Source organism: Arvicanthis niloticus, chromosome 1 (assembly GCF_011762505.2).
Source record: "Arvicanthis niloticus isolate mArvNil1 chromosome 1, mArvNil1.pat.X, whole genome shotgun sequence".
Classification (NCBI taxonomy): Eukaryota; Metazoa; Chordata; class Mammalia; order Rodentia; family Muridae; genus Arvicanthis; species Arvicanthis niloticus.
This window is the reverse complement of record NC_047658.1, coordinates 16,166,690-16,238,778: the sequence shown is the minus strand read 5'-3', so window position 1 is coordinate 16,238,778 and position 72,089 is coordinate 16,166,690. Positions and strand designations below refer to the sequence as shown.

The window sequence follows — 72,089 nt, the reverse complement described above, 5'->3', positions numbered from 1 at the left end:
ACCCTACCTGCTCTTGGGGATTGGGGAGAAGTTGTCACAGAATCAACAACACAGGCTTCAGGAGAAGATGAGAAATGCAGCAGTAAGCTCATCTAGCACTGCTGCAAACTCCTTTAATACCCTCCACCAGTGTCCCCATTGGCCCCAAGAAAGAATCTATTCTAAACAGCACTTACTGATTGGCTGGAATTATTTGCACCAGCAATCCTTGCTCTCTCTGGCAGTCCTCAATTAGGTTCTTATGCAGGAGATGCTTTTGCAGCTGATGGCCCCCAGCATTTATACAGAGGCAGTCCTGCCATTTCGGCTATATATCCACCCTTTTGGTTTTAGATTGTGACAGCCTAGTGGAAGCAAGGGTGCCTTTGCCTTGAAATTGTTGATCCTACCTTACAGGATTCCCAGTATACTGGACTGTGTCTGTCTTAGGTTGTCCTGTCTTTCAGGATCTTTTCTATCATTGATTACCAGCCCAAAGGAGCTATAAGTCTGGAGGCATATCACACAAGGGGGAGATGAGGAACAGCCTACATGATAGTCTCACAGATCTCTGCCACTAATCCTTTGATCACTTCCTTATGGAGGTTGCAATAAGGATTTTCAAGAGCCCTCAGCACCAGGAGGGTTGCCTTATTTATGGAATGCTGCCTGGAGATAAGCTATGTGAGACACTTAAACAAAATAATTATTAGTATGACCATTCCTCTCATCATAGCATAAGCTATCCACAAGGTGGTCAAACAGCCTCTTAATATTGTCCCACATTTTTCCCAAGAATTCAGCATCTAGGGAAAGCACAGATATTCTGGTTGACTGAGGTAGGCTATGTTCTTTTTTAACAGTACATAATAGTTAAGGAATTTGTTTGACCAGGTACCTATAAGATATTGAGCCAATGGTTTTAAGGCTTCAGTGGTATTATATACCTGGTAAGGAGTTAGGCAGATTGTATAAAACCTGCTAATGCATTCCAATAAATTCATGCCCCTAACAAGGGCCAACTCTTCTTCCAGTAAGTCAATCTGTTGTTGTAAAATGAGGATGGCTTGATGAAGATGTTGATTTAGTACCTCCTGTGCCTGCAGCAGCTCAGCTGCCTTAGAGACTACAGCATTGACAGTCTCTGCCATAGAGGCTGTCTGGGTCAAAGCAACAGCAGCTGTGTTGCCCCAGCAATGCCTGCAATGATGGCTTCAATGATGGCAGCTATAATACCAAAATCCCTCTTTTCCTGGTGTAGGGATTGTAAGTCTGGGCCATCAGAGTAACAGCATGAAAGTGGGTACTATTTACCACAGGAATCAAAATGGGGGTTGGTTCCCTCATCAGGATAACTGTTGTTGAATACTCCATCCAGCAGGCATTCAGGAGATATATTTCATTAAAGCATTCAAGACTGTCTCTGACAATGGAGGTATTAGTGACTAGAATGAAAAATGGGGTCAGATACAACCTGGTTGCCAATGGTAACATTCACTGGGGTTACCCAAGTTCACATTTTTACCACAGTTTATGTGGAAATATTTCCCATTAAAGAGACAGCCATCTTACTCAGGAGAGTAAGGGTAATAAATCAAGACAATGAGGGGGGCTAGATAAATCCCAATTGCTCATCATGCAGTCACATTGGAATCTAATGGGATCCCTGTTAATATATGGAGTAATATTGGAAGCACCATGTGAGATAAACCTCCATATACCAAGTGTGAGGTTAGATGACAATATCATGAATTTTACACTTAGTGAAGGCTGGCAGTGCTTCCAAGGGGTAGGAAGTCCCACGAAAGTGGGTATTTGAGGGACCCATGGACAGAGAGGCAGGGTTGGATGTGATATGCTTGGGTGATCTTTGGGGATTTGTAACCAGTAAGGAGAACATGAAGTTCCATGCCTAACATGGTGCCATAAATTAGATTATCATGAAAGTACCCCTAAATCACACCAGGGGAAAGCTGTGGGTATCTCTGATGGGGCCAGAGCAGAAGACCTAGTGAGTGAAGAACTGTTGACAGCAGCACTAGAAGGCTTAGAGCCTGACAGCTGGAAGGCTAGAGCAGAGGCACCCTCATCGCTAAATTCAACCTTTTACCCAGAGAAGATGGGAAGAGGTCAATAATGAAAAGATGAATATTAGCCTAATCCTGGCAGTGTTTGTGATGGGGAGCCAGCACTTCCTCTGGGAATAATTCTTAAGGCTGGAGATAACTGTAAGGAGGCTGGGGAGAAAAAAACAAGGGAGGGATAATCCCAGACTGTACCTCACACTTGTGGGCAAAGAAGAGAACAGGCATCCAGAGATCAGGGTTCTCCATGTTCTCAAGGGATATCCAGGGGGCCATTGTAGCAGCCTCCTCCCAAAATTGGTCTAGGTCATGAGTCTTAACCTTGAGATGACAAGTAACCAGAAGAGTTTTCAGAGCCCTAATCTGGGGTTCCTGGATGGTAGAGGGGAGAGAACCCATGATGACAGCAAGCACAAAGGAAACAAATGTGTCTTGCATCTTACACTTCAGATCTCATCATCTAGAGAAGCCTAGGCAGAAGACCAAGGCAGGATAATGAGGAAAGACTGAAGCAGAGACCACAGAGGAATATTGTTTACTGGTATGCTTTTCTTGTTAGTCAAGTAGCATTCTTATGTAGTCCAAGTCCACCATCCTAAGTAGAGTATTTCATATTGTTGACTGAGTCCTTCTCTCTCAGTTATTAATAAAGATCATGTCTCATACAGAGTGGCATTGTCTAACTTCAAGTACCCAACTAGTGTATTGAGGTTCCCTCTTTCTTAACAAGTCTACTTTGGGTCATGTTGAAAAAAAAGTTAAGTACACAGTGTGCATCAGTTTTTCTCCTGCAGTAGTCAGTATTGTCCCTTTGTTGTAACTTAGCAATGTTTATTATTTTTAAAGATATTCATATGATCATATTAATTGGCTTAAAGAATATGCATATATTAAAATGATATTCAAAATACATTATGGTAAATTTATTTATAGTATTAGGCAACATAATTTTGATATCAACATATGTATGACATTAATCATGAAGTACTAAGAGTTTTGAAATTCTTAAGGTAGTTGTTTCTATGCCCACCATAGTTCTGAATTGTGCTCTTGTTTGGAATCAGTATATATTTCTCGTTTCTTTGGATGCTCAAGTTTTTCATGTGATGATTTTCTGGATGCTGTCTTATGGGAGAATGTTTTGCTGAGGCAGACATTTGAGAGTATGTGTGATGCTTGGAAAGAGTATAAGTATAACCCAACAGACATATTTCATTGATCTGCCTTGCATTGCTTTGCTAGTCTTTACTGATCTTCATTTGTTGTGACTTCATAGAGTGAAAATCACCAAAGAACTTATTGTGGTATTCTGGCTGCTTCTTACCACTTCTGTGAACTCATGACAGTTTCAGCAGGACCTCAAAATTTTTATTCTGGATCAAGGCACTGATACTAATTCATGTTTGGTGTTTGCCAATTGGACTGGACTGCCACACTGATTCATGTTTGGAATAGCCCCAAGGAAGTACTTCTAAACAGGTTTATATCTGCCTTATATATTAAACTTTCCTCTCCCCTAGTTTTGTTTCATAGGCAAGAAGGGATGTTGAAGAGTTTAAAAACCCTTATTAAAGTAGATTTTTAAAAAATCTTAGTCCACCAACATATGACATTTTTAATTTATGTATCTATTAATTTTACATTCCAACATCAGCTTCCCTCTCCTCTTAGACCCCTCTGCACACAGTTTCTGACTCCATTCCCATTCTCTGAGAAGAAAAATCCTTCATAGCCTGTGTAACTCCTAGGAACACTCCCTGGCACTATTAGTGTCATCCTCTCCCACTGTGGAAAGTCTAGGTGACCCAGTTAAGGGAATGGAATCAATAGGCAGACAATAGATTCAGTGAGAATCCTTGCTTCAGTTGTTGGGGCACCTTCATCAAGACCAAGCTGCATATCTGCTACATTTATCCTATGCTAACTGGTTCTGTTTATGAGAGCCTCCAAGGGTCCATGTAGTATACACTGTTGGTCTTTCTGTGAAGTTCCTATCATCTACAAGTCCCTCAGTTTCTCACAGAACTCTTCCACAAGACTCCTGAGCCACTTTTCATGTGTGGCTGCAGGTCTCCACCTCACTTTCTATCGAATACTATGTGGTGCCATTTAGAGAAAGTTATGCTAGGCTCCTGTCTGCAAGCATAACAGAGTATCACTGATAGTTTCAAAGATTGGTTCTTGCTCATGTGATGAGTCTCAATTTGGTCCAGTCACTGCATGGCCATTTCCTCCTGCTGTGCTCCATCATTAGGTCACATTTTGGGCTGAGGGTTTTGTGAGTGGTTTGCTGCCCTTACTCCCCATTGTAAGTCTAATCTGGTTACAAGAAGTGTGTACTTTAGACTCCCCAGCTCCCACAGCTAGGAGTTTTGTTTATAGACACCCCTATGGACATTCTTAGAACTTCTCTCATCCCAGGTCACTGGCAAATTCTACAGATGCTCCTCCTCCACTACAGCTGATTTCTGTTCTCTAGCCCCTGCTTTCCCTACAGCTGATCTCCCAATCCCATTTCCCTCTCATTGTCTCTCACCATGATTTCCTTCTCTCCATTCACCTCTAGTATCTATTTTATTTTTGCTTCTGAGAAAGATTCAAGCGTCCTCAGTTGGGCTCTACTTGTTGATGTCTTTGGCTCTGAAGATTACAGTATGTTTATCCTATATTGTATGTCTAATATACAACAATAATTGAGTACATACTATATATGTTCTGTTGGGTCTGGATTACATTACTCAGGATGATATCTTGTAGTTCCATCCATTTGCCTGCAAAAATCAGATGTCCTGATTTTAATAGCCTAGTAGTATTCCATTGTGCAAATGATCCACCTTTTTTTCAAATCTATTCTTCACTTTAGGGACATCTGTGTTGATTCCAGTTTGTAGTCATTACAAAGAAAGCTGCTATGAACATAGTTGAACATGTGTCCTTGTAGGATGATGGAACATCTTTTGGGTATAGGTCAAGGAGAGACATAGGGGGGTCTTGAGGCAGAACTACTCCAAAATTTCTGAGAAATCACCAAATTGATTTCTAGAGTGGTTGTACAAGTTTGCATTATGAGCAGAAATGGAGGTGTGTTACCCATGCTCAACAACCTTGTCAGCAGATACTCTCCTTTGAGTTTTTTTTTTTAATCTTAGTCATTATGACTCAGGAAATGTGGAATCTCATAATCATTTGTATTTGCATTTCCCTGATGATTGAGCATGTTGTACATTTCTTTAAACATTTCTCAGGCATTCAAGAATCCTCTGTTAAGAGTTCTTTGTTTAGCTCTCTACCTCATTTCAAAATTGGGTTATTTGCATTGTTGCTGTCTAACTACTTGAGTACTTTATATAATTTGGATATTAGCCCCCTGTTTCATGTATGGCTGTTGAAGAAGTTTTCCTAATCTGTAGGATGTTATTTTTGTCTCATTGGTAATGTCATTTTCATTACAGAAACTTTTCAGTTTCATGAAGGTTCATATATTAATTATTGATCTTAGTGCCTGACTTCTGGGTGTTCTGTTCAGGAAATTGTCTCCTATACCAATGAGTTCAAGGGCATTGCCAATTTTTTGTTTTATTTGTTATAGAAATGTTCTTTTAAATCTATAAAATTTGTGTTGGTATTTGGATGAGAGTTACTTAAATCAGTAGCTTGCTTTATGTAATATTGTTATTTTCACTATGTTAATCCTATTGACCCATGACTATAAGAGATATTGCCATCTCCTAATATCATCTTCAATATCTTACTTTGGAGCCTTGACATTCTTGTTATACAGGTTGTTAACATGCTAGGTTAGAGTTACATCAAGATATTTTATCTTATTTGTGGCTATTGTTAAGGATATTGTCTCCCCACCTTCTTTCTTGGCCAGTAAGGAATACATAGCTGAACTTATCTTAACAGAAACAATCATTAGCAAAAAATAAAATAAAATCTCTGTTTCCAATGCTTCTCTGAATACATGTTAGACCAAGTAAACAAACAAATATACTTACCATCTTTATATGCAGAATCTATTTCTTTAATTAAACTGCAGATTGAATCTGGACTTTCTTTAGAAAACAGCCACAGATGGGTAACATCAAAGTTGAAAATCTTTCTGCAACATTACACAAGCAGTAGCTACAGAACACTCATTACTTGCCAAGCAGTTGATTTAAAATAACACATACATACACTCATACATATGTGTGTATACATTCATATATGTATATCAATCTTTCTAAGATATTTTAAACAATAGTTATTCCTAGTTATGCACATAATAAATTTGTAGCTGAGACATGCTAAGAAACTTCTTCTCTAATAAAAGGGCATGGCAGGGGTGTGAATCACCAGATCAGAGGCTTAATCTTTCCCATGTCCCCTCTCTCCTCTGATACTGCTCCAGTGCTTGATTGCCCTTCCAGGCACAGGGCTTTTCTTCTCAAACACCATGGTTTAGGTTTGTGATACTTCACCTCAGAAGCTTCTTACATGGGGTGAAGGTGAAAAGCCAGGTAGTAGAGGGGAGCAGGCCTTTGACAGACGTTATATGGGAAGGTAGTGGCTAGGTTCAGTCAAGGACTTGGACCCATCTCTTTTACTTCCCCTGATAGGCCCCTGAGAAGAACACACACACACTCGATCCTGTCATCTATTTCTAGCTAAGAGACTGATTCAGCCGATTCAGACTCTGTGCCTCAATTTCTTTTATGTACTGAGTCAATTCCCTAAAAGTTGTCTTTGGACTCTGTTTAGACAGGTAATTTCACAAACCAACTTTCAATTCCGGTGCCTCTCTCATCCCAGTTAACTTTTATTGTCAGCCAGCTTCCGGAGCACTCTGAAGATGTCTCCTCCAGGCCTCACTCATTTCTTCCTTTTAGTCTTGTTTGGCAGCTTTTACCAACAAGAACTTTTTCTTCTTTAAATTTTCACTGGAAAAAAATCCCTTATGCCCAAGAAACAGCATATACACAATATATAGATTTGCTCTAGCTGGCCTCAATGAACAGCAACTAGATTTCGCATATCCAGTGTTGCTATCCTGAAACCATAGATGTGTGTCTGTCTCCGGCAGCACATGCACGTTAGGCAGAGCTGAAAGAGAGACAAACTATGAAGACCCACACTCTGTCTGTTGAGTGGTGACTATTTTCTGTGGCCTCTTCACTTTGCAGGTCAGGATTAATGGGGTGTAGGGAGGAGGCAAGCTGTCATAGGAAGGACTAGAGGGAGACTGGGGACTAGGGAGCCACAAGTGGGCCTGGGATATTGGCAGTGATGACTGTAGAATTCCTTTTGCCTTCTGGGTTTGTTTATTTTTGTTTGTTTTAGTTTTTGAGTAAGGGCTCACTGTGTGGCCCTGGATTGCCTAGAATTCATTCCCGAGATTATTAGTCACATTCTTTATGATGGTCAATGATTTACTTCTGTTTCTGCTACTAAGTACTTTTATGACTTAATTTAAGGCTCCCTTTCTTATGAGCCTTATAAAAAATATGTATGTTTAGCTGGTATTGGAGCAAGAAGGTAGATATGGGTAATTAGTAATTTTTAAAAGTCTTATTATAATGAAGGTCATTCCACAAGGTTCCTATCCTAAATTCCTAACTGCAGCCCTAATCCTGCTTCCCAAAGGATACTAAGCCATGTGATTTATTTTAGCTGAAGGTCAAGTCCAGGCTCTAATTGAAGTTTTTAATGGTTGGAATCTTGGGGAAGACACTCCAGATGCAGGACAGATCAAGGTGGGATCTTTCCAGATTTGCAGAGCAAAGCACATTTTGGTCTCTACTTATACACTGTCCAGTAGGCCTCTTGGAATTCTATGACTGTGTCTGGAATCTTGAGTGATGTTTTTAGGTTCTGGTTATCAAGTCTAATCTTGAGTGTTGTGGGCTTTCTTGACTAAGCTGTTTTACATGTTTTTACATAGTTCAACTATGTTCATTACAGCTGACTTGTTTGAGCTTCTGGAGCATTAGAATTCCTAGTCCCTTTTTAAATTCAACCCAAAAAGCATTCTAGACACTTGGAATATTAGATTCTATCAGTATGATAAAAGACAAAAGGTGATTCTTGTGGCTAAAGATCTAGGACACAAAAGTCCAGACCAGCCTTTTTCTGGTCCAGTTATTGAGAATCTCAGAATGGACTCTTTTCAAATATCAAGCATGGCCTTGGGTATCAGTTTTTCCTGTGATTTTCAGATTACAGTAGGGTGGTGGGTTTCTCAGAGCAACAGTGAAACCACAGTTGCCAGATTACTGAAATTTTGCTTTTTATGCAAGATGCAGACTAACTTTGTCAGCTTCAGAAAACTGTATGAAAAGTGATACCTATTAGAATTATTGTGATTCTTATTTATGATATCAATGTACTGGGAACAATATTTAACACTGAACTTAGCAAAAGAAGTTTGTGCTGATGTAGTTGCTAAATTAAATTTATCACACGGGCAATAGAATGCATATCTATTACCTCAGCACTCAGGAGGATAGAAAGTTTGAGGCCCTCTTAGCATATGCACGGAGACCCTATCTTAAAATCAGACAAATAAAACATTTCAAAAATTTTGATTCCTAGCATCTTTTAGAAGAGTTATCTAGGGGAAGTTTCCCCAGAATTTATATATTTTTATTCATTTTTATGTTCATTGTCGTTCTGGTTTCATGTATGATATGTGTGTGAGATGTGAGAACCCTAGACCTGAAGCTACAGATAGTTGTTAGTTGTCATGTGGGTGCTGGGGAATGAACCTTGGTTCTCTGAAAGAGGAGTCAAGTTCTTTAACCACTGAGCCTCATCTGTAGCTCCAAGAATATACATGTTTTTTAAAAAGATTTTAAATGGATAAGTAAGTGTGTGTGTGTGTGTGTGTGTGTGTGTGTGTGTGTGTGTGTGTAAGAATCCATAGAGGTCAGAAGAGAACTCCATTGGATCTGAAATTACAGGTTTGGAATCACCCACTGTGGGAGCTGGAACCTCTGGAAAAGCAACCCATGTTCTTCATCCCTGAACCATCTCCTTAAACCCCAGAATCAGTACTTTTAAAGATATTCTCACGTGAGGTGTTCTTATATAAAAGGTATGGTGGAGTCCACTTACAGGTGACACAGTCATAGTTTTTAGGATGTTTTAGAAATATTAGTAAATAAAATCAAATGTATACAGAAGACATGCAAATATATTAAAGGTTTTTACAAATGGATGGGGAAACAATTTGTTTTTTGCTTATTTTAAAGAATTTATTTGATGAAAATGACACCTCCATTTTTTCTTCTTTATAGCAATCAATGGTAAACGTCACATCATGGAAATGGATGTATTTTTTTTCATGAGTGAATCTGTGAAAGTTCTGAGAGAATTTAAGGTTCAGTGACATAGAGGTTACTCCACCTCCCTTCAGCAACTTGTTTGGAAAACTTAAAGTAGGATTGGTGAGATGGCTCAACAAGTGAAGCTGTTTGCCACCAGAATCTGATCTCCTTAATTCCATCACCAAATTCCACTGTGACACAGGAGGACTGACTTCAGAGAGTTGACCCCTGAACTTCCTGCTCATGACATGGCTTTTTGTTCCAACACTCACACACATACCTGCCTATTCCAGCCAATACCAGTATGCTTTTAGAGCTAACATCTTGCTGTATTTGTGAAGGTTTCTTTTGCTTGCTGCCTTCAAGTCTTCAAGCTTTCTTATGGAAAACTGAAGAACATTTTCATATAGAAATTCAAGAATAAGCTTCAGTTATTAAACACATGACCATCTGAAAATCAGGAGATGATTTGAGGTTGCTTTCTCTTACCTCTTTTACAGTTATGTAGGTTTGTTGGCCTGTGCCACAGCCACTGTCATCAGACTGGCAGCAAGCACATTCACCAACTATTTTACTTAGGGTTTCTATGCCACTAATTTAACACCGTGACCAAAAGCAACTTAGGAAGAAAAGGGTTTATTTTTATTTTTAAATGTCCTGAGTCACATTCCATTGAGGGAAACTGAGGCAAGCACTCAAACTGGGAAGCATGGTGTCTGGATACAGAGGCCATGGATGAGTCATGCACACTGCTTCCTCAGCTAATTTTGTTTAAAAATGTATGCATGTATTTTACATATTTGAATGCTCTCTTTTAATACACAACAGAAAATGAAATCAGATCCCATTACAGATGTTTGTGAGCTATCATGTGGTTTTTGGGAATTGAATTCAGGACCTTTGGAAGAATGGCCAGTGCTCTTAACCAATGAGCCATCTCTCCAGCTATACACAACCAATTTTCTCAGAGACCCCTGGGTCCACCAGCCCAGGAGTGGCACCACCTAAATTGAAATGGGTCCTTTCATCTCAATGACTTATTAAGAAAATGACCTGCAGTTTTGCTTTCAGCCTGATTTTCTGGAAGCATTTTACTCAATTGAGACTCCCTGTGCCCAGATGACTTTAGCTTGTTTCAAGCTAAAGTTGACATAAAACTAGACACCATACACTGAACAGTCTCTATAGCCTTTTAGTTTCTTTCTTGCTACTGTGACACAATACCTTGCAGAAAGAAGGAGGGGAGGTTTGTTTTGGCTCATGTTGAGAGATCTGTAGCATATCACAGCAGGGCAGGCACAGTGAAATGGCACTGTTAATAGCAGTATGGTGTATGGCAGTGGCTTCTCATATCATGGCTGACCAGGAAAGAGAGAGGCCAGAACCATGTCTAGACTATAACCTTAAAGGTCATTATTAATTATTCACTTCTGCTAGGAAGGCTGTGCTTCCTGAAGGTTGTTTAGCTTTCCCAAGTACTACCGCCAGCTAGAGAACAAGTGCTCAATGGTACTAATTGATTCAAGAAATGACAAATACTGTTGAGATTGCAGAAAAATCTTCTGTATCACTGGTAAGGATATAAGCTTTTACATCATGTATAGGAGTTGTAACAGGCCCCAGATGTTAGCATAACTGATGCCATGCTGGAAACACCATGCTGACCTTCGAATCCATCATATAGATCCCTACACCTGCCAAAAATGGCAACAAAGGCTTAACCATTGAACACCTAGGTCATAGGTCCTGGCTCCAGAAAAAGCCCCTAAGTGTACTAGCCTTGCCTTTTGGCTTCTATTGTTCTGCCTCTTGATAATTGTTACTGATAACTGAAGTGTGTCAACTCAAGATATAATTTTTGTGCTTAAAACTCCAAAGTCAGGCTAGAGAGATTGCTTAATGGCTAAGAGCAGTGGATGATCTTCTAGAGATCCTGAGCTCAATTCCCAGCAACATCATGGTGGCTCACAACCATCTGATGCCTTCCTCTGGCATGCAGGTATACATGCAGAAAGCATACTAATACAAATGAAATAAATCAATCTTTAATAGTTGTCAAAGGCAGTGAGACTCAGAGCTGCATGGTTTCCACAAGTTCCTGATGCAGCTGCTGACCAGCAGTACAGACTGCCTGTTGACCTTCAAAAGTGTCCATGTGTGTTCTTGACTAGAATTACCACACAGTAGAATCACAATGTAGTCTCCTCCAAATATTACAAATGAATCTTATATATGACCCAGGTAATACGACTCCTGGGTATTTACAAAAAGGATTTCAACTCACTATATTAGAGATATACTTGCCTGTCAATGTTGACTGTAGCAAACTTGTACTTGGCTCTCAAATTGCATAGTCACAATATCTAGTTAGGCTTCCCTAGAGAACTGATACAATGCATATATATGGTGAGAAAAAATATGAATGGCTTGCAGGCTATGGTCATGCTAGTACAATAATGGCTGTCTGGCACCAGTCCTGTATTTGTTCAATTCATAAGATTGTCTCAGCTGGTTTTCAGTATACATTGTGGAATCCTGAAGAAGTAGGTTGTAATACCAGTAAAGACATGAACTGGATAGCAAGACAAAGAGCTTCTATCTTCACCATTTTTATTTAGGCTGACACAAGGCAGTTTGTTCCAAATTAAAGGTAGATCTTCCCAACTAAGAAGATCCAGATTAATGTTGAGTATTTCTACTTCAAATGATTTAATAATTTTTAATTAAGAAAATCCCTGAAAGTGTACCCAATAAATTGAGTTTTAATTAAATCCATATGTAGTCAGGTTCATACCAAAAATAGCCATTGCATCAGCTCACAGCAGCTACATTAGGGAAATAGCTTGAGTGTCAACAACAGAGATGGGGATAAAGAACATGTGATGTGTGAACACAATGGGAAATTCATCATAAAAACGAAATGATGTTGTCCACAGATAGTCAAGACTATCATGAATTAACCAGGCTCACTTAATTCTATTTGGTTTCATATATGTGTCCTAGATCATACCTCTATAAGTGAAATCCTGCATATGTATGCTTCACATAATTGGAAGAAAAGCCCCATGTACCATGAAAATGAATAAGAGCTGTGTTGAGAGGTGAGCAATGTGCAGATCTAAGGAAATGTAAGGAGAATGTGCTCAATGTGCAGTATGTACTTCAAGATATACCAAGTCCAGACAACTAAAAACTCCAGAATAATTTTAGCACAACTGTAGCATTTTTCAATTGATTTAGTATTAAATAAATATTTTCTAAGTTTAATTTCATATAGAATATAATAAAAACTAAATCATCACTTTTAAGAGAAATATCAGAATAAAATAACCAACCTAATGTTCTATAGGCAATTTTACCAACTATTCAAATACATGTGGGTATGGTTTTTTTCTATCAATTTATGTCTACTTAGTCTTCTATAGTCCTACACATATACCTATGTATATACATATTCACATATGTATTTCTGTCCTTTTACACTTCTGTATCAATGACTATCTCTTCAATCGTTGTCTAAAAGCACTTAGTTACAGTGATCTGGCCAGCTCTTACATGGCATAGCCATTATATTGAAAAATTTTCATATCCAACTCCCTCTGAAGGAAAACGTGCAATTTCTTAGATGAGATGTTCTTAACAGCACTATCTTGCTACTGTTGAGCCCATCTCTTCATGTCGTCCCTCACTGGCTTCTGTTCTTTTGTGATGAGCTGTGAGACAACTGGTACCAGAATTTTGACTTTCCTCTATTGAATTGGTTGGCAGCTGAAGTTTTGCAGTAAATATGGAGTTTGAGGTTTGGGAGATAATGGCACCTTGTTCCTGGCAGCAGAAACACACTCTCTATGGAATGAAGTGTGAGATGATGCTCTGTAGGGTGCAGTCCTCTAGGGGGACAACTGGGGCACAGGACTAGACTGGATGGTGTTGGCTACATTAGATTGTGTGGGTCTGGAGGAAACTGAATGAGCTTGCTTGGTAGAGGCCATCAAAGATGGGGTGACAGGAGCTGGTGTGGTTGGCCTGAGTGAGGTAGGTTGAGCTGATTGGAAGTGAGGCTGCACTGGATAAGATGCAGTGAGCCTTCATAATATCAGGGATAGACAGTTTTTGGACATTGAACTGGCTTGAGGCTTGTCCAGGGTTGGAAAAGGCAGAGGTAACTAACCTGACCATCCCAACTGGGGGCAGCTTATACTAGAATGGAGATAAGACAATCCTTGTTGGCACTGCTCTCTACTCTCTGAATATCTTCTAGGCTTTTGGGAGGACCCTGGCCCTCACATGGCATGTTTATCACTGCTCTAGGACCTGAGCCTGGGCCTCGATCTTGGTTGCTGGTGAAGGTCTGCAGACCCCCAAAAAAGGAAATGCCAGTTTCTTCTCATTCTTCTTTCCCAGTGGGGGAAAAACCTGCACAGAGTCCAGCATGTTCATGCTAAGGTTGGTTCAAGGCTTCTTGAAGCTTTTTTGACTGAGTTCAAGTGGATTCCTCTTCCTCTTAGTCTTGAGGATGGTGGGGTTCTCTTCTTATTTGACTCTGTTCTTAGACTGCTTAAGGTCCTCTGATTTCTTAGAGTTGTTCTCTTTCCACTTGGTCTTTCCTGACCCTGTTTTCTAACTTTTCTGTTCTTGCTGGGGGCCACTTTGGGAGCTTTGCCCTTCTGGTTCTTTGCTATGTTTTTAAGAGCCCTGCCACTGGCTAACTGATTTAATAAATTCATATAGAATATAATTAAAACTAAATCATCACATTTAAGAGAAATATCAGAATAAAATAACCAACTTAACATTCTATAGCCAATTTTACTAACTATTTAAATCCATGTGGGTATGCTTTTTCTATCCACCTATATCTATATTGCTTCTATATTCCTCCATAGGTTTCTATGTCTATACATAAGTATATATGTACTTCTGTCCATTTATACATCTGTATCAATGAATATATCTCTTCAATCAATGTTGAAAAGCACTTAAAGTTACCTTGCCAGCTCTTGCATTGCATAGCCATAATATTAAGCAATTTCCATATTTTTCCCTCTGAAGGAAAAGCTGCAGTTTCCCAGAAGACGTTTTCTTGACAGCATTCTCTCGCTCCCGCTGAGCCCACCTCTTCATGGCCTCCTTCTCTGGCCTCTGCTCTTTTGTGATAGGCTGTGAGACAACTGGTCCCAGAATGTTGACTTTCCTCCATGGAATTGATTGGTGGCTGAAGTCTTGCAGCAGGTATTGAGTTTGAGGTTTGGGAGGTGATGGCACATTGTTCCTGGCAGGCGAAACATGCTCTCTCTGAAATGAAGTGTGAGATGATACTCTGTAGGGTGCAGGCCTTCAGGTAGCCAACTGGGGTACAGCACTAGAATGGATGGTGTTGGCTACGTTAGATTGTGTGGCACTGGAGGAAACTGGAGAAGCTGGCTTGGCAGAGACCATCAAAAATGTTCTTATAAAAGCTGGTTGGGCTGGCTTAAGTGTGGTAGGTTGAGCTGCACAGGGTAAGATACAGTGGGCCTTCATAAAACCAGGGAAAGAGGCTTTCTAAAACAGGTCTGGCTTGAGGCTTGTCCAGGGTTGGAAAAGGCAGAGGTACTAACCTGACCTTTCCACATGGGGGCAGGTCAACCTGGGATGGAGATAGACAACCTTTGTTGGCACTTTACTCTACACTCTGAATATTTTCCAGTCTTTCTGGTGGGACTTTTCCTGGACTTTTGACTCACATGGCATGTTTAGCACTACTGTAGTAACAGAGGCTGGGCCTGGATATTTTTTGCTGGTGAAGGTTTGCAGACCCCCAAAGAAGGAAATGCCAGTTGTCTTCTCATTCTTCTTTCCCAGTGGGTGAAAGACCTGCACAGACTCCAGTATGTGCATGCCAAGGTTGGTTCAAGGCTTCTTGAAGCAGTTTTGACTGAGCTCAGGTGGATTCCTCTCTTGGTCTTTGGAATGGTGGGCTTCTCTTCAATTTTGACTCCGTTGCTTGACAGCTTAAGCTCCTCTGATTTCTTGGAGTTGTTCTCTAGTCTACTTTGTCTTTTTGGCCCCTGTTTTCTAACTCTCCTGTCCTTGCTGGGGTCCACTTTGGGAGCTTTGCCCTTCTGGTTCTTTTCCATGTTTTCAATAGCTCTGTCACTAGCCCCAGACACATGCACAGCCCCTTCTCCCTCTACCAGGTACTGATGCTAGATTTTCACCTGAGGAGCTTCCTCAAGCAGCTCAAAGGATTCATATTTATTCTTTCTCTCATGGTCATGGTGGCCACTGATGATGCTCCATTTTTCACAGGCTTAATCCTGGTCTATATTTTTGAGGGTATTGAGGAGTTGGGGAAGTTGAATTTCTGCCTCAAGTGTAGTGATGTCTTTAAAGTCAAAGCTGGATCCAATCTCAATCTGCAGGCCCTCAAGCTCTTTTGGACCCATTTTGATGCCTCCCATATGGACATTATCAGAAGCAGATTTCTGCTTTAGGCTCTCAGTATCAGTGTAGTTCAGAGGCTGCTGCAAGTCAGGGTGTGCCAAAGTCATGATTGGTGTGTCGTGTTTTTTTTTTTTTTTTTTTTTTTTTTGCCCTCATAGGCATCCAGAGTCTTTAAAAACTCATCTTTGATCTCTTTCATGGTTTTGTTCTCTGTTTCTTTCTAGTTTGGAGCTGGAGGCAAGGCTAGGAATTCTGAAAGACTGTGGATGGGGGCTGTTAATGTCCTGTTCCCATTGACAGTGTTGGTCTTATTTAAGAAATGTAGGCACAGGTGTTGCAGAGTTCTGAACTCTGCAGCTGACAGTTTGACCTGAAGGTGGCAATCCCAGGTATGTCTCCATTTGAACTACTGGAAAAGAGTAAAGGGAGAAGTCAGTGTCTGGGGTAAATGCTATGCTCTCCACACCAACCCCCATTTCATAGAGTCACAGCATTCGGCCCCTGCAGCAGTGGGAGGGCCTTCCTATAAGCTCTTGTTGAGGAGCTTGAATGGTACCTCTGTTAGAAGACAGGTGGTTACTGCTTTGTTTCTGCAGACCATTGCATGTCATGTTTTCTCAGATAATATTTTTTCATCCTGTGTGTGTGGTTTGTAGAGTAAAACTCATAATGGGTCAGTTCCTCAATTCCCTTGGTGTGTGCTCCTCAGTTTCCTTACTTTTTGTCTTTATTAAGAGTGTTTCTCATTTTCATGGAACTTTGCTATTAGGCAGGTTGTCTGGTTCACAGTTTCCTAACACTTACCTGAGCCTGCCAATTTTATTCAATAATGTCATCACACACATGACTGTAGAAGCTTGGTTTTTTTTTTATGTGGGTTTATGTATCTAAACCCACTTTGGCACTGCTACAATGCAAGCATTGAAACAACCAAGGATTTCTTCCTGCCCCATGTTTCACAATCTTATAAGTGGAATGGAAAATGGTATGAGAGTTTGAAATTTTTGGGTTTGGGTGAGACTCAGTAGTAGAGAACATGACTACATGATCTTATGTTCTTGGACATGGGTTACCTCTGAAGTACCACAGCATAGAAAAATAAGAGCAGGCTTAGCCAACTTAGAAATGGTACCTTGACTATAACATCCTCTCGTTACAATTTTAATATAAGAAAATTCCAGGACAGGTGCTTGGAATCTGGGAGGAATTCTTCCTCCAGGACAGATTGTGAGCTACATTGCTCTGGAGGATTTAAACACATGAAAAATTCCATGGTACAAAAAAGAAGAAGCAAAATTCCTCACTGTGTTCTAGACACAAGATCAATAGATCAGGAAGGAGTCTATTGAAGTACATTGGTAGATGGGACTGGTTATCTTGTGTAGTTAGTTACATGTGTGACTGTGGTGTGATCAATGGAAATCACTTAATACAATATGGATGTCACTCACTGTGGCCTTGCATATTCTCTTTGGATAGAGTCTGAAGGTGGAGGTGGAAAGCCAGAGCTGGACTTAACCTGTCAGGATACTCATTCTCCCTCTGTCTGGAGTGTCAAATACTAAAAGGTAGAGGTTAGTCTACTTGGAGTCCTGATCCTACTTCTTCCCTCCTAGATCTGTACTCACCTGGAAGGCGGTTGTATGGCATGGATTGAGCAGATGTGGAATAGGAGAAGGCAGAGGTAAAGAGTGGTATCTGGACATTCCTTGGTTGAATCTCCTTTAGCACCATCACCATCTCTGGTTGGAGAACAGAGGTCAGATTCCCAGGGTAGGACACAGAGCCATGGGCTGGCAAACTCTATTCAAATTCTTCAGCTGTAAGAGGGCCCAGGCTGTTGTGCTCATAGTAATATATCTGACTATTGTTCTGGTAGGAAGGTGCCAAGCTGTATCCTTGATTTGGCATCTGTTGTGGTATGACCTGGACACAATTGGCAGGCAGTGCTGGATACAAAATAACTATGGCATTGGAATCTAATATTTTATCACACTGGTTTGTCAGAGCCAGGGAGAAGATTGTAGTGCCCTGGTCAATGATAGTCACATTGAATCCCAGGTATATACATTCCCTCCCATTGTGCTTCCAGTGAAATCCTTCTTGTGAGCATCTGGAAAAGAGGGTGCTGAGATGAGATCTGACCCTGCTCAGTAATCACTGACAGGATGGTTGTGCCAGCATGTGGGTTAAGGTAGGCATTACCCATGAGTGGCTGGAGAGAAGTACTGGATGCTGATGGCAGAAGCCATGCTGAACTCACATCTGCATTGGAGACCCTAGAGATGGTGCACACCCTTCCTGAGTGTGTGGAGTTGCTCAGCACAGGAAGAGAAGGCTGGAGAGCTTTTTCTGGCCCAAAGAAAGGTGAACTTTGGAAACTTTCTGTAGGGAGGAAGAAGACAGTAGGAAAATGGTGAGGTTGATGCTTTCTAGGTTCCTGTGAGGAACAGTACTATGTTCAGTTTTTACTGGCTGGGATCCTCTAAGACTGAAGTTTCCTCCAACATCCCTATTGCAAGTGCTCAGATTCATTCTTGTCACAAATCATAATCACACTCATTTCATGAGCTGCCTGATCTTCCTCTGTGGGCATGGAATTCCTGGTCGAACTGATTCAGCCTTTACTCCAACCTAGACACATTCCTTTTTTGCCCTGCTTTGTCTTGCTCTCATACCTGCTGTGACACTGTTTCAAAACTCTGTCCTAGAGTATAAGTGTTTAGAAGTAGGAAAACCTTAAGTTTCTCAAGTTTCTGCTTTTTCTCTCTCCTTCACATATCTATGTAAACACATTCTTTACATAGAATATGCTGTGCTTGAAATCACAGAAACCAAGCTGCCTTTGGATCCAAAGCATTGCTTTATAGGTGAGTCCCAGGACCACTATGCTAGTCTATACTCTGTGGGTGTTTTTGTTTTTAAAAATTACAATTCAGACATTTAGTATATGAAAATAGTATTTACTTCTTTTATTTTGCTAACTATTCCTTTGTCCCTGCCACTCCTTCTATAACTGATGATCTTATTTAATTATAACTTTTAAACACCTATATGTTTGTGACTTCATGTATACAACCCACTGGTAACATTTCATGGTGTGTACATTGGTTTAGGGCTGACCCATTGGGATTTGATAACCTATTAGACGGGTGATCCCTGTATAGGATTTGCTCTTCCTCTGTTCCTGTTAAGTGTTTGTAACTCTTATTTATTTATTTATTTATTTATTTATTTACTTATTTATTGATTGATTGATTTTTCCAGACAGGGTTTCTCTGTGTAGCCCTGGCTATCCTAGAACTCACTCTGTAGACCAGGCTGGCCTCGAACTCAGAAATCCGCCTGCCTCTGCCTCCCAAGAGCTGGGATTAAAGGTGTGCGCCACCACCGCCCGGGTGTTTGTAAATCTTGAAGAGGGGAAGGGAAGCCTTTTGAGCATGTCCCACTTGTGTCTGTGAGTGTTGTACAAATAACTGATGATGGAATTCTCAGGCCCCAACTGATAATATCCAACACAGTGCATACAAGAATCAGAGAACTCTGTACAAGATGAGATATATTGCAAGTGTCAGTGATGAGAGTTGGATAATGTCCTCTGTATATGACAGTGAACTTGCACCCAGACAAGTCCTAATATGGTTGCCTAAACAAAGCTTGGGAAATGATAATGCCCTGAGCCCTTTGATTTAAAATATGTGGTTCCCTACAACATTCTGTGCCAAACTATTTTTGTGTTCCTTAAAGATTACCTCTGCAGGTTTGACTTCTTTTCTGTTTTCTAGCCTTTAATCTTTATAGTTGGGATGGTTTGTGATTCCCTAGTCCTTGTTTGTCAGTCTTTTATGTAACAGCCTCAGCAATTCTTTCACTATAAGAACTAACTTCTCAGAGTCCAGTCCCCTCTTAATCTCTCACACATTCACTTGTCTTTTAAGATTCAAGAGCACAGAGCCCAGACGATAGTAGCAGTGTAATCTCCCTGAGGTGGATAAAGAATCAGTTGAGAGTAAACTGTGTGTCCAAAATCATATTCTTAGTAAGAACAAAAGCTAAATATGACATAATATATCTATAGCCATGTCATCCCTAGTATTTGAAAGATTTAAACATATACTAAAAATAAGGAAAGACATAATCAAAAAATATTTGAAAGTTTATTTTCTTACCTGATATGGTCAGGGGGCTTTGTAGGGGGAGTAACAGTACTTCACCCTACAATTGAGCTGGATAAATGTTAGTCTTTGTATGATATGCTGACCAAACTAGTGAGAGTGTCCAGTATCAGACAGCACCCAGTGGTCACAGGTTAGCTGTAGTGCTCCAAATTTGTTTACACGCAGCTCCATGGAAACCCCAGGATTCTTCCAGGTGCTGGTAGGCTAGGAGGAAGAATGATGTCATAAATCAGTCAGTAGCCAATGGGAAGGACAGATTCTGAGGTGCAAGACAGGATTGAGTACACACAATATTAGAAGAGAAACAGCTGCCCTGAAGGCTGAGGTATGTGCTGGTAAAAAGATGTAATCTTCAGATGGTTGTTGCTTTTGCCTTGCCTTTTAGCTTAGGAGATCATGACAGTGTTTCTTATCAGATTCATGGACTGTTACTAATAACATGAATATGATGTGTCACATCCCAACAGAATGTATCCCATCAGCTCACACAGGGACAGTAGCCTTGGGCAGGAAGGAGAGGGTCATCTAGGTTGAGGCACCTAAGTTGAGAAACCATTTTGAGTTATGAGCTATCTGCATGTGTTATGAACAAAGAGAAATCAGAGGACTCTTTTGTGACTGTGTTGAAGGGCATGACTGAGTGCATTGAAAAGTACCTTGCAGAACATTGTGAATCCCAAGACTGTTCTTTTTTGGGTTTCTTGTCCAGGAGTTCCTTTTTTCTTCATTTGGTTGTTCTGGCCAAGGTTAGACTCAGTTTACTAGTCTCTCCTTTTCCTTCTTGCTCTGTAGGCTTTGATCCTTGGACCACCTTGATCCTGCATCCTTACACTAAAGGGTGATAGCACAGAAAACTTCCAGAAATAGTGATCTTGATTTCATCTGACAGATGCATGTAAAGTGGGTTCTGCCCTTATCAGCAAACGACAGGAGGACTGAGGTGGAGGCTGGATGCATGTGTTTCCTCTTTCAGCATTTGTTGCTCTTCCCCTGCCCACACTCTGCTTCCTCTGCATATTTTCTCTATTCTTTCATTTTCTATAGATAGGTTTTTTTTCTCTGTAACTCATGTTGTTTTGGATATCATTGTGTATGTCTCACTCTGGCCTCTCAGACTCAGGAACATTCTTTTTCACCATGTTCAGTGTTTGTGAAATCATTGTTGTGAGCTACCTAGTCTGGGTGCCTTTTCTCTTTGTCCTCAATAGAAAGGAGTGTACCAGTTACAGTAGGTTCTTCCTTCTTGCAACAGACTCTGTAGAATCTTGGCCTTCTAGTGTTCTCTGCCATGCTTGGATCTGAGTTCTGGCTAAAGCAGAGAAAGTGGAACACTTGGAGAACAAAAGAAGGTGTTTGTACAGGTATCTGTGTTAAATGAAAAAAAAAAGCAATGTAGGTATTTTGGTTTATTTTTGAATAAACAATTTTTTTCACCATCTCAGTGTGTCTTCACACACAGTAATGCACCTGGCCTTTTGTTGACACATAGATAACTCTTGTGTCTTTCTTCATTTTGTCTCCCATTTTTTGTTTCTCCCTGATAAGTTCATATACTTGTATTTGGCATATGTCTAGTATTAATTTATACACATTTTATATTTTATCTACCTGACAAAGCATTAACTCATACAAGAGTGCCAATTAATTTTTCTTTTACTAAAAAATGGTATTAGAACCATTTTAGCTGTTCTTCAGCAGTCACATGAGGTTCCAGAATGTTTACTTAGGAGCTTTTACTCTGAGCTAGTGCTGTTTCCTACATCTGTATATACAGCTCAGTAGAAATGTCCCTCCACACACACCGTATAAAGTTGTTTAGTTCTGGACAAAGTTCTGTAGTAAGAATGTCATTTTCTCCATGACACCAGAAATGTGATTCACTCCGCTCCTGTCAACTGTCAAATAATTTGACACATCTGTCAAGACCATGCTTGAAATTATACTCCTGGTTGTAGATGGTGCAAAAAAACCCATCATCTTACTATAATCCTGTAGACCCATGGTGAGTGTCACCAGGACTCTGAGATTAAGCAGACTGAGATGAGAGATAGAGGGAGAAGAGGAGGGAGAGGAAGAAAACAGAAAAACAAAAGGAGTGAGAGATGTACACACAAGAAAAGAAGGATAGACAAAGAGAGATACAATGTCACTTGTAATTTTTAAAAACACATAATTTCTGTTCATTTATTTAATTTTTGTACATTGATTTATTTAATGATCCTTTTTAGAATGTATCCTGATTTTAGTTTCCTTTACCTCTACTTTCTTGCCCATCCATAGCTCCCCTCTCCTCAGTTTCCATTCGATTTGCACCTTTCATTAGAAAAGAAGAGCTTCACGCAGACAACAAACAAATAGAACCAAATAACATATACTGAGATGAAGCAAATCTATGATTTCCAAATTTAACATGGCCAACTGATGGGAGGAAAAGGTGCCCAAGAACAGTCATAAGAGTAAGAGACCTACTTGTTCTCACAGCTAATATTCCCATAAGAATCCTAAGCTAATTGAGATGATACATATCCAAAGGACCAGGTCCAGACATATGTATGGCCTGTGATTGCCCCTTCAGTCTCTCTGAGCTCATAAGAGCCTGATTTATTTGATTCAGGGGGCCTTGTTTTCTGGTCCTCCATACTATCTGGCTCATATAGTCATTTCACCTCCTCTTCTGTGGGCTTCCCTGAGCTCTAAGGGGAGGCATTTGATGGAGACCTACCATTTAGACTTCCTCTCACATAATTAATGTCTGGCTCTTCCCATACTGTCTACATCAGCTCTCAACTGCTTTCAGAGAAAGCCTCTGATGGTGACAGGTTAAGGCACTGAACTATGAGTATACCAGAATATTATCAGGAGTCATTTCATTGATATATTTTTGTTAAATGAGCAGTTTTTTTGTTTTTTTTTTTTTTTGTTTTACCCCATGTCCATAGGCTATCTAGTTTCTGGTTCTTGGTAACCCGAGCAATGTTGACTATATTTCTTCTTCTGGAGTGAGTCTTAAGTCAAATCAGATGTTCATTGTCTATTTTCCATGCTCATTGTTCATATTGCCTGAGCATATTTTGTAGGCAAGACAACTTATAGGTCAAGGGTTTTGTGACTGTGTTCATTTCCAGGTTTCTCTATCAGTGTTCTATGGAGCACCTTAACATTGCAAAGGCACTAGAATGTATTGGTAAAGGCTCCATGTTGCCTTCCACCCAACTTCTCAATGTTCAGTGATTGTGTGGGTTTTCTCCTTGGCAATGGGATCCTCCCTGATGGTAGAGAGCACCCCTCTGTCTTAGAACCAGCCTGGTTTTGTTGATCTACCTGGAGCATAAGGCCCAAACCTCGACATAATTTTATTAAGTTTTACCACTGCAAGTCTTTCCAGGATGAGAAATGGGATAAGACTTTGTATTCCCCATTACTAGGAGTCCGTATTTGGATCCTCTTTAGAGATTTGAAGAAGTTTCTCCTAAGTATGTTTCCATACCACACCCATAATGGCCTTTCTGTTCCGGTGTTCACTTCCTGCACTCTCTTCATCCACTCTATATCCCCTATCATCCCAAGCATCATTCCCATTCCCAACCACCCCTTTATGCCTTTAGAATATACTCTAATTACCATATACACAAGCGACACATTTGTTCCTCCCTTTAGACTCCTCCTCTTTACCCAACTTCTCAGGATCTATGGATTGTAGCAAATACATTCCATGGGTGTCTTTATGGGTCTTCATCACCTCACTTGGGATGATTTTTTCTGGTTCCATTCATTTGCCTACACATTGTATAATACACATTTTTGTAATAGCTGAGTATGACTCCATTGTGTTTGTGTGAGTGTCCTTGTTGTAGGATGGAGCATCCATTGGGTATATGTCCAAGAGTGGCATATCTGCATCTGCAGGTAGATCAAATCCAGCTTTATGTGGGAACTGTCTTATTGATTTCAATAGTAACTGTACAAGTTTGCATACCCACTAGAAATGAAGGAGTGTTCCCTTTGTTCTACATCATTGCCAGCATGATTTGTTGTTATTGATCTTAGCCATTCTACCATGTACAAGATTGTATCTCAAAGTGGTTTTGATTTGCATTTCCCTGATGACTAAGTATGTTGAACATTTCTTTAAGTGTTTCTCACAGTTTAGAGTTTCCTCTATGGAGAATTTTGTTCAGATATGTACATAATCTTGAAATTGGATGATATGACCATTTGATACCCAGTTTCTTGACTTGTTTATATATTTTTGAAATTTAGTCCTGTACAGGATATATATAGAAAGGAAAAAATCTTTTTGCATTCTGTAGGCTTTAGCTTTGTCCAATTGCCAGGTTCCCTTCCTTACCTAAACTTTTCAATCTTATGAGATTCCATTTAAGAATTTTTGATCTTAGGTTCCATGCTTTAGATGTTCTGTTCAGAAAGTTGTCTCCTTGACAATTTGTTCAATGACATTCATCAGTTTTTCTTCTATCAGGCTCAATGTATAATATCAGATTTTACATTTTATCCTTAATCTACTGGGACTTCATTTGCTCATACTAAGTAGTAAGGATGATTATATTTGCATTCTTATATATTCAGACATCCAGTTTGACCAGCATAATTTGTTGAAGACATCTTAAGTCCCCATTTTGTATGATTCTGGCTTCTTTATCACCTACCTTATATGTGTGTACATTTGTGTCTGGGTCTTAATTCAATTCTGTTCATTAATGTATTTATTTTATGCCAATATCATGCAGGTTTTATTACAATAGCTCTATAGTACCAATTAAAATAGGATACTGTGAGACTTCCTGAATTTCTTTTACTATTAAGGGTTGTCTATTGTGTCTAATAGGGTCTGTGTATATGTGTCCCCATATGAAGCTGAAAATGGTCATTTCAATGTCTGTAACAAATTTTGCTAAAGATTGCCATAAATCTAGGATGACCCAAATTTCTATGCTGATGTTTCTGTACTACGATTATGGAGATTTTTTCAGACACTTGAAGCTTTTATCATACAAGTCTTTCACTTGCTTGGCTGGTGTTACCCTGAGGTATTTTAAAATATACAATGTTACTGTGATATGTGTTTTCCTATTTATATCTCTGTCTTTTTGTCATTGGTGGAAATGTTAGTCTCATTTATACATAATATCAAGTGGTCTGCAGATAATGGTAGTTTGACTCCCTTCTTTCCTGGTTGTGTCCCCTGATGTCCTTCAGTTGTCTTTTTGTTCAAGCTAAATTTCAATTTCTATATTGAATAGATATGAAGAGAGTAGGAAAATTGTATTGTTCCAGATGTTATTAAGGCACTTTGTATTTCTCTCCATTTACTTGGATATTAGCAATAGACTTGCTATAACTTGCCTTTGTTATGTTGAGTTATATCCCTCATATCCCTATTTTCTCTTGGAAAGATTTTTTTATCATGAAAGGTATTGTATTTTGTCAAAGTCCTTTTTTTCATCCTATGAATTGTTCCTATGACTAATTTTTCTTGAAATTTGTTTATATTGTAAATTATATTTCCTGCTTTTTATATATTGAATCATCTCTTCATCTGTAAAATGAAGCCTTCTCAATGTTGTTGGATGTTATTTTATGTGGGTATTTATTCATTTTATATGTATTTTCTTTCATATTTTAGCATCTGTTTCCCTAAGAAAAGTTAGTCTATAATTTCCCCTCTTTGTTGCATCTTCTTGTGTTTGGGTATCCAGGTAACTTTGGCCTTATATGTTGAATTGGGCAATGTTCCTTTTGCTTCTGCAATAAATTGAGTATTCGCATTAACTCTTCCTTACAAACCTGGTAGAATTCTTTGCTTAAAGGTTCTGTCCCTGGGCTTTCATTTTGGCTAGTAGACTTTTAATGACTGAGTCTATTACACTAGGAGTTATAGGTTTATTTCTTGTCTTTATCTGCTCTTGATTTGACATACTCAATTGGAATCTATCCTTAAAATTATCCATTTCTCTAACATTTTCCAATTTGGTGAAGTAGAAGTTTTAAAGGATGTCCTTTTCATAATGTCCTGGGGTCATTTTGGATCCACATTTTTGTTTCTGATTTTGTGAATTTGGATATTTTCTCTTTGTTTTTTAATCAGTTTGCAAAAGGGTTTGTCTATCTTACTGCTCTTCTTAGAAAACAAACTATTTGCTTCATTTATACTTGTTTTATTCTCATTGGCTCTATTTCATTGATTTCAGCCCTAAAGATGATTATTTATTACAGAATATACCATTGGAGTATTATTTTTTCTAGAGTTTTCTGAAGTTTGAATTTCTGGTTTCATTGAAAACTCAGTTGTGTCATGTGATGTTCTTCTGGAAATTGTCTTATAAGAGAATGTTTTGTTGAAGTAGACACATGAAAGAATGTTTTGATAAGAACAGAAACATTGTGTTTTTCTGGAAGTTGCCTGGTGAAATGCAATATTTTGTTTTGCTGCAGTGGATGCCTGAGAGGTGCATGATGTTTAGAAAGTTTGTAAGTATAGCCCAACAGACAATGGATGAAGCTCTTGCATTGGTTCACATTGAAACTAATTGCTGGTTATCATTGGGCTTTAATAACACTGGTCTTCAATGACAATACTGTTGCATTGGTGTACCTTGCTTTTTTGCTGACTTTCACTTGTGACTTCATAGAGAGAAATGCACCAAAAAACTTCTGGTGGCATTTTGGCTGCTTCATGCTGCTTATGTGGACTCATGCCTGTTGGCTAATCCTCACAGTTTCTTCTGGATCAAGCTGCTGCTACGTATTTGTGTTTGGTGTTTGTCAAGTGGACTGGACTGCTGACAATGAAGATTGGAATTGCCTGCCAAAAATATTTCTAATCAGGCCCACAACTGGTTTCCTATTAACTGTTCTTTTCACCTACTTCTTTGATGGTCAACAAGGCAGATTGAAGTGTTAAAGACCCATACTTTAAAGTATGCTTTAAAAAATCTAAGCCTATAGCTTTCAGGTTTGTTGTTACGATAGACATGATAGTTCTCCTCATTTTCTTTATGTAGTCACTCATTACTATGAACTTTCCTCTTAACACTGCTTTATTTGTGTCTCACAAGTTTGACAGTATTCTTTATTCATTTTTCCTTGAATTCCAGTAAATCTATAATTTCTTACTTCCTGTTTTGACATGTTTTTTTTTTCATTCATTAATGTGATGTTGAGTTTCCATGAGTGTTTAAGCTCTCTGTTGATTCTGTTGTTGTGTATGTCTAGCTTTAATCTATGGTGGTCCAGTGGGATGCATGGGGTTATTTCAATGTTCTTGTGTCTGTTGGTTCTTGCTTTGAGTAAGAGTATGTGGTCAAGTTTAGAAAAAGAACTATGAGTTACAGGGAAGATGGTATATACTTTTGTGTTTGGGATAAATGTTCGGTAAACATATATTAATTTTAAATGTTAATACCTGACAATGGTTCTGACATTTTTTCAACCTTAATTTTATGACTCATGACCTTAACCTGTCCTAATGTTTTTGCTCTGACCATAAAGTCATATTGTTGTGCTTTGTCAGAGTCTGGTGGACTCTGGAACCTGCCTATCCTCCCTGCCACTAGACTCAGCCAATCAGCTTGAATGTTAAATAGCACCACTTTGTTTAGATCACTTAAATGTTGCAAATGTACCTGATGTGATTTTCCCATGTAAAAACTGGCCCTGAGAACTAACTGCCAGGGGTTGCTGCTTGGCTCCCTACTCCCGGCTCCTCCACTGATTAATCTGTCTTGAATATGTGTTTAATAAACCAAACATATCTGACTGAGATGAGTGTCTGAGTGGTTTGTGAGGCTAATGTTGAACCTCATCATTTGGTGTATTGTTTGGGGAAGCACCAGACCATGTGCTACCCCTCAGTCAGTATCAGTGAGCACCACCAAGCCAGCTGTCCATTCTGAACCTAGGTAAGTGATTTTTTTGTGGTGGAGAGGGCATTGGGTTTGTTCTTCTTGTGGTCTGGACCTTTTGGTGGCGCAAAGAAGTGAAACTGAAAGCAATATTGCTCTTCAACCCATCAGACAAGGGATTCTCCATTTGGCACAAGGGCACAGATCTCTATTGACAGTTTTGGACTAAAAAAAACCTCACAACCAAGAACTTTTCTTTAACTCACATTTCCGCCACAACTTCTGTCATGCTTTTTGATTTTTTCTTAGCCCTGTTATTCTTTACCTCATTTCTACCCATTCTTCATCCTGTTCTTCTTATCCACTCCCCATTATGACCAGTCTTCCTTTATGCCTGATAGCCTTGTTTGAAGCTCTAGTTCTCCAACATCCTGGGAGACCCCAACCTGGTGACTAATGTTATGGCCTAGCATTTTCTTCTCTTTGATGCTCCTAAATGTTTGAAGGGTCATATTTTTTCTACCCCTTAGCCCACAGAGAAGGAGAAGGCATCTGCACTTTCTGGGAATACTCAGGATCAGATCTGACAGACAGTGGTGATTATCTACACTGTTAAGGAGTCTGTCTAAGACTACATCCAATGAGGTTTCCCAATCCTAATCCTATAGGGTGACACAGATCCCATATGTTCTCCCTACTGAGTGCTCTAAGAAGCTTCACACATCTACCAGGCCACTCCTGTTACTTCAGCTCTCCCTTTCCATTCCCACTTGACTAGTATTTTCCTTACAAGGTCAGGTACTTCCTTTAATTCTTTTGTGGAAACACATTCCCAGCACATCAGAGCAACTCCCTCTGCTGCAGATGAAAGACATTTTATAGTCTACCAATCCTTTTCCACCTGTGATATTTATAACTGGAAGGCTGATAATCCTACTTGTTCTAAGAAACCTCAGGTTTTATTTCTCTTCTTGAGACTATCTTTCTCACCTACCACCCTTGTGGGAAGATATCAAACAATTTCTTCAGATTCTGTTTACTACAGAAAAATAGGATCACATTGGGTAGGAGGCCCACAAGGAAAGGACAGCAGATATTTCAGGAATCGAACAGATACTGAAGCTGCCTTCCCTAAGACTATTCCTGACTAGGACACCAATTCAGGTGAAGATAAGGACTTCACAAGAGAAGTTTTTATCAGATACTTATGAGAGTTTGCCAGGTGGCAGCCAGGCACCCTACAAATTTATCTAAAGTGAGTGAAATAGTACAGAGCCTCCAGCCACTTTCCTGGAGTGGCTCCTGGATGCCTACAGAACTTACACACTAATCAACAAAGATGTGCCATAGAATCAACAGGTTATCAATTTGGACTTTGTGGGTCAGTGAGTTCCAGATATCCAAAAGAAGATCCAGAATACTGAAGGATTTGAAGCTAAGAATTTGTTTGAAATCATGGGGATTGCTCAAAAGACTTCAACAATAGATAATATCTGGTGGACAAATAGGCTAAGAAATTGGCAAAGATGTGATGGCAACCCAGGGACAACAGGGAGGATAAAGAAAGGCTTCCACTGACTCAAGGTCAGCAAAAATAAGCCTGGTCATTCACCTCATTTGAGGTTTCTTAGAGACCAGTGTGCCTACTGCAAAGAAGTGGGACACTGAATGGGTCAATGACCCCAGAATCCTAGGAAATTCTAGGATCTGAATCCCAGCCTAAACTTTCTAACTGAAAGAATAGGGACTTGGGGACCCCTCTAGAGCCCAGGGTAAACTTAGAAGAGGGCAGGGCCCAGTTGACTTTCTGTTGGATACTGGGGCTCACCACCTGGTTGTCTAGAGGCCTCTGTTACCCAAACTACCCTAGTTACAGCTGCTATGGTCACCAAGCTGTATGATTAGACTACTAAGTGGTATATAGACTTGGACAAAAAGACTATTTCTCACTTTTTTTCCTAGTGATTCCTGAATGGCCTTATCTCCTTTTAGTGAGAGACCTACTGACTAAAATGGCAGCTCAAATTCACATCTATCCTGGAGGCAAGAGAGTGGTCCAGGTGAAACCAGCTCTGGTCTGTGTCTTCTCTTTGAATAATGAATACATCCAGCAGCCAAAGGAAAAGAAACATAGCCCTGTACAATCCCTCTTAGAAGAATATATTGCCCAGATTCCCCAGTATGGGCTGAAAATAACCCTCTGACCTAGCTTTTCACCTACCACTAGTGGTGGAAGATGTGAACATTACTGCTAGCCCCGTAAGACTAAGATAGTACCTTTGGTCACAAGAAGCCCTTCAGGGTATCAAGGCCTATATTAATTGACTTCAAGAGTGTAGTATCCTCATTCCGTGTCACTCTTCCTGGATTACACCCTTGTTACTAGTTTAAAGGCCTGGAATAAAAGACTGTAGATCAGTGCAAGACCCAAAGAAGGCTAATAAGATGGTGAGAGACATTGACCCAACAGTCCCGAATTCATATACACTTCTGAGTTTCTTACTGCCCAACAGACAAATGTACAAAGACATGAACTTAAATGGCACCTTCTTTAATATTCCCCTAGACAAGAACAGCCAGCAACTTTTCACCTTCAAGTGGCAAGATCTGGAATACAGGTTCAGTGGACAGCTAAGCTGGACAAGACTGCTGCAAGAATCTTGAAACTTACCCATGCCCTCTGGCCTATAGGTATCTCATTAATATGGTGATCTCTTGAGGCTCTGAATCTTCCTGTCACACTCTCTACCTGTGCTATGTGACCTAAGGCCACAAAACTATTTTAGGGAGGGGCTGTGGATGATTGATGCTAAGTGAAAGGAACCATGGCCCAGGAGCAAGGCTGAACTCCTGCCATCCCTTTATGGTCACCGGGGTTTCGAGGCCTGTGCTCCACTGAGTAATCAGCTGCCTCTCACAGCCCAGAACCCCACATAAACCTATGTATTAGTTGTGTATAGGAGAGTTACTGTGTTGTGGGTTATTTGTTGTTGTTGTTGTTATTTTGGGGGTTTTTGGGGGGGTGTTTTTCTTCTTTTTTTTATATTTATTTTCCATCCAGACATGGCACTGAAGGTGTTTGTCAAGTGTAGGATTTTCCTGGTAGAATATTTGGGGTCACGTCTATATACTCTAATTTAATCACCTGCAAGTAACAAACTTTAACTCCTTCCTTTCCAGTTTGTATACCCTTGATCTCCTTTAGTTGTTTTATTGCTCTTACAAGACTTTATGTATTATATTGAATCAAAATTATCGTCTAATGAGATGATCATTTTTATTTTTTCATTTCAGATTGTTTTTATTATGTTTACAATGATATATTTCTATGTTGAACCATACCTAAATCTCTAGAATGAAGTCAGCTTGATCATAGTGGATGATATTTTTGATGTGCTCTTAGATTTGTTTTATGAGTATTTTATTGAGTATTTTCGCAGCAATATCAATGAGGGAAATTGGTCTATAATTGTCTATGTTGAATCTTTGTGGTTTTGGGGTATTGTGGCGATAATTGCCCCCAAAATTCAATTTGACAATATTCCTTCTGTTTCTATTTTGTGGAATAATTTCAGAATTATTGTTGTTATGTTTACCTTGAAGTTTGTTAGTATTCTATACTAAAACTTACTGGCCCTTTTTTGTTGTTGTTTTTGGTTTGTGTTTATGATTAATTGATTGAGAACTTTTTAATGGCTGCTTCTATTTTCTTAGTGATTATAAGTCTATTTAAATCTTTTACCTGATTTGACTCAAGTAGTATATATTGAGAAAATTATAGACTTATTTTAGAATTTCAATTTGGGGGATTGCAGGTTTTTAAAGTATGATTTAATGCTTCTTTGTATTTCCTTGATGTCTGTTGTTATGTACTTCTTTTTGGTTTTAGTTTTGTTAATTGAAATATTTTCTCTTTGTATTTTACGTAATTTGCATAAAAGTTTGCCATGGCCTATAATTTTGTGGTAGTGATTTGAAGCCTGAGTTTATTTTCTTCTGTCAAGTCCTTTAGGGTGTTTTGGCTTCTTTTTGTTTTAGAGCCTTCAGGTGTGTTTTAAAATTGTTAGGATAAGATATTTCCCTTTTTCTTAGATCTCTCCATTTTTAAAGAAAACTCTTAGTGCTATGAACTTTCCTATTAACACAATGAAAACTTTGATAAGTTTGAAAAGTCTCATAAGTTTGAACATGTTCATTCATTTTTATTGAATTTAAGGAAGTGTTTTATGTCTTTGTTCTGTCTAGATCCTATAGTAGTTCAGTGGAGATTTAGTCAGATGTATGCTTTTTATTGCTTCTATTGTGGTTGACATCCATTTTGATTCCATAGTGGTCTGATAGGATATAAGAAGTCATTTCAATTTTCTACTTTCTATTGAGATTGCTTTTGTGATTTGTGATTGAGTATGTGGTCAATTTTTAAGACAATTCCATGTGGTACTGAGAAGATGATGTATTTTTTTATGTTTGAGTAAAATGTTCCATAGTTATTCATTAGGTCTATTTTATTCATAACTTCTGTTAGTTTCTTTATTTCTCATGTCCAATGCTGAATGTAGAATATTGAAGTCTCTCACTATTAATGTATGAGTTTCAGTGTGTGATTTAAGCATTAGGAATGTTTCTTTTACAAATGTAAGTGCCCTGGCATTTCAAGCATAGGTATTAGGGACTGAAATGGCATCATGGTTCACTTTTCCTTTTATGGGTATAAAATGTCCTTCTCCATCTCTTTTGATTAATTTTCATTTGCTGTTTATTTTTTAGATACTAGAATAGTTACATGAGCTTGCTTCTTGTGTCTATTTGCTTAGAAAATACCCTCTAACCCTCTAGACTGAGGCAATACACATATTTGAAGTTGAGGTATGTTTATTATATATAACATAAGAATGGATCCTGTTTCTGTATCATTATTATTAGCCTGTGTCTTTTTATTGGTGAATTGAATACAATGATATTGAGAGATGTTAATGATCAATGATTGCTAATTTCTGTTTTTTCTTGGCGGCAGTGGTGGTGGTGGTGGTGTGGTGTGTGTGTGTGTTTCCCTTCTTTTGGATTTACTTGTATGGCTTTTTAAAAATTTTATGAGCATTGAATATTCTACATCCAAGTTGGGTGATGGAAAGTTCTCAGCCAAGTTGAACATCGAATGTTTCTAAATGCAAATCCCATATCCATTGTTGATCCTATGGAATGGCATGCCAAAAAAATGATGAATTGAGACTGTCAAGACTTTAGAGTGTGACATGCCTAGTTTTAGCTTTTTCTTCTGGTTGACTATTGTATGGATTTACACTGATAACTGAAGAATCAAAAGCCTCAGTGTATGTCTGAAATGTTTTCTTTTTCTTATACACTTTACACCCTGCTCACTGCCCCCTCTGGATCACCACCTCCCATACTCCTTCCCCCTTCTCCTTCTCCTCTCAGCCAGTGAGTCCAGTTATTGGTTGGCCATTCCCTCAGTCTCTGCTTCTTCCTCATTTCTGAATTTCTTGTAGACAGGATAAATTTGTGGTTGAATGTTTTCTAGGTGTTTTAGTGTCCTTGTGTGGGCTCCTGAATGGCTAATAGAGGCATCCCCTTCAGGTTCCATATCTCCAATGCTATGAGTCACAGCTAAGGTCACCCCCATTGTAACATGGTGCCTGTATTTTACGACTAATATCCACTTAGAAGTGAGTACATACCACGAATATCCCTTTGAGACTGGGCTACCTCATCAGGATGGTATTCTCAAGATCGATCAATTTGCATACATGATTAATTTTTTTGTTTATAAAAGTTGAATAGTATTCAATTGTATAGCTGTGCCATATTTTCTTTATCCATTCTTCAGTTGAAAGGCATCTAAGTTGTTTCCACTTTCTGCTATTATGAGTAAATGTGCTATGAACATAACTGAGCAAGTATTTGTGGGATGATGGAACATCTTTTTTGTAGATGCCCAGGAATGGTACAGCTGGATCTTGAGGTAGAACTATTTCCAGTTTTCTGAGAAACCTCATGTGTATGTGTGTGTGTGTGTGTTATTTTAGTTTTCCTTGTGTGATATTTTTTATTGCCTGTATTTTCGTGTCTTGGAGTTATCCTCTAGTACTTTATACAGCACTGGGTTTTCAGAAAGATGATGTTTAAATTTGAATTCTCAAGAAATTTGTTGTTTTATACACCTATGATGTTTGAACATTTTGCCAGGTATAGTAGTCTGAGCTTACATCCTTGGTCTCTAAGAGTCGCCTGAACTTATCTAAATTATTTACAATCAGGATAAAATATCTACATCAGAAGAAGAAAGGCAATACAGTTTGTTGAGAGCAAATAACAATTTCTTCAGACTCAGGAAGAATAAGAATTGTACAGTGAAACTTCAGGAAATGTCATCCAAGGTCAATTAGAAAAGGAGTAACAAACACCTCTGTGGGAGTACACAGGAAGCTATGGACCGCTGGTGGTGGTGTGAAGTTTTCTAGCCTGTTTGGTTGTCATTTTGGAGGGTCCTCCAAAAGCCAAAACATGGCCAACTAAATGGTGCAGTTATACCATTTCAACATACTGGAGAGATCCATGTGCATCAGTGATGATTGCAGCCATTTCTGTAATACATTAGGAAACAAAGCTTAGAGTCCCAAACAATCACCATAGGTGAGGAAAACGTGATGGACATAGATAAAGATGTCTTTTTCAGTCATAAAGAAAATAAAGTCATTTTATTTACAGCCTGAGTCAGGTAGATGTCTCAGCATATAAGAACAAATATTGTTCTTGCAGAGTCCCCAGTCTGAGTTACTAGCACTCTCATAATGCCTTTCAACCTTCTTTAATTCTAGAACCAGAGTTCAGATGCCCTTTTATTCCCTGTGTCGTAACTACACACACATGATGCCAAATATACATATGCAGAGGAGACATGTACAATAAAATATTAAATGGGTATTTTCAGAATCCAATTCAACCCATTTCTGAAACATAGTCATCCTGATGTTTTTCTTGTTTATGAGTGCTAGGTTGAATAAACATGAAAGCTTATATTTCATCTTATGAAACAGCAGGAAGAGTACTGTTCTATAATAATGATTAAGGGATGGGATGAGAGATGAGAAATGGGAGGGACTGTGGTAACAGTTTAAATGTCTTCAGACTACAGTATAAATTATAGAGAACATGTTACAATATAAATTTTAGGAAACATACCATGTTCAGTGACTAGTATTATGAAAATAAACTCGAGCAGAATAATTTTATCACCACTATAGCTATTGATGAATGTAATTAATATTAAATATTATCAGTTTTATTTCATATGATATGTAAAATATATTACTTGAGAAACCTAAAATTTTAATATCAAAGTTATGAGAATAAAATCAAATCTTCTTTATTTACCATGGATTAAAGACTCGACTTAAATTTCAAAATGGACCAGAGAAAAGAATTCCAAGAAAACAAAGGAGCTTAAACAGTCAAGGAACAGAGTCAAAGCTGAAGAGAAGCCCATAATCCCTAAGTCCAAGATAAAGAGTGATCCATCTCTGGCCCATATTCTGGGCCAAGCCCAGCCACAACAGTACTACAGGATATTCCACATGAGTGCCAGGGCCCTGACAAAACTCCAGGCAAGGCTCAGAGAGCAGAGAGCAGTTTTTTCAAAGAGTGTCCATCTCAGTTCCAGTATGAGCTGCCCCCAGCTAGGAAGGTCAGGTTAGTACCTCTGCCTTTCCCAACCCTAGACAAGCCTCAAGCCAGACCTGTTTCTAGAAAGCCTTTCAACCTGGCTTCACACAGGCCAACTGCAGCTTACTCTGAGAGGTGTCATTTTCACTCAGCTCAGCTTACCACCCTGAGGCCATCCCAGCCACCTCCTGTCAGCAAATCTTTGATGGCTTCTGCCTAGGTAGCTCATCCAGGTTCTTCCAGTGCCACATAACCTAAAGTAACCAACACCATCCAGAGCCCAGGAAGATGCAATGCTAGGTTTCTTCTCACTCTTCTTCCCCAGTGGGTGGCAGACCTGCATGGACTCTAGCATGTGCATGCCAAGGTGGGCTCGAGGCTTTTTAAATATATTGTGGCTGAGCTCAAGTGGATCACTCTTTATCTTGAACTTAGGGATTATGGGCTTCTCTTCAGCTTTGACTCTGTTCCTTGACTGCTTAAGCTCCTCTGTTTTCTTGGAATTATTTTCTCTGTTCCATTTGGTCTTGTCTTGCCCTTGTCCATTAGCTCTGCCTGGCCTAATGGGTGACACTTTGGGACCTTTGTCCTCCAAGTCCTTTGCCATGCTTTTAATATCCCTGTCACTGGCCCCGACACTGGCCATAGTCCCCTCTGCCTCTAGTAAATCGTAGTTTTGGATTTTGGCCTGAGGAGCTCCATCCATGAACTCAGAGGCTTCATAGTTTTCCTTCCTCACCTGGTCAGAGTACTCACTGATGACTTTGGAGTGTTTTGGGGCCTGGTCCATCCAGATGACTGTGGAGTCTGTGGATTCAGTTGCTGCAGTATTTTGGAATTGATCTAGGCCAGTGAGGAAGTTGTAGAGCTGGGGAAGGTGAATATCTGCCACCAGTGTTGTGATATCTATAAAGTCGATAGTGGACACCATCAAACTGTCCAGTTTTCCTTTATCTTCCAGACCTAGGCTGATGCCTTCCAAACTGGCATTGTTAGAACCAGACTTCTTTCTTAGGCTTTGAGTGTCAGTCAAGTGCAGAGGTTGCTGCACATCATGGTTGCTAAAGGGAGGAATAATGGGTCTTGGTTTTCTTTAGTGCCCTCATAGGCAACCCGAGGCATCAAATGCATCTCATGCATGGTTTTAATCTCTGTTTGTTTTGAGCTTGGAGCTGGAGGCAAGGACAGGGATTCTCGAGGACTATGGACAGGTGTTTTTAATGGCCTGACCCCATCAACAGATGTTATCTTCCTCTGGGAAACCTGGGTACAGGTGATGTAGAATTCTGGACTCTGCAGCAAAGTATTTGGTCTGAAGGGGACAATCCCAGGGATGTCTCCAGTTCCTCCACTGCAAAAGAGTCAAGGAAGGAGTCAGTACATGTTACGTGATATTTTCTCCTCCTTTTGTAGCACCACAGGAAACTGGCCACTGCAACCATGGGGCAGGCATTCTCTGAGCTGTCTGCTATGTTTTCAGAAAGGTAGTGGCTTCTCTGTTGTTTGGGTATCCATAACATGTCAGGTTTTCAGAGATGATTTTGTGTTCCTATATAATAAGGTAAAAGAATTCTGTTGATTTGTGGCCCTCACTTACCTTCCCCTTTGTATAAAAAGATACATTGCCTCTCATTTCCTTGGGGCTTTACTGTTAGGTGGGTTATTTGACCAATAATTTCTGAGAACTTACTTGTCTCTAAGAACATATGCCAACAGCATTACACAGACACCATCAAAAGCCTGGATTTTTATGTGGGTTTAGGTATCCAAATCCAGGTAAGAATTTCAACAACAGAGGCTTTCTCCAGCCTCATATTTTAAAACTTCTTATGGGTGACATGAAAATTGGTTTACAAAACTGAAACCTTTGAGCTTGGGTGTGACTCTGTATTACAGAACATGTGTACGTAATTTTATAATCATTACCATATATCAACTCTGAAATACACAGCAAAAAAAGAAGTATAGCAGTTTGGCTACCTTAGCAATGGTACATGCAGTGCACCTAACTCCCTATATTATTTTAAGTGTAAAAGAATGCCAGGAGAGGTGGTTGGAATTTGAAAGGAATATGTCCCCCAGGACAGATTCTCAGCTGCAAGGCTCTAAAGAAAGATTTTGACTCATGGACTATCCAGTCACACACACACACACACACACACACACACACACACACACACACACACAGAGAGAGAGAGAGAGAGAGAGAGAGAGAGAGAGAGAGAGAGAGAGTTAGTTAGTTCTTTGGTGTCCACTAGAACTCTGAGCAACATACCAGGAAAGAGTTGATTACAGTGTTGTTGGGCATGAGACTGATCACATTGAGCACTGATGTGTGAGTGTGATGTGCTCTGTGGGCATCACTTAATTCAGTATGAATACTACCCATTCTGCATTGCCTTCTCTCTCATGATAGAGTCTGAAGGTAGAAATGGAAAGCCACAGCTGTACTTAAACTGGAAGGACAAACATTCCCCTCTGTGTGGGATGTCCAGTACTGAAAGGTAGAGCTCAGTTTCCTTGGAATACTGATCCCACTTCTTTCACTCCTGGCTCAATACTTATTCAGAAGATTGTTGTCTAGCATGGCTTGAGCAGATGTGCAATAGATTATGGCAGAGGTAGTGAGAGATGTTTGGACATTTCTTTGCTGAATCTCCTTTAAGTGCCAACACCATCTCTGATGGTGGGGCAGAGGCCTGGCTCTCAGTGTAAGACACAGAGCCATAGGCATGAAGGCACTCTCTGAATTCTCCAGCTATCAGAAATCCCAAGCTGTTGTGCTTATAGTAATAGACCTGGCTACCCTCCTGGTATGAATGTATCAGGCTGTATCCTTGATTTAGCACCAGAGATAATTAGCTGGACAAAGCTGACAGACCATTTTGGATAGAAAGGAACTATGACATTGGGATCTAAAATTTTATCACACTGGACTATCATAGATAAGGACATTTTGGTTTCCTGGTTAGTGATGTCACATTGAATTCTGACAATGTAGCTGCCCTCCTATCTCTGCTTCCTGTGATATCCCACTGAAGATTACCTGGACAGGAGAGTGTGGAGTTGGAGATGTGGCACTGGTCAGTCAGCACTGTCAGCATAGTTGTGCTAGCATGTAGATTAAGGTAGGCACTGCCCATGAGTGCCTAGAGAGAAGTACTGGATGCTGATGGCAGGAGCCATGCTGAACTCACAGCTGTGATGGAGACACTGGAGTAGTTGCACACCATTCCTAAGGGTGTGGAGTTGTTCAGCACAGGCAGAGTGAGTTGCAGAGTACTTTCTGTCCCAAAGAAAGGTGTGCTTTGGAAATTTTCTGTAGGGAGGAAGAGGACAGTAGGAAAATGAGATGGATGCTTTCTAGTGCCTTGCAGGAAACAGTACTATCTCCCGTTTCTCCTGTCTGGGAGAGTGAGTCTAAGACCATTGTTCCCTCCAACATTTCCAATTGCAAATTTTCAGACTAATTCTTGGTAATGGATGGGATGATACTCATTTGATACCTGTTTTTCATGCGTGGGCAATCAATTCCAAGTTGACTTGGTAACCTATGTGCTAATCTAAGCACAGTCCATTTTTACCTACTTTGTCTTGCCCTCATACCTGCTGTGGTATGACCTTATATCTGGGTTCTGTAACAGAAGTGTATAGAGGTAGTAGAGCCTAAGACAACTTCTCATGCCCCTTTGCCCTGTTCTGTGCATATCTTACTTTATGTAAACAGACAAGGTCTCCCTACTTAAATAAGGTTGTTCTTAGAATCACAAAGCCTGGCCTTGGCCTTCCTCTGCCTCCAGAATGGTGGTATCATAGAAGTCTGCCAATGCCACCAGGCTTACTATTACTCTGAGCTTTAAAAAATAATGCATCAGGGATTTGATATATGAATACTGTATTTAATTAATTACCCTTCCCCCTTCTAAGTCCTCTTTTGTCCCTGCCACTCCTACTATAATTCACTACCTCTTATCATTTAAATGTAACTATTAGACACATATGTGTATATGACTTAAGATAACACGCTGATAGTATTTCAGGGTGCTTTTGTATGCTTAGAGCTGGCACATTGATATTTGCTAATATATTAGAAATTCAACCATGAATAAGACTAATTCTCCCTCTATTATTGTTACTTGCCTATAATTCTTCAACAGGGGAAGCATTGTGAGAATTCCCTGTTCTGTGTCAGTGATGCACAGAGAACAAGTGACTGTGATGACAGCTCCATCTGATATTATCCAACAAAACTAGTGTACACAAGACTTAGGGAACTCTTTACAAGACATGAGAGATTGTACGAACCAGGGAGCAGAGTGCGATTGTGTCTTCTATATAACAAGGAACGAGCACCCAAACAAATATCAACAGAGTATTTGCCTAGACAAGACTTTGGAAATGCCTTCATTCTTTTGATTTGAAATCTGTGGTTGTCTGCAATATTTGGTCTTAAATTATCTTGATGTTCCTTTAGGATAATCTCTGAGTTTTTTTACTTTTTTGATATCTCTGTCTTCTATCCCCTCATCTTTATATTGTGGATTATTTCTCTCCAGTTCCTGTGGGTCTTTCTTTCATATACCAGCTACGTGATTTCTTTTACTACATTAACTGCCTTCACAGAGTCCAGTCCCCTCTTAAATTCTCCCACATTCTCTTTTTACCTACGATAGACTAAATTTTCTAAAAGATGCTAATTGCTCTCTTTATTTTTTATTGTTTGTGTCTAGACAAGGCTAATTTAGACCAGCATAGACTTAATCTGATCTTCAATATTTCAACCACTGCATGCTGTGTTCATTGATGAAGCTGTTTATAATACTCACATATAATATGAATACAGGTGTGCCACCATACCTATGTGAAAGATACATTTAGAACAGCACTGAATTTGAACAATAACAGGGAAGCAGTAGTGGAGAGAGACCATCACAATCATGGTATGGAGTGCTAAATTCTTCAAAGAAGTTCTACTTTTTTTTTTTAAAGTTAACACTGTCAATTTTACCTGATTTTTTTCCTGTTTACTTGCCTTTTAATACACAACTATACTGTGCTGTGAGCAAGTTACAGTGCAATCTCCCTGAAGCAGTAGAAGGATCAGTTGAGAGTGAAGTCTTTACATTGTCACATTCTTAATAAGAACAAAAGCTAATGTGCCATTCAACTTAAGATATCTGTATATCTATCCATAGTCTCCTGAGAAATTAAACTTACACTAAAAATAAGGAAATATATGATCAACATTTTAAAGTTTCATTCCCTACCTGATATGGTCAGGGCAAATGTGGGAGAGACTAGCAGTAATCCATGTTACAATGGAGCAGGATAAGTGGTTGTTCTTGACTTATCTTCTCACCACATTGGCCCCTCTCTCCATTAGTAGACAGTGCTCACTAGTCTTAGGTGGCCTGTTGTCACAGGCCTGTGGCCTGTGGATAGCTCCATGGAAACCCAGTATTCTACCAGATACTGGTAGGGTGGGAGAGAAAATGATGTCATAAATCAGGGAGTAGTCAATAGGAAGGTATGATTCTGAGATAAAAGACAGGATGTGTAAAGAAGATTGCAGGGGACCAACAAAAGCCTTGAAAGTTGAGGTGTTAGCTGGTTAAAGGAAGTAATATTTTGGTGTAGCTGTCCCTCTTCCTATGACTTTTATCCTAAAATATCATGGCAATTCTTTTATAAAGTTCATTGAAGAAGATGTCCTGTGCAGAGGACCCCCAGACCCTAAGAGACCAGAGCTCTTAGCCCAGGGTACATTATTCAGCAAAGCTCTCAGTCAACATTTATGGAGAAACCAAGATATTCCATGACAAAATCACATTTAAACAATGCCTTTCCACTAACCCAGCTCTACAGAGGCTACCCAGAAGGAAACATACAATAAAATGAGGTCAACTATACTCAGGAACACAAAAGAAATAAATAATTTCATACCATGAAAATCAATCGAAGACAAACACACACATGGGTGCACAAACACATGCACACATACATACACTCATTCAACTCTGATGCCAAAATAACAACCAAGACTAATATTAAAATAACAGGAATTGTCATTCATTGGTCATTAATATCTCTCACCATCAATTGTCTCAATTCCCCAACACACAGGCTAATATAATCAGTGCATCAAAATAATCCATCAATACAATAGATGCAAATAGTCAAGGAACAATCAAGACAATAAAAACATAGTCAAAGAATAAACAAGGCAATAAACAACTGACCTTAATAGTTGCATGTAATTAAAATGATATAAAAAGCAAAAAGGTGAAGATGGGATGGGACAGGGGGATTCTAGGAAGAATGTGGAAAAGGGATAACATCTGAAATGTAAATAAATAAAATATCTAATAAAAATATTTATTGCCATTAAAGCAATCCTAACTGACAACCTACCTAAAAAAAAATAATAACGTTCATCATGCTGTATACACAAGATACATCTCACCAACAAAGATATTCATTATCTCAGTACAAAGGGCTAGAAAAAGCTTTTCCAACCAAATGAAACAAACCATGAACTGGAGTAGCCATTCTAATATCTAATAAAATAGACTTTCAACTGAAAGCAACCAAAAGACACAGGGAAGGACACTTCAAACTAATCAAAGGAAAAATTTAACAACAGAACATCTCATTTCTAACCATTTATTCTCCAACAGAAAGTGCATCAACATTTATAAAAGAAACATTACTAAAGCATAAATTATGCATTGAACTACACACATTAATAGTGGGAGAACACAACACCCCACGATCACCAATGAACAGGTCATCAAGACAGAAACTAAACAGAGAAATAATGAAACTAATAGATTTATGAATCAAATGGCCCTAACAGGTATCTATTGAATATTTTACCCTAACACTAAAGAATACACCTTCTTCTTAGCGCCTCATGGTCAAAAAGCAAACTTCATCAGATACAAGAAGATGGAAATAACCCCATGCATATTAACAGATCACCTTGCATTAAAGCTGGACTTCAACAATTACAAACACTACAGAATGCTCACATGTTTGTTGAAACATTCCTTTAAGCTCACTACGTACAAGAGATAGTGGAAAAGGAAGGATAAGGAGGAAGTAGACTTTTCTAGAAATGGTTCTCTGGAGCAACTCCCATCTCTGTGGTCTGAAAATCAGCTTTTCAGTTCACAGGTCAGCAGCACAGCCTGATCCACTTGTAAACACTTCACTATTATAACAACAGTCCAGTTCAGCAGTTTGAGAATAGCAAATCAGTATTGGTAGCAACTACCTAACAGAGACAGCCAGGCCTCAGCCTCAGCACAAGTCATCAGGAGGGACCAGCAGGAACACCAGAAGTTTGCCTTTAGACCCATGACACCATCTATATTTGTAAAGGAGGATGGCCTTGTCAGGCATAGGTAGGAGAGGAGATCCTTTGTCCTATGAAGGCTGAACACTGAGTAGGGGCGAATTCGAGGGTAGGGATGTGGGAGTGGGGGCTGGGTGTGGAAACATCCTTATAGAAGCAGGGGAGGAGGGATGGGATAAGGGATCCTGGGTGGTGGGAGGAATGGGTTAAGGGGATAAAATCTAAAATGTAAATATAATATTCAATAAAAGTAAAAAAATGCTTCTCTCAACAAAGCACAAATCTGCAAAGGCACGAGACTAGCAAGCGTTGCACAGCTAGCTCTATAAGCAAAACTAGCCTAGCCTTCATCACTGTTCATCCAGTGATTTTAATACTTCCTCTAAACATCTTATATCATCCATTTGTCTTGCTTCATCATGTGAGTCTCTCTTAGCTGACATCACTCTGTCAAGAAACTGTACCACACCACCAGAAGTTTTGTGATATGTTTCTCTGTATGGAGTCCCAATATATGGAGTTCAGCTACTCAGTTGCAGTGGACCAATATATGCCTGTCATTAGCAAAGAATCCTCGATCACATGTCCTTTCCTGTTTTTGCTTTAGCAAAACATCATTTTTCTTGTGCCTGCTACAGTGAAACTTTCCTTCATGAGTTTGTCTTAGCCTTTCACCTGAGTCCCCTTCAGGAAAACTCTCCTTCACATGTTTTCCCCAAGAAAAGACCTTTCAACACAACTGACTTTCCAAAGAACCCTTAAGTTCTACCCAAGGACACTATAAAAACAGTGGTAAGAGTAAAGTTTATAGCACTAAGTGCTCTCATAAAAAAATTGGAGACTTCTCAAACTAACAAAAGTACATCTGATAACTCTAGACAAAAAAAGAAGAAAAACAAACCCAAGAGGAGTAGACACCAGGAAATAATCAGTCTCAGTGCTTAAAACAATCCATCAGAAACACAGAAAACAGTACAATAAGTCAACAAACCTGAGAACTAGTTTTTTTAAAAAAAAATCAACAAGATGACAAACCTTTAGACAAACTAAAAATCAGACACTACCCTAAATAACAAAATCATAAATGAAAAGAGAAACATAACAGACACTAAGGAAATTCAAAAATCATTAAGTCTTAATTCCAAAGCCTATATTCCACAAAATTGGAATATCTAAATTAAATGGTTGAGTTTCTAGACAGACACTAACTACCAAAGCTAAACTAAGTTCAGATAAACATTCTGAATAGTCTTATAATGCCTAAGGAAGTAGAAGCAGTCTTTAAAAGTCCCTGGGCCAGATGGTTTTAGTGCAGAATTCTACCAGACTTTTGAATAAGAGTTAAGGCTAATGCTCCTCACACTATTCGACAAGATAGAAACAGAAGGAAAGGTGCCAAACTCATTCTATCATGCCACAATTACCTTGCTCAAAGATACAGGAAAGAGAATTTCAGGCCAATTTCCCTTATGAACATTGATGCAAAAGTACTCAATAAAATATTTGAAAACTGAATCCAACAATGCACCATCCACAATGATCACATAGGTTTCATTCTGGGGATGCAGGGATTATTCAATAAACAACTATCCACCAATATAATCTACAATATAAATAAACTGAAAGAAAAAAATTACATGATCATCTCACTTGATGTAAAAATGTGTTTGACAAGCTCCAAAACCCCTTTGTGATAAAAGTTTTAGAGAGATTAAGGATAAAAGGGTCCATACTGAAACATAGTAAAGACAGTTTATGGTAATTTAATAGCCAGCATCAAACTAAATGGAGAGAAACACAACATGAAATGAAAGCACGTTACTAAGGACACTTAATGTTTGACAAAGAAAATGGGGTAAAGGAATCTTCAACAAATTGACCCATCTACAAGGATGTCTGCATATAGAAGAATGCAAGTAGACCCATTTTTATCATCCTGTTCCAAACTCAAATCCAAGTGTTTCAAAATCTTCCACATAAAATGGGATAGATATAACCTGATAGAAGTGAAATTGGAAAGTAACCTTGAAAGCATTGGTTCAGGAAACAACTTTCTCTACAGAACACCAAAAGCTCAGGCACTAACATGAACAATTAATAAATTGGAGCCTCTTGAAACTGAACAGAAATGCAAGTGAAAACTATTTTGGGATTCCGTCTTCCACCTATCAAAATTGCTAAGATCAATAACACATGTGACAGCTCATGCAGGAAAAGATGTAGAGTAAAGGGAACACTCATCCATTGCTGGTGGGAATGCAAATTTATACAGTCACTATGGAAATCTGTATGGAGGTTCCTCAGAAAATTGGAAATTGATCTCACTCAAGGCCCTGCTATACCACTTTTGGGCATAGGCTCACAGGATTCCTTATCCTACTACAAAGACACGTGATTAGCATTGATCTCCCTGGGAGAGGAGACTGTGAGCACATGGGAATAGGAGGGTTCAAGCAGGGGACTGGGAGCAGAGAGTAACACGAAGGCAACTGAAATTCGGAGGCATTTAGAGAGTTATATAGAAACTGACTGCAGTAGAAATTCCCTGAAAACTATGAGAGTGACCCTAGAAAAATCTCTTAATATTGGGGCATATGGATCTGAAACTGTCCATCTTCTGAAATCAAGCAAGGCTACCATTAGAGGTACTAGAACATCAACACAACTATAAAACCTTTGTCTGACAATTTGTCTTGCCTGTGCTGGGGTAATAGAAGCACCAAACTTTTGGGAGTGTCCAATTAATGACTAGTCTAAATTGTGGCCCAAGTCAAGAGATAGAGTCCACACCTAACATTGTGTGGATTCCCCAAGAACAAGAGGCTAGTCAGCCCAGAGACCCAGGGTAGAACAAAATATGACTAGAAAAAATTTAATGAAATGATTTTATTGATGCTCTGCCTAGCCCAATAGTCATAAAAGAGGCATAGATCTGCCACTGAGATAACCCTTAAGAACATGAAGAAGAAGGATTCTAGTACCAAGAAGGATGGAGGACACCATGAAAAAACAACCTACAGAATCAACTAACCAGGGCTCATAGGTGGTCATATAGACTGAAGTGAAAATCATGGACCCTGTGTAGGTACTCTATATATATGTTATGGTTGCATGTGGATGGCTGTGTGGATGGCCAAGAATCAGAGGTTAGTCAGCTAAGAGACACAGGAAAACCCAAATATGTCTAAATTCTTGTGTGTTCTTATGAGACCAATCACCATCAGCAGGAGTAAGGGGTAACTTAGATTCCTTTGCATGTGCTTGGGATACTTTTCCTCTTACTTTCTTCTTATGTTGTCCAGGATTGGCATGACTGTTAATAGATTTATTGTAAATTGTTATGCCATTGGTTGATTAATGTCCCTGTGAGACCTGCTCTGTTGGTTATTGATATTGTTGTTGTTTTTGTTGTTGTTGTTGTTCTTGTTTTGTTGTTGAAGAGAAATGGAAGAGGAGTAGATCTAGGAGAGGGGGAAAAGTAGAGGGGGTATCTCGGAGAATTGGAGGTAAGGGATCCTGTAGTCTAGATGTAATATATGTAAAAAATAAAAACATTTAAAAAGAAAAGTAGAAAATAGAATGGTGAGGGAGAAAAAAGGGATACCATATCCAGAGGCAAAGTCCTCTGGAGTGTCCAGACCAGCATTCATGACCACAAGCTGGGCCATGTAAGGAGAAGTAGGAAAGGAAATGGGAGAGCCATATCAAGAAGACAGGAGATGAACAGGGCCAAGTAACCAAAGTGGCTGGGCTATCTTTGGAAGGACATCTGAAAGAAGAATAGTCCATATCTTGCACAGTAAGGTTAGAGTAGGTGGTGGGGTATATCAGCAATATCCTTTAACAGGTAGGGACCGAGAGATGCTGAAATAATCTGGTGTCTAGGTCCACTTTGATATGTTGACTAGACACTTCAGTTAACCATTTTGCCAGGGTTGGAGACTAACACAAAGTACTAAATACACAGAACACAAGCCACAACTGTGATGCTGAGGGCAGGCCCATCAGTAGAGTAGCAGTTTTCTCAGCAGAAAATCAAATGCTGTGATGTAATTCAAGTTCTGAAAGACAGATGCACTGTGGAAATCTTGCATGCTCAAAGTACCTGAAAATTTTGACCAACAACAAACCTCTAAAGAAGATAGCAGAGGAGTCAACAGTCATGGCATGCTTCACATTTGAAGATTTGAAATTGTGAAATTACCTTCACCAAGACAAACAATTATGTATTGAGTTATGTATTGTGTATTGAATATCTGGAGTGCTGGGATTGCTGGTGTGCACAACCCTGCCTGTTTTCCATGGGGTAATGGAGTAGGATTTGAGTCGTGTGTGCTAAGAAAACACTCTACCAACTGGGTGAGAATGAAAAACTCTCACACTGTTTGTCCACAGACAACAGGTTTGTTTTGTATGCCACGAGGTGCTAAAAAAGAGATCAAGAGCAAGGAATGGAACTCAGCAACACAGGACTTGCCTAGCACATGAAAATGCCTACAATCAACCATTTCATTAGCCTGGAAAAAAAGAGAAGAAAATTAGAACAGGAACAATACTGGTTAGCCATAGACCAAGCTCCAGTCAGTCTCCCCAGAGCTGTTATGACACCTGGTGCATAGTGTCTGTCCCACCTAATTCATCCTCTGTGCCCTCACCTTGAGCAGACCAGGGAGATGTCAGAGGGCTCCCAACTTGGCCTCAGTTTCCTCTGACACCAGAAGGACCCATGGACACAGGGACCTTGGGAGGCCTTCCTAGAATTTGGTAAATAAGATTTGCCCCACCTCCTTGTGGGGAACCGACAGAAGGCTGGTATCATCCTTGCAGCCATCTTGAGCCATATACCCTGAAAAGAGACTTGATTACATCAGCCTACAACAGCTGAGCACACTCTGATAACATCTTGCTTTAGATACCCAGGATTTTCCCTTGGGTGTGTGAGACTTAAAGGTGTGTGACTTAGGGGTGTGACTTAAAGATCAGATGTAGAGACAAGACCTAAGGGCATGACTTAAAGGCATAACTTAGAGGCATGGTTTAGAAGTGAGACATATAAAAAGCAGAGGCAGACAGGAGAGTTCAGAACAATTTGGAGTAACAGAGATTCAGACACTAGGAGTAGGAGTAGACATTAGACACTCAGAAGAGAACAACTTAGAGTACAACTTGGAGGAAGAACTTGGACACAGTACAACTTGGAGTACAACTCAGAACTAGGAATTAGATTAGAGAGTACAATTTACAGTACAACTTGGAGCAGGAATTAGGCATTGAGGAAGAAGACACTTGGACTAGAGAATGCAGAAGAAGAATAATTATTAGATATTAGGCACTTGAACCTGAGAGTAGAAACTTGGAACTTGGAGGCACTAGGGACTAGGAACTCAAGACTTGGGACTTGGAGAAGAACACAGACTGAAGAAGATTGAATCACACTCTGTCTGGTCTCCATTCTTCGAATCCATCCTCACTCTCTCTCTTGCTGAGCCCTGACCCTTGGACTGGAGCAGCTTGGGGCAGTGTAGGCTCTAACAATTTAGCCCCCCAAGGCTTCTGGCAGTGTGGGTTCCAACACCGACAGAGCAGTCCAAGACATTTTGGCCCCCAAACGTGGGGTAGTGCAGTTCTCAACATTTCTGGCCCCCAAGTGTGGGGCAGCTGGGCCACAACACCTCCTCTGATCTCGTAGGACCTCATGCTGAATGCTGAGTACCCACATCAGTAGGGAAGCCAGAGTAGGACCGGGGCCCCATAGGAAGAGGACCACCTGTATTTGGGAGTGTATATGCCTATCATGGAGACCAGCATGGATTTGGAAGTCTGAGTATGTCTGTGAGGTAAAAGCAATTGAGGAAGGATAAGTGTGTGTTTAGAAGGTGCTCCCTGTGTGTCTGGAGGGTCTGTTTGGTTTTGAGACTGTGTGGGTGATGGAGGCTGTGTTAAAAGATATTAGATTACATTGTAAACATTGATATTGTGGACTGGTATGGCTCAGCTTTTGATTCCAGAACTTTCAGTTTAGTGTAGACAAGTACTTGTTTGGCTCAACTCTAACACATACCTTTAATTCAAGAGCTAAATAAAATCAACCCTAGGTCAAGAGGCAGAGCAAGCAACCAAGCTGACAAGGAGTGAACATAAGTGTCTTAGGGTTTTACTGCTGTGAACAGACACCATGACCAAGGCGAGTCTTATAAAGGACAACATTTAATTAGGGCTGGCTTACAGGTTCAGAGGTTCAGTCCATTATCATCAAGGAAGGAACATGGCAGCATCCAGGCAGGCATAGTGCAGGAGGAGCTGAGAGTTCTATGCCTTCATCTGAAGGCTGCTAGTGGCATACTGACTTCCAGGCAAGCTCTAGGGTGAGGTCCTTAAGCCTACACCCACAGTGACACACCGACTCCAACAAGGCCACACCTCCTAATAGTGCCACTCCTTTTAATTAGTTGATTGTTTATTTTTGAGACAGTGTTACCTGTACCCTAGGCTGGTCTCCAACTGCCTATATAGCTGAGAGACCTTGATGTGATCCTCACCTCCCACCTCACCAGTCCTGTAATAAGCACAGTGCATCACTGTGTGCAGCTGAACATTCCTTTCTTGTGTGCTTAGGTGTGCTTAGGTATGGAGGAGACTTCCCCTATTCTCAGCACCCTCCTCATTCACAGTGGTCTGCCAGTTCCTCCCCATATTCTAATCACCTTGACAGGTGGAAAAGAGGCACTGGGATCCATCTGGCCTGGGCAATTTTCATGGAAGTTCAACTAGGTCTACCCAGCCCAGGTAACTCTGCACTCCTTGACCTTACACACCTGGGCCACACACGTCTGCAGAGTGAGTGGAGACTTGTATTCTCTCCTGTCTGTCTGTAAAGGGTGTCCCTGAAGAAGTCTAAGAGGAAGTGTGCAGGGAAGCTGGGGCTGGGGTGGGTTTTCAGTTTCCTTCCTGTCAATTCCCTCAATCACTTAAAGGGACTTAAAAGAATAAGGAAAGATAGGGTCTCATGTGTATCCCCATCCAGAGATCCACCTGCCTCCACCTCCTAAGGACTATTAACCTGAGAAATCTCATTGGCCTCATAGTGTATTTTTTATGTGGATTACTCTTGTTTGATGGAAACAGGGTATCACTATGCAGATTAAGCTGACCTTGAACTCATATATGCAAACATGTGTGTGTGCTTTTGTGTGTGTGCGTGTGCGTGTGCGTGTGTGTGTGTGCCTGCCACTGTCTCCACAGTGCTGGGATAAATGTGCGCTACCACGCCCAGTCTGTGTGTCAGGCATTTGCCTTCATGTTCATGCTTTCCTGGTGCTCTCAGGAGGCAGAAAAAGAAGTCAGATTCCTTTGAACTGAGGCTACAGATGGTTTTGAGCTGCTATGTGGATGCCAGGAACCAAATCTAGACCCTCCAAAAGAATAGCATGGGCTTATATAATCCACACTGCTGGATATACATTACTCCTACAAAGAGGGAGTGACAACAAGACCAATTGGTTTGGGTGACTGGGAAACAGCCACAGGCAGCTCAATGGATCGCAACCCTTATTTATTTATTTATTTATTTATTTATTTATTTATTTATTTATTTAATGGGGTGAGAAACAGAGCCTCATGTTCTCAGGCTAACATTATATTCACCATTTAGCCGAGGCTGGCTGTGAATTCCTAATCCTCTGCCTCCACTTCCTCAGTGCTGTGATGACAAGTTTGTGCCACCATATCTGACTATTTTGGTTTTTTAGACAGAAACTGACCAGAAGCTCCAAACCTTAAGGAAACACCTGCCTCAGCCTCTGGAAAGCTTGGATCACAAGTGTGTTCTACCCCACACTCAGCTAAGAAACCAAGTATCTCATTTGCCTTTGTTGTGTTGTGGTAGCAACTCTTGCTCTGCTGGCCCAGGCTGTGTGCACCACCATTTGAGGCTTCCAGCTTTCAAGTTCTTAGGAACTCATTACCAGCATAGGGCGGGCTCTGGACATTCAGTATCTACCAAGGCATCTGTTACCCATCCCCCTCTCAAAACAACAGATGACGGCTGAGGGAGTGATACCCCTACTGAAAGATGGGTGCAGGCAGATCTGTGTGACTCTGAGGTGACCACTGTCTGGAAACCTCAGCCATTTCTGAAATGATAGGTTGTACAGTCCAAGTTTTTGCATAGGGGACTGTGCTCCAGAGAGTAAGTTCAGTTGCTGTCTCTTCCCTTTGTATTATGACATTGGGATTTCTTTCTATCCCTCTCTACCTTACTCCTTTCATACAAGATCTCCCACTAAACCTGGATCCAGGTTAATGGCTACCACACCCTAGACTCCTCCTGTGTCTCCCTTTCTTGGCACTGGGTTTAGACCTGAACACCTAGATTTTCATGAGTGTGCTATGATTCGAATTTAAGTCTTCATTCTTGTAAAGCCAGTGTTCTTACCCTAATGCCACCTCCCTATATCTCCCTTTACAATTTTGAGATAGTGCATTTAATTAACTCCACTAGTTTATTTTGGCCAGACTGCCTGTCCTGGATTCTGCCTCTGCCTCCCAGGGCAGACTACAGGTCTGAGTTCTTGCTGTGGCTTTCCCATAGGTGCTGGGGATCGGAACAGAGGTCCTCACACTCCCTCAGCATGCATTTTATCAACTACACAATTTCCCTAGCCTCCCTGTGCATCCTACAATGAAACTCAGACTACTCTAGAGCTCCTAAACTCCACTAGTCCTTCTGACTCAGCCCCCCATTACTGGCATCATCTGTGTTCCATGCATGGCCAGAAACTTAATCTTGGTTTTGGTGTTGTTTGTTTCTCCCCATAGCCCAGACTGGCCTAGAACTTTGGGGAGTTATACCAGCGAGACTCAAGATCTCCACCAGGCACACCAGGGTCTTCTCCAGTGCCATGTAGACTTTGGTGAAGTCCCCAGACCTGCCAGCCTGAATCAACAGGGGTGAGTTTACTGTGTTCCCATACACCAGGGCCCTGCAGCAAAAACCCAGCAGAACAGTTTTCCTGAGCGCTGTGTAGTGAACACATGGAGGATGAGACAGAAACTTTGAGTTCTGAGCTAGCCTGCACTATTTAGCAAAGCAGTGTCTCAGAACATCCTCTCCCTAGGTCACAAAATAAAGATATGTGGAACCCCAGGCCCACAAAATGTGTGATTTCATGTGTGAAAGAGTCCAGAATTGGGAACTCTACATAGTCATAAAGCAAAGTGAGAAAAGGAAGCAGGAGCAACTGCTGCCTTAATGACCATGGAATGTTCTGGAATTGGAGCACAGTAATGGTTATATAGAATAGTGATTTTTGTACAAAATTTGGTGAGTTACAAAAAGATAAGGTCCAGTTACAGTGGTGCATACTTTTAAGTTCAGTGTTCTGGAGGCAGAAAAAGAAGGATCTCTGAGTTTGATCTACATAGCAATTTCCAGGACCATTTGAGCTACATAGAGAGATACTGTCTCGCTAAAACATCTTTTAAAAGACAGTGAATAAGATGTCTCACCTGGCAAAGACAACTTCTGTGAAGCTTGAGGTCCTCATTTTCATCTGCAGGAATCTCATCGTAGACTGAGGAAACCTGAGGTTGTCCCTTGTCTCCGCTCACACTCATGGCTCTACCCCACACACATACAAACACAGTAGTGGGCAAGCAGGCTCCATATCTCTGTGCACTGCCAAGAGCACATCCTAATGGTCCTTTCCATTTGAATAAGTGTCTGATGTACTCTGGGCTGTCCTCTTGTCTCCCCTGTGAAGCTGAGGCTGACCTGGCAATCCAGCTTCCTCCTGCCTCAGCCTTCTAGGTGCAGTAATGTGGAGGTGCATGGACCTCCACAGTGCATTGCATTTATTGACCATGTGGTGCTTCTGGTTGGTGCCCAGCAGGGTCTCCCTGTGTTAAGTGGCCTTCCTTCTTTCTCTCAGCTATCTTGTCATCTTCCTCTCCCTCTCAATTTCTGTCTCCATTTCTTCTTCCTCCTCCTTTCCTCTTCCTCTTCCTCTTCATCCTCTTCCTCCTCCTCCTCCTCCTCCTCCTCCTCCTATCCTCTCTATCCCTCCCCCATCTCTCTATCTGTGTTTCTCTCTCTGTTCTGCTATTCTCTAGGCAGCTTTTCGCTATTGTAAAAACACTCTGGATAAGATAGCTCTCTCTGCTAGTAAAAATTCTAAACAGTATCTAGATAGCTTATGAATTTTTTGACCAAAGTCAGAAATGCTGCTATGAAAATTTCTTGGATCTTCCAACCAAGTCAGAAATACTGTTAGGAAAAAAAACTAAAAGTAACTCTTGAGATTTTTCAAGCAAAATCAATAGGCCATAAAAAATTCCAAAACACCTGTGTTTGCTCTACAGGCAGCCTTCTCTGGATAGCTGATAGAAAACATTCTTTTTTAATTAATTATTTTATTTATTTACATCCCAAATATTGCCACCTCCACCTCCGAATTCTTCACTACATTCCCCCTTCCCTTTACCTGTGAGATGATACTCTCATAACATTGTCCTTGCTAAAGTGGGACATCATCCTTTTCTGGAGCATCAAGTCTCTGCAAGCTTAGATGCATCTTCTGCTCTGGGGCCAGAAGGGCAGTCACTCTTCTGAAACATATGTGCCAGGGAACTTAGACCAGCCCATGTATGTTCCTTGGTTAGTGGCCTAGTCCCTGGGAGCTCTCAGGGTTCCAGGTTAGTAGACACTGTTGGTCTTCTTATGTGTTTGGCATCCCCTTCAGATCCTTCAACATTTCCCCTAACTTACACAGGGGTCCCAGACCTCAGTCCAGTGGTTGCCTATGAATATCTGGACCTGTCTCTGTCAGCTACTGGTAGAGCCTCTCAGATGACGATATAGGATTGGGATAGACAATCATTGTACGCACTGCTCTATACTCTCTGAATCTCCCCTGGACTTTTGAGAGGACCCTGGCCCTCATTTGTCATGTTTAGCACTGTTGTAGTAACTGAGCCTGGACCTGGATGTTTGTTGCTGGTGAAGGTTTGCAGACCCCCAAAGGAGGAAATGCCAGTTGTCTTCTCATTCTTCTTTCCCAGTGGGTGAAAGACCTGCACTGACTCCAGCATGTGCATGCCAAGGTTTGTTTGAGGCTTCTTGAAGCTGTTTTGACTGAGCTCAGGTGGATTCTTCTTTCTCTTGGTCTTGGGGATGGTGGGCTTCTCTACTCCTTTGACTCTGTTCCTTGACTGCTTAAGCTCCTCTGTTTTAGAGCTGTTCTCTGGTCCACTTGGTCTTTTCTGCCCCTGTCTTCTAACTCTCCTGTCCTTGCTGGAGGCCACTTTGGGATCTTTGCCCTTCTGGTTCTTTTTCAAATTTTTAATAGGCCTGCCACTGGCTAATTAATTTATTAATTTATTATAGGATATAATAAAAACCTAAATCATTACAGTTAAGAGAAATATCAGAATAAAATAACCAACTTAGCATTCTATAGGCAAATTTACTATTTAAATCAATGTGGCTATGTTTTTCTATCCATCTATATCTACTTAGTTTTCTATATTCCTGCACATGTATCTATGTATATACATATTTACATATGATTTTCTGTCCTTTTATACTTCTGTATCAGTGAATATATCTCTTCAATCAATGTCGAAAAGGACTTAGTCACAGTGATCTGGCCAGCTCTTACATTACATAGCCATAATATTGAGAAATTTCCATATCCTTCTCCCTCTGAAGGAAAAGCTGCAGTTTCCCAGAAGAGGTGTTCTTGACAGCATTCTCACGTTCCTGTTGAGCCCGCCTCTTCATGGCCTCCCTCTGTGGCCTGTGCTCTTCTGTGATGGGCTGTGAGACAACTGGTCCCAGAATTTCGACTTTCTTCCATGGAATCGGTTGGCAGCCGAAGTCTTGCAGCAGGAATTGAGTTTGAGGTTTGGGAGGTGATGGCACCTTGTTCCTGGAAACAGAAACTTGCTTTCTCTGGAATGAAGTATGAGATGATGATCTGTATGGTGTGGGCCTGGAGGAGGCCAAAGAAGTTGCAGAACTAGACTGGATGGTATTGGCTACATTAGGCTGTGTGGCTCTGGAGGAAAGTGGAGGAACTGGCTTGGCAGAGGCCATCAAAGATGTGCTGACAGGACCTTGTTGGTTTGGCCTGAGTGTGGTAGGTTGAGCTGAGTAGGAGTGAGGCTGCACAGGGTAAGCGGCAGTGGGCCTTCGTAAAGCCAGGGAAAGAGGATTTCTAGAAATAGGTCTGGCTTGAGGCTTGTTCAGGGTTGGAAAAGGCAGAGATACTAAGCTGACCTTCCCTCCTGGGGGCAGCTCATACTTGGATGAAGACACACAGTCTTTGTTGGCACTGCTCTCTACTGTATGAATCGTCCCTAGACTTTTGGGAGGACCCTGGCCCTCACATGGAATGTTTATCACTACTGTAGTAACAGAGCCTGGGCCTGGATGTTGGTTGCTGGTGAAGTTTCGCAGACCCCCAAAGGAGGAAATGCCAGTTTTCTTCTCATTCTTCTTTCCCAGTGGGTGAAAGACCTGCACAGACTCCAGCATGTGCATGCCAAGGTTGGTTCGAGGCATCTTGAAGCTGTTTTGACTGAGCTCAGGTGGATTCCTCTTCCTCTTGGTCTTGGGGATAGTGGGCTTCTCTTCTCCTCTGACTCTGTTCCTTGACTGCTTAAGGTCCTCTGTTTTTTTAGAGTTGTTCTCGGGTCTCCTTTGTCTTTCCTGCCCCTGTTTTCTAACTCTTCTGTTCTTGCTGGGGGCCACTTTGGGAGCTTTGTCCTTCTGGTACTTTTCCATGTTTTCAGTAGCCCTGCCACTAGCCTCAGCCACACACGCAGACCCCTCTCCCTCCACTAGGTCCCGGTGTTGGATTTTGGCCTGAGGAGCTTCCTTAAGCAGCTCAGAGGATTTATGTTTATTCTTCCTCACCTGGTCAAGGGGGCCACTGATGATGCTCCAGTATTCACAGGCCTGATCCTGGTCTATGTCTGTGAGGTTGTTGAGGAGTTGGGGAAATTGAATGTCTGCCTCAAGTGTAGTGATGTCTTTAAAATCTAAGCTGGGTCTAATCTCATTCGGCAGGCCCTCAAGCTCTTTTGCACCCATTCTGTTGCCTCCCATATGGGCATTATCAGAAACAGATTTCTGCTTTATGTTCTCAGTATCAGTGCAGTTCAGAGGCAGCTGCAAGTCAGGGTGTGCGAAAATCATTATTGGTGTGTCTTGGTTTTCTTTTGGGCCCTCACAGGCATCCAGAGTCTTTAAAAACTCATCTTTGATCTCTTTCATGGTTTTGTTCTCTGTTTCTTCCTGGTTTGGAGCTGGAGGAAAGGCTAGGAATTCTGAAGGACTGTGGATGGGGGCTGTTAATGCCCTGTTTCCATTGACAGCTGGTGGTCTTATCTGGGAAACCTGATCCCAGGTGTTGCAGAGTTCCGGACTCTGCAGCTGACAGTGTGTCTGACCTGAAGGTGGCAATCCCAGGGATGTCTCCATTTGAACTACTGGAAAAGAGTGAAGGCAGAAGTCAGTGCCTGCAGTAAATGAGATGCTCTCTACCCCAATCCCCATTAGATAGAATCACAGCATTTGGCCCCTGAAGCAGTGGAAGGGCCTTCCTAGAATCTCTTGTTGAGGGGCTTGGATAGTACCTCTGTTGGCAGACAGGAGGTTACTGCTGTTTTTCTGCAGACCATTGAATGTCATGTTTTCTCAGATATTTATTTCTCTCCTGTGTGTGTGGTTTGTAGACGAAAACCCATAATGGGTCAGTTCCTTAATTCCCTTGATATTTGCTCCTCAGTTTCCTTTCACTTTGTCTTTATTAAGAGTGCTTCTCATTTTCATGAAACTTTGCTATTAGGCAGGTTGTCTGGTTCACAGTTTCCTAACACTTACCTGAGCCTGTCAATTTTATTCAATAATGTCATTACACAGAAAACTGTAGAAGCTTGTTTTTTATGTGGGTTTATGTATCCAAACCCACTTAGGCACTCCTACAAGGCAAGCATTTTAACAACCGAGGATTTCATCCTGCCCCATGTTTCACAATTTTATAAGTGGAATGGAATATGGTATGAGAGTTTGAAATTACCTGGGCTTGGGTGAGACTCAGTAGTAGAAAACATGGCTACATGATCTCATGTTCTTGGACATGGGTTACCTCTGAAGTACCACAGCAAAAGAAAAAAGGAGCAGCTTTAAACAACTTAGAAATGGTACCTTGACTATACCATACTCTTTTATAATTTTAAGTGTTAGAAAATTCCGGGACAGGTGCTGGGAATCTGGGGGGAATTCTTCCTCCAGGACAGATTCTGAGCTACATTGCTCTGGAGGATTTAAACTCATGGAAAATCCCATGTTACCAAAATAAAAAAAAAATTCCTCAGTGTGTTCTAGACACAAGATCAATAGTTAAGGAAGGAGTTTATTGCAGGATATTGGTAGATGGGACTGGTTATCTTGTGTACTTAGTTCCATGTGCAACTGTGGTGTGATCAGTGAATATCACCTAATACAGAATTGATGTCACTCACTATGGCCTTGCATAGTCTCTTTAGATAGAGTCTGAAGGTAGAGGTGGAAAGCCAGAGCTGGACTTAACTGTCAGGATACTCATTCTCACTCTGTGTGGTGGAGTGTACACTATAAAAGGTAGAGGTTAATCTACTTGGAGTGCTGATCCCACTCCTTCCCTCCTAGATCTGTACTCACCTGGAAGACTGTTGTATGGCATGGATTGAGCAGATGTGGAATAGGAGAAGGCAGAGGTAAAGAGTGGTATCTGGACATTCCTTGGCTGAATCTCCTTTAGCACCATCACCATCTCTGGTTGGAGCACAGAGGTCTGATTCCCAGGGTAGGACACAGAGCCATGGGCTGGCAAACACTGCCCAAATTCTTCAGCTATCAGAGGGCCCAGGCTGTTATGCTCATAGTAATAGACATGGCTACCCTCCTGGTAGGAAGGTTCCAGTCTGTATCCTTGATTTGGCATTTGTGGTGGTGTGACCTGGACAAAGCTGGCAGGCAGTGTTGGATAAAAAGGAAGTATGGCATTGGAATTTAAAATTTTATCACACTGGTTTGTCTTAGCCAGGGAGGAGAGTGTAGTGTCTGCGTCAGTGATTGTCACAATGAATCCCTGGAGTGCATCTTTCTTCCCATCCATGCTTCCAGTGAAATCTCACTTGAGAGCACCTGGATAAGAGGGTGCCTAGGTGGAGATCTGGCCCTGCTCAGTCATCACTGACAGCATGGTTGTGCCAGCATATCGGGTAAGGTAGGCATTACCCTTGAGTGGCTGGAGAAAAGTGCTGGATGCTGATGGCAGAAGCCATGCTGAACTCACATCTGCATTGGAGACCCTGGAGATGTTGCACACCCTTCCTGAGTGTGTGGAGTTGCTCAGCACAGGAAGAGAAGGCTGCAGAGCCCTTTCTGACCCAAAGAAAGGTGAACTTTGGAATTTTTTTGTAGGGAGGAAAAAGACAGTGGGAAAATTGTGAGGTTGATGCTTTCTAGGTTCCTGTGGTGAGCAGTGCTATCTCCAGTTTGTTCTGGTTGGGATTGTCTAAGACTGAAGTTCCCCCAAACATCCCTATTGCAAGTGCACAGATTCATTCTTGGCACAAATCATAATCACACTCATTTGATGAGCTCTTGATCTTTTTCTGTGGAAATGAAATTCCTGGTTGAACTGGTTTAGCCTTTACCCCAACCTACACACATTCCTTCTTTGCCCTGCTTTATCTTCCTCTCATACCTGCTATGACACTGCTTCAAAACTGTGTCCTAGAGGAGAAGTGTTTAGACGTAGGAGAACCTTAAATTTCTCAAGTTTCTGCTTTTTCTCTGTCCTTCGCATATCTATGGAAAGAGACACTTTACATGGAATAGGCTGGACTTGAAATCACAGGACCAACCTGCCTTTGGATGTATAGCACTCCTTTATATGTGAGTCCCAGGTTGACCAAACTTGTCTATACTCTGTGGGTGTTTTTGTTTTCAAAAATTACATATTCGGGATTTCGTATATGAATATTGTGTTTACTTCATTTCTTTTCCTAACCCCTCCTTTGTCTTTGCCACTCCTTCTATGACTGATGATCTTATTTAAGTATAACTCTTTTTGTTTTTTTTTGTTTTTTTTTCTTTTTTCTTTTTTTTTTTTATTAGATCTTTCATTTACACTTCAGATACCATCCCGTTTCCCCATTCCCCTAAGTATAACTCTTAAACACCTATGTGTTTATGACTTTATGTATACAACCCACTGGTAACATTTCATGGTGTGTACATTGGTTTAGGGCTGACCTACTTGGATTTGCTAACCTATTAGAAGGTTGATCACTGAATAAGATTTACTCCTCCTCTCTTCCTGTTAAGTGTCTGTAACTCTTGAAGAGGGGAAACCTTGTGAGCATTTCCCACCTGTGTCAGTGAGTGTTGTACAGAGAACAACTGACTATAAAATTCCCAGCCCCAACTAATACTATCAAACACAACCAGTGCATACAAAGAATCAGAGAACTCTTTACAAGATTTGATAGATTGCAAGAGTGTAGCACGAGAGTGGGATAATATCCTCTGAATATGACAGTGAACTTGCACCCACAGGAGTTTTAATATGGTTTCCTAGTTTAGGAAATGACAGTGCCCTGAGCCTTTTGATTTAAAATGTGTGGTTCTCTGCCACATTCAGTTCCAAACTATCTTTGTGTTCCTTAAAGATCACATCTGGTTTGATTTATTTTATTTCTGTGTTTTCTAGCCTTTCATCTTTATAGTTTGGATTGTTTGTGATTCCCCAGTTCTTGTGGGTTGGTCTTTCATGTAACAGCCTCAATAATTCTTTCACTAAAACAACTACCTTCTTAGAGTCCAGTCCCCTCTTAGTCTCTCAAACATTCACTTGTCTTTTAAGATTCAACAGCAGAGAACCCAGACCATAGTAGCAGTGTAATTTCTCTGAGATAGATAAAGAATCAGTTGAGAGTAAACTGTGTGTCCAAAGTCATATTCTTAGTAAGAACAAAACTAACTATGGCTTTCAGCATGAGATATCTATAGTCGTGTCATCCCTAGTATTTGAAAGATTTAAACATATACTAAAAATAAGGAATCAAAAATGTTTGTGATCAAAAATGTTTGAAAGTTTCTTTCCTTACCTGACATGGTCGGGGGACTTTGTATGGGGAGTAACAGTACTTCACCCTATAATTGAGCCAGATAAATGTTAGTCTTTGTCCAATGTGCTGACCAAGCTAGCGAGTGTGTCCAGTATCAGACAGAGCCCACTGGTCACTGGTCACTGGTCACCTGTAGTGATCCAAATTTGTTTACAGGCAGCACCATGGGAACCCCAGGATTCTACCAGGTGCTGGTAGGCTAGGAGGGAGGATGATGTCATAAATCAGTCATTAGCCAATGGGAAGGACAGATTCTGAGCTGCAAGACAAGATTGAGAGAAACAGCATCCCTGAAGGCTGAGGTATGTGCTGGTGAAATGATGTAATCTTCAGATGGTTGTTGCTTTTGCCTTGCCTTTTAGCTTAGGAGATCATTACAGTGCTTGTTATTAGATTCATGAACTGCTATTAATAATGTGAATATGTTGAATCCCAAGGCTGTTCTTTTGGGGTTTCTTTCCAGGAGTCTTTTTTTCTTTATTTTATTTTTCTGGCCCAAGGTAGACTCAGATCCATGTTCTCTCCTTTTCATCCCTGCTTTGTAGGCTTTGGTTATTGGACCAGATTGATCCTGCATCCTTACACTAAAGGGTGAAAGCACAGTAATCTTCCAGAAACAGTGGTCTTGATTTTATCCGACAGATGCATGTAAAGTGGGTTATACACTTTTCAGCAAACAACAGGAGGACTGAGGTTGAGGCTGGATGCCTGTGTTCCCTCTTTCAGCATTTGTTGCTATTCCCCTCCCTCACTCTGCTCCCTCTGCATATTTTCTCTACTCTTCTTTCATTTTGCAGAGATAGTTTTTTTTTTTCTGTAACTCCTATTGTTTTTGAACTCACTGTGTATATCTCCCTCTGGCCTCAGACTCAGGGACATTCTTTTTGTCCATGGTTAACTGTTTGTAGAATCATGGTTGTGAGCTACCTAGTCTGAGTTCCTTCTCTATTTGTCCTCAATAGAAAAGACAATAGCAGTTACAGTAGTTTCCTCCTCCTTGCAACAGACTCTGTAGAATCTTGGCCTTCTAGCATTCTGTGCCATGCTTGAATCTGAGTTCTGGCTAAAGCAGAGAAAGTGGAACACTTGGAGAACAAAAGAAGGTATCTGTACAGAGGGCTGGGTTAAAGAAATAAAGTCATGTAGGTATTTTGTTTACTTGTGAATAGAGAACACACTTTTTCATCATCTTAGTGTATCTTCACACACAGGAATGCAACTGGCCTTTTGTTGAAACATAGATAACTCTTGTGTCTTTCTTCATTTTCTTCTGTGTTATATCTCCCATTTTTGTTACATTTTCATTCTTATACATTCATACATCCAGTTTGACCAGCATAATTCGATGAAGATGTTTACTGTTCCCAGTGTATATGTTTCTGGCTACTTTATCAAAGTCACGTACCCTATATGTTTGAAAATTTGTGTCTGGATCTTAATTCAATTCTGTTCATTAATGTATTTATTTTATGCCAATATCATTCAGGTTTCATTACTATAGCTCTATAGTACCAATTAAAATGGAATACTGTGAGACTTCTTGAATGTCTTTTATTATTAAGGATTGTCTATTGTATCCAATAGAGTGTGTGTGGTTTTTTTCATATGAAGTTGAGAATTGTCATTTCAAGTTCTAAGAATTTTTACTGAAGATGGCCACGAAACTAAGATGACCCTAATTCCTATGCTGATGTTTTTTTCCATGATTCTGGAGATTTTTCTATCCCGTGGTATCTTCTTTACACACTTGAAGCTTTTATCATACAAGTCTTTCACTTGCTTGGCTGTTGTTACCCTGAGGTATTTTAAAATATACAATGTTACTGTGATATGTGTTTTCCTATTTATATCTCTGTCTTTTTGTCATTGATGGAAATGTTAGTCTCATTTATAGATAATATCAAGTGGTCTGCAGATAATGATAGTTTGACTCCCTTCTTTCCTGGTTGTGTCCCCTGATGTCCTTCAGTTGTCTTTTTGTCCAAGCTAAATTTCAATTTGTATATTGAATAGATATGAAGAGAGTAGGAAAATTGTATTGTTCCAGATGTTATTAAGGCACTTTGTATTTCTCTCCATTTACTTGGATATTAGCAATAGACTTGCTATAACTTGCCTTTGTTATGTTGAGTTATATCCCTCATATCCTTAGTTTCTTTAGGAAAGATTTTTTTTTATCATGAAAGGTGCTGAATTTTGTCAAAGGACTTTTCTGCATCTTATGAAATGATCCTGATGTTAATTTTTTTTGAATTTTTTATATTGTGAATTACATTTCCTGATTTTTATATATTGAATCATCTCTGCATCTCTAAAATGAAGCCTTCTCATTGGTGGTAGATGTTGTTTTATGTGGGTATTTATTCATATTATATGTATCTTCTTATATATTTTAGCATCTGTTTCCTTAAGTAAGTTTTAGTATCAAGAAAAAAAAATTTTCCCCCCTTAGGGGGCTGACATTTTTTTAAAGATGTTGGTTCTAACAGCTTTTCTTTTTTCCCCCTTTTTAAAATTGGTTGTAATATTTACATTTCAAATTTTATCCCCTTACCCCACTTCCTCCCACCACTCAGAAACCTCCTATCCCATCCCCCTCCTTATACTTCTATGAGGCAGTGACTGCACCTACCCCCCCCCACTATCTCCTCCCCACCATCACATTCCCCCCCACTCTGTGTTTATTTTTTTATGGGACCAAGAAACTCCTCTTCCACCTATGCCCGACAAAGCCATCCTCCCCTACATATACCGCTGGGGTCTTGGGTCCCTCCCTATGTGTTCCCAGGCTGGTGGTTTAGACCCTGGGGGGCTCTGGTTGTTTGGTATTGTTGCTTTCCTCTTGGATTCACAGACCCTTTCTGCTCCTTCAGTCCTCTCTCTAAGTTCTCCATTGGGAAACCCCTGATCATATCAGTGGTTAACTGTGAGCATTGTCCTCTGAGTGTGTTAGTCTTTGGCAGACCTCTAAAAAGACAGCTATATCATGATCCTCAGATTATGCACATCCACAACAGTGGATGTACAGCTTAGGTGGCTGTACATGAGATGAATACCCAGGTGGAATGGTCTCCTGATGGCCCCTCCTTCAGTTTCTGTCCCATGTTTTGTTTCCATATTTGCTCCCTTGAGTATTTTTGTTACTCGTTCTAAGTAGAACTGAGTCATCCCCTCTTGGTCTTCCTTCTTCATGAGCTTCAAGTGGTCTGCGGGTTGAGTCTTCCCTAATCCTAGCTTTTGGGCTAACATCCACTTAACAGTGAGTAAATACCCTGTGTGTTCTGATGGGATTGGGTTAACTCACTCAAGATGATAATTTCTAGATCCATTCATTTACCTAAAAATTTCTCGAATTCATTATTTTTAATAGCTGAGTAATACTCCATTGTGTAGATGTACCACATTTTTGTATTCATTCCTCTGTTGAGGGGTATCTTGGTTCTTTCCAGCTTCTGGCTATTATAAATAAGGCTGCTATGAACATAGCGGAGCATATGTCTTTATTATATGTTGGAGCATCTTCTGGGTATGTGCCCAGGAGTGGTATAGCTGGGTCATTAGGTAGTGCTATGTCAATTTTCTGAGTAACTGCCAGAATGACTTCCAGAGTGGTTGTACCAGCTTGCAACCCCACCAACAGTGGAGGAGTGTTCCTCTTTCTCCACATCCTCGACAGCATCTAGTATCACCTGAGTTTTTGATCTTAGCCATTCTGATTGGTGTGAGGTGGTATCTCAGGGTTGTTTTGATTTGCATTTCCCTGATGACTAAGGATGTGGAGCATTTCTTAAGGTGTTTCTCAGCCATTCGAGTTTCCTCTGTTGAGAATTCTTTGTTTAGCTCTGTACCCCATTTTTAATACCGTTATATGGTTGTCTGGAGTATAATTTCTTGAGTTCTTTGTATGTCTTGGATCTTAGCCCTCTATTGGATGTAGGATTGGTTAGGATCTTTTCCTAATCTGTTGGTTGCCGATTTGTCTTATTGACAGTGTCCTTTGCCTTACAGAAGCTTTGCAATTTGATGAGGTCCCATTTGTCAATTCTTGATCTTAGAGCATAAGCCATTGGTGTTCTGTTCAGGAACTTTTCCCCTGTGCTTAGGTATTCAAGGGTCTTTCCCACCTTCTCTTCTATTAGTTTCAGTGTATCTGGTTTTAAGTGAAGGTCTTTTATCCACTTGGATTTGAGCTTTGTACAAGGAGATATGAATGGATCGATTTGCATCCTTTTACATGTTAACCTCCAGTTGAACCAACCCATTTGCTGAAAATGCTGTCCGTTTTCCACTGGATGGTTTTAGCTCCTTTGTCAAAGATCAAATGACCATAGGTATGTGGGCTCATTTCTGGATCTTCAGTTCTATTCCATTGATCTTCATGCCTGTCTCTGTACCAATAGCATGCAGTTTTTATTACTATTGCCCTGTAGTATAGGTTGAGGTCAGGGATGGTGATTTCCCCAGAAGTTCTTTTGTTGTTGACAATAGTTCTCGCTATCCTGGGTTTTTTGTTGTTCCAAATAAATTTGCAAATTGCTCTTTCTATCTCTATGAAGAATTGATTTAGAATTTTGATGGGGATTGCATTGAATCCATAGATTGCTTTTGGCAAGATGGCCATTTTTACTATATTAATCCTGCCAATCCAGGAGCATGGGAGATCTTTCCATCTTCTGAGATCTTCTTCTATTTTTTTCTTCAGAGACTTGAAGTTCTTGTCATACAGATCTTTTACTTGCTTGGTTAGATTCACTCCAAGATATTTTGTATTATTTGTAACTATTGTGAAGGGTGTCATTTCCATAATTTCTTTCTCAACCTGTTTATCTTTTGAGTATAGGAAGGCTACTGATTTGTTTAAATTGAGTTTATATCCAGCCACTTTACTGAAGTTGTTTATCAGATTTAGGAGTTCTCTGGTGGAAGTTTTAGGGTCACTTCAGTATACTATCATATCATCTGCAAATAGTGAAATTTTGACTTCTTCCTTTCCTATTTGTATCCCTTTGACTTCCTTTTGTTGTCTAATTGCTCTAGCTAGGACTTCCAGTACTATATTGAATAGGTAGGGTGAGAGTGGGCAGCCTTGTCTAGTCCCTAATCTTAGTGGGATTGCTTCAAGTTTCTCTCCATTTAGTTTGATGTTGGCTACTGGCTTTTGTATATAGTTTTTACTATGTTTAGGTATGGACCTTGAATTCCTAATCTTTCCAAGACTTTTAACATGAAGGGATGTGTTTTCTCAAATGCTTTCTCAGCATCTAGTGAGATGATCATGTGGTTTTTTTCTTTGAGTTTACTTATGTAGTGGATTACATTGATGGATTTCCGAATATTGAACCATCCCTGCATTCCTGGGATAAAGCCTACTTGATCATGATGGATGATTGCTTTGATGTGTTGTTGGATTCGGTTTGTGAGAATTTTATTGAGTATTTTTGCATCGATATTCATAAGAGAGATTGATCTCTAGTTCTCCTTCTTTATATTCATAAGAGAGATTGGTCTCTAGTTCTCCTTCTTTGTTGGGTCTTTGTGAGGCTTAGGTATGAGCATAATTGTAGCTTCATAGAATGAATTGGGTATTTTTCCTTCTGTTTCTATTCTGTGGAATAGTTTGAAGAGAATTGGTATTAGGTCTTCCTGGAAGGTCTGATAGAATTCTGCACTAAACCCATCTGGTCCTGGACTTTTGTTGGTGGGGAGGTTTTTAATGACTGCTTCTATTTCTTTAGGAGTTATGCAACTGTTTAGATGATTTATATGCTCCTCGTTTAACTTTGGTACCTGGTATCTATCTAGAAAAATGTCCATTTCATCCAGATTTTCCAATTTTGTTGAGTATAGGCCTTTGTAGTAGGATCTGATGATTTTTTTAATTTCCTTCGTTTCTGTTGTTATGTCTCCCTTTTCAGTTCTGATTTTATTAATTTGAGTGCTGTCTCTGTGCCCTTTGGTTAGTCTGGCTAAGGGTTTGTCTATCTTGTTGATTTTCTCAAAGAACCAGCTCCTGGTTTTGTTGATATTTTGTATAGTTCTTTTTCTTTCAACTTGGTTGATTTCAGCCCTGAGTTTGGAATTACCTGCAGTCCACTCCTCTTGGGTATATTAGCTTCTTTTTGTTCTAACTCTTTCAGGTGTGCTGTCAATTTATTAACGTACGTTCTTTCCATTTTCTTTTTGTGGGCACTTAGAGCTATGAGTTTTCCTCTTAGTACTGCTTTCAGTGATTCCCACAAGTTTTGGTATAATGCGTCCTCATTTGCATTTAAATCTAATAAGTCTTTAATTTCTTTCTTTATTTCTTCCTTGACCAAGTTATCATTGAGTAGAGCATTGTTCAGTTTCCACATCTATGTGGGCTTTCTGTTGTTTTTGTCCAAGTCAAAGACAAGTCTTAGTCCATGGTGGTCTGATAGGGTACAAGGGATTATTTTAATCTTTTTGTATCTGTTGAGGCCTGTTTTGTGACCAATTATATGGTCTATTTTGGAGAAGGTACCATGAGGTGCTGAGAAAAAGGTATATTCTTTTGTTTTAGGATGGAATGTTCTATAGATGTCAGTTAAGTCCAATTGGTTCATAACTTCTGTTAGTTTCATTGTGTCTTGGTTTAGTTTCTGTTTCCACGATCTGTCCATAGCTGAGAGTGGGGTGTTGAACTCTCCCACTATTATTGTGTGAGGTGCAATGTATGCTTTAAGCTTTAGTAAAGTTTCTTTTATGTATGTGGGTACCCTTGCATTTGCAGCATAGATGTTCAGAATTGCAAGTTCCTCTTGGTGCACTTTTCCTTTGCTGAATATGAAGTGTCCTTTATCTTTTTTGATTACTTTTGGTTGAAAAATGAATTTATTTGATACTAGAATGGCTAATCCAGCTTGTTTCTTGGGGCCATTTGCTTGGAAGATTGTTTTCCAACCTTTTACTCTGAGGTAGTGTCTGTCTTTTTCACAAAGGTGCGTTTCCTGTATGCAGCAAAATGTTGGGTCCTGTTTATGTATCCAATCTGATAGTCTATGTCTTTTTATTGGAGAATTGAGTCCATTGATATTAAGAGATATTAAGGAAAAATGAGTGTTGTTTCCTGTTATTTTTGTTATTGGCAGTTGTATTATGTTTGTATAGCTACCTTCTTTTAGGGTTGTTGGAAGATTACTTTCTTGCTTTTTTCTAGGTTGTAGTTTCCCTCCTTGATTTGGAGTTTTCCACCAATTATCCTTTGAAGGGCTGGATTTGTGGTAAGATATTGTGTAAATTTGGATTTGTCATGGAATATTTTGGTTTCTCCATCAATATTTTGAGAGTTTTGCTGGGTAAAGTAGTCTGGGCTGGCATTTGTGTTCTCTTAGGGCCTGTATGATATCAGTCCAGGATCTTCTGGCTTTTATGGTCTCTGGTGAGAAGTCTGGTGTAATTCTTATAGGTCTGCCTTTATATGTTACTTCACCTTTTTCCCTTACTGCTTTTAGTGTTTTTTCTTTATTTTGTATATTTGATGTTTTGATTATTATGTGACGGGAGGTATTTCTTTTCTGGTCTAGTCTATTTGGAGTTCTGTAGGCTTCTTGTATATTTAAGGACATCTCTTTCTTTAGGTTAGGGAAGTTTTCCACTATAATTTTGTTGAAGATATTTACTGGCCCTTTAAGTTGGGAGTCTTCCCCCTCATCTATACCTATTATCCTTAGGTTTGGTCTTCTCATTGTGTCCTGGATTTCCTGGATGTTTTGGGTTAGGAGCTTTTTGCATTTTGCATTTTCTTTGACAGTTGTGCCTATGTTTTCCATGGTGTCTTCTGCACATGAGATTCTCTCTTCTATCTCTAGTATTCTGTTGGTAATGCTTGCATCTATGACCTCTGGTCTTTTTCTTAGGTTTTCTATCTCCAGAGTAGTCTCCTTTTGAGATTTCTTTATTGCTTCTACTTCCACTTTTAGATCCTGGACAGTTTTGTTTAATTCCTTCATCTGTTTGGTTGTGTTTTCTTGCATTTCTTTAAGGGCTTCTACCTGTTTACCTGTGTTCTCCTCAAATTCTTTGAGAATATTATTTATGACCTTTTAAAGTCCTCTAACATCATCATGAGAAGTGATTTTAATTCTGGGTCCTGCTTTTCTGGTGTGATGTGGTGTTCAGGACTTGTTATGGTGGGGGAACTAGTTTCTGGTGATGCCAAGTAACTTTGGTTTCTGTTGTTTATATTCTTATGCTTGACTTTTGCCATTTGGTTAGCTGTAGTTCTACTTGCACTCACTGGTTCTGACTGGAGTCTGCCTTTCCAGTTATCTTGGTTGTATCAGAAGTCCTCGGGGTATGGATGCCTCTATGATCCTGAGCTCCAGCTGCTCAGGGTTCAGTGGCTCTTCTAGAATATTTCTGGATATGGAATTTCCACAGTGATAGACCAGCTAGGTGTTTGCTGTTCTGAATGTAGTTTCTCCTCTAGGATGCTTTGAGATATGGTGTTCCTTGCTCTGCTGCTCTGAGGGTCGTGTCCTCACTAGGGTGCCTGCAGCTCTATGGTCTTTGACCTCTCTTGGGTGCCTCTGCAACTCTGTGGTCTGTGCCTTCCCTAGGGTGCCTCCGAACTCAGTTTCCAGAGGGGAGCAGATCAGCTGGGAGACTGCTCGAGCCACTGGTATACAGGCCAGAGGCGGAAGGGGAGTGGTTCTCCCCAGGGGCAGGGTCTGGCTGCCAGGTGCCCTCTGGAGGGCTCTCTACTGCCAGATGTGCTTCTACGGCCTAGGGCTGTGGGCGGGTTCTCCTACCTTCTGCTCGATCCGTGCCCTTGCTAGGGTGCCTCTGAACTCAGTTTCCAGAGGGGAGCAGATTGGCTGGGAGACTGCTGGAGCCACTGGTCTCCGACTTTTGAAATTCTTAAGGTAGTTGTTTCTATGCCCACCTTTGTTCTGAATTGTGCTCTTGTTTGGAATCAGTATATATTTCTGGTTTCTTTGGATGCTCAAGTTTTTCATGTGATGTTTTTCTGGATGCTGTCTTATGGGAGAATGTTTTGCTGAGGCAGACATTTGAGAGTATGTGTGATGCTTGGAAAGAGTATAAGTATAACCCAACAGACATATTGCATTGATCTGCCTTGCATTGCTTTGCTAGTCTTTACTGATCTTCATTTGTTGTGACTTCATAGAGTGAAAATCACCAAAGAACTTATTGTGGTATTCTGGCTACTTCTTACCACTTCTGTGAACTCGTGAAAATTTCATCAGGACCTCACAATTTCTTTTAGATCAAGCCACTGCTACTGATTCATGTTTGGTGTTTGCCAATTGGACTGGACTGCCACACTGATTCATGTTTGGAATAGCCCCAAAGAAGTACTTCTAAACAGGTTTATATCTGCCTTACATATTAAATTTTCCTCTCCCCTACTTTTCTTTCATAGGCAAGAAGGGATGTTGAAAAGTTTATAAACCCTTATTAAAGTAGGTTTTAAAAAATCTAAGCCCACAAACGTATAACATTTTTCTTAATTTATATATTTATTAATTTTGCATTCCAACATTAGTTTTTCTCTCCTCTCAGACCCCTCTGCACACAGTTTCTGATTCCATTCCCCTTCTCTGAAAAGGAGAATCCTGCATATCCTGAGTATCTCCTAGGAACCCACCCTGGCACTTAAAGACATAGCACTATTAGTTTCATCTTCTCCCACTGATGAAAAAGAAGGTGGCCCAATTAGGGGAATGGGATCCATAGGCAGACAATAGTTTCAGTGACAGTCCCTGCTTCAGTTGTTGGGGGACCTTCATCAAGACCAAGCTGCATATCTGCTACATATATTCTATGCTAAGTGGTTCTGACTCTGAGAGCCCCCAAGGGTCCGTGATAGTATATACTGTTGGTCTTTCTGTGAAGTTCCTATCTTCTACAAGTCCCTGAGTTTCTCACAGAACTCTTTCCACAAGACTTCTGAGCTCGTTCTAATCTGTGGCTGCAGGTCTCCACATCATTTTCCATCGAACACTAGGTGGTGCCATTCAGAGAAAGTTATGCTAGGCTCCTGTCTGCAAGCATAACAGAGTATCACTAATAGTTTCAAAGATTGGTTCTTGCTCATGTGATGAGTCTCAATTTGGTCCAGTCACTGCATGGCCATTTTCTCCTGCTGTGCTCCATCATTAGGTCACATTTTGGGTTGAGGGTTTTGTGAGTGGTTTGCTGCCCTTACCCCCATTGTGAGTCTAATCTGGCTACAAGAAGTGTGTACTTTAGACTCCCCAGCTCCCACAGCTAGGAGTTTTGTCTATAGACACCCCTATGGACATTTTTAAGCCTTCTCTCATCCCAGGTCACTGGCAAATTCTGCAGATGCTCCCCCTCCGCTACAGCTGATTTCTGTTCTGTATCCCCTGCTCTTCCTATGGCTGATCTCCCAACCCCATTTCCCTCTCATTGTCTCTCACCATGATTTCCCTCTCTCCATTCACCTCCAGTATCTATTTTATTTTTGCTTCTGAGAAAGATTCAAGCATCCTCAGTTGGGCTCTTCTTGTTATTTGATGTCTTTGGCTCTGAAGATTACAGTATGTTTATCCTATACTGTATGTCTAATACACAACAATAATTGAGTACATACTATACATGTTCTGTTGGGTCTGGATTACATTACTCAGGATGATATCTTGTAGTTCCATCCATTTGCCTGCAAAAATCAGGTATCCTGATTTTAATAGCCTAGTAGTATTCCATTGTGCAAATGATCCACCTTTTTTTCAAATCTATTCTTCACTTTAGGGACATCTGTGTTGATTCCAGTTTGTAGTCATTACAAAGAAAACTGCTATGAACATAGTTGAACATGTGTCCTTGTAGGATGATGGAACAACTTTTGGGTATAGATCCAGGAGACAAATAGGTGGGTCTTGAAGCAGAACTACTCCAAAATTTCTGAGAAATCACCAAATTGATTTCTAGAGTGGTTGTACAAGTTTGCAGTGTGAGCAGAAATGGAGGTGTGTTAACCTTGCTCAACAACATTGTCAACTGATACTTTCCCTTGAGTTTTTTTTTTAATCTTAGCCATTATGACTCAGGAAATGTGGAATCTCAGAATCATTTGTATTTGCATTTCCCTGATGATTGAGCATGTTGTACATTTCTTTAAACATTTCTCAGGCATTCAAGAATCCTGTTAAGAGTTCTTTGTTTAGCTCTCTACCTCGTTCCAAAATTGGGTTATTTGCATTGTTGCTGTCTAACTAATTGAGTTCTTCATATAATTTGAATATTAGCCCCCTGTTTGGTGTATGGTTGTTGAAAAACTTTTCCTAATCTGTAGGCTGTTATTTTTGTCCCATTGGTAATGTCATTTGCATTACATAAGCCTTTCAGTTTCATGAAGTTTTATATATTAATTGTTGACCTTAGTGCCTGACTCCTGGGTGTTCTGTTCAGGAAATTGTCTCCTATACCAATGAGTTCAAGGGCATTGCCAATTTTCTGTTTTATTCGGTGTAGTGTATTCAGTTTTTCATTGAGGCCCTTGATTCACTGGGTCTTGATTTGTGTGCAGAGTAATGAATATGGATCTATTTGCATTCTTCTACATAGAGATATCCAGGTAAAGCAGCACTGTTTATTGAAGATGCTCTCCTTTTACATTGAATGCTTTTGGCTTCTTCATCAATAATTAAGTGTCCACATGTGTGTCGGTTTATTTCTGGATCATAGATAGGATTTCATTGACCAACATGTCTATATTATGCCAATAGCATACAATTTTTGTTTGGTTTGTTTGGTTGGTTGGTTGGTTGTTTTGTTTTCCTTTTTGCTATTTCTCTGAAGTACAGCATGAATTCAGGTATTGTGATACCTCCAGAAGTTCTTTTATTGTACAGGATATTTTAGCTATCCTGGGTGTTTTGTTTCTCCATATGAAGTTGAGAATTGCTCTTTTAAGTCTGTAAAATTTGTGTTAGAATTTGGATGAGAGTTGCATTGAATCTGTAGATTGTTTTATGTAAGATGGCCATTTTCACTCTGTTAATCCTATTGATCCATGACTATAG

General features: G+C 40.2%; 4 pseudogenes; all 4 read right to left on the bottom strand.

Moving 5' to 3' along the window:
• Nucleotides 1-12,924: 12,924 nt before the first annotated feature.
• LOC117724031 (uncharacterized protein C2orf78 homolog pseudogene) lies at nucleotides 12,925-14,100 on the bottom strand (annotated as a pseudogene).
• Nucleotides 14,101-14,358: 258 nt separating this feature from the next.
• Nucleotides 14,359-30,514, bottom strand: LOC117723873 (uncharacterized protein C2orf78 homolog; annotated as a pseudogene).
• Nucleotides 30,515-35,667: 5,153 nt separating this feature from the next.
• Nucleotides 35,668-52,442, bottom strand: LOC117723841 (uncharacterized protein C2orf78 homolog; annotated as a pseudogene).
• A 2,087-nt stretch (nucleotides 52,443-54,529) lies between these two features.
• Nucleotides 54,530-60,949, bottom strand: LOC117723191 (uncharacterized protein C2orf78 homolog; annotated as a pseudogene).
• Between the last annotated feature and the right edge of the window lie 11,140 nt (nucleotides 60,950-72,089).